At 41.5% G+C, this 72089-nt stretch overlaps 1 protein-coding gene across 1 annotated transcript; it reads left to right on the forward strand.

The window, feature by feature from the left end:
- Nucleotides 1-9003: 9003 nt before the first annotated feature.
- On the forward strand, nucleotides 9004-45361 carry LOC144694371 (uncharacterized). The gene is made up of 5 exons (XM_078564688.1): nucleotides 9004-9116; nucleotides 9797-10093; nucleotides 17025-17097; nucleotides 41817-41989; nucleotides 44014-45361. Exons 1-5 carry the CDS (start codon nucleotides 9060-9062, stop codon nucleotides 45091-45093), a joined length of 1680 nt encoding a protein of 559 aa, XP_078420814.1. The 5' UTR covers nucleotides 9004-9059; the 3' UTR covers nucleotides 45094-45361.
- The last annotated feature ends 26728 nt before the right edge of the window (nucleotides 45362-72089 follow it).

Raw genomic sequence — 72089 nt, forward strand, 5'->3', positions numbered from 1 at the left:
TGCTGAAGGATATTTTTGCTGACTTCAAGGCCAATTCACAAACGAGTTGCTTCCAAACAAGGGAGTAGTAGGCCTCCTTCTAGGAATAGAGCATAACTAGGAGAATAAGCAGAGGTCACACAGAGCAGAACAAACTGCCATAAGAGGAAGGAGGGAGAGAAGGACTCTCAGCAGAAGGCTATATCTACCCAGGGTGTTCAAGGAGCAATTCTCCTACCTGAACCTTAGTGATGAACAGTATTTGTGACATTTGTGCTTCACTAAGGACATCTTCATTGAAGTTTGTCAACTTCTGTAGGTACAATTCCAACCTTATAGCAGGGCAAGGACCACAAAGACAATGGTTGTTAATGTGAATGTGGCAATGGACTTTTATGTGTCTAGTGCCTTCTAGGCTGTTGATGGAAATATTAGCAACATCTCCCAGTTTGTAACTATTGTTACATAAGGGAGGTCACTGAGGCTCTTTATTTAAATGGAGATAACCTCATTGCATTCCCCCTTACCAGTAATAAATACACAGAACAAGCACAAGGGTTTGTAAGGATTGCAGTCTTCTTCATCGTGAGGATGCCACTGACTGTGCACATATGCATTTCACATGTCAACGCTGCCATGTACTGGAACAGAAAGGGATTCCATTCTCTCAAAGTCAAAATGACAGTGACCATAGGCAGCATATCTTGCAGATCAATGCCCACTGTCCTGCTGTATTTATTTTCTAGCATTCCACTGTTCTAGCTGTATTTCAGGCACCACAGCAAACGAAAGGCTGACTACTGGGTGACAAGGGCTATCCACTGGCTCCTGTTTGTAACCCATACACGGATGCAAAGCATGCGTATAATGAGAACCATGCTGTTACAAGACACAGCATGCCATTGGCGTGCTGAAGCAACGATTCCTCTGCCTGATCTGCTTTTACAGTCCTGCGGTACTCAGTTGAGTAGGTCTCAAAATTTCTGATGGTATCTTGCATGCTGTACAACCTTGCCATCATGTGGGACCAGTCTTTGCCACCATAGATTAGGTAAGAAGCTGAGGAACAGGAGCAAGAGGAGGAGGAGGAAGTGAATTTGGAAGAAGAGGAAAAGGGGAGAGGCTGCAACCTAGACAGCTCCTTTCTTCTCAGGCTGTACATGAAGGGCTAATTCAAGTGCAATACCAGTAACTTCATCCCCGATTCCCCATTCAAAAACAGGACCATCCTCCTTACCAATTTAATAAATATCTGGAATTAAAAGTCTAATAATGATCATGAAACCATTGTCAATTGTCGTAAAAACCCATCTGGTTCACTAATGTCCTTTAGGGAAGGAAATCTGCCGTCCCCACCTGGTCTGGCCTACATGTGACTCCAGACCCACAGCAATGTGGCTGACTCTTAAAAAAACTGCCCTCTGAACAAGGGCAATAGGGGATGGGCAATAAATGCTGACCAGCAGCGCTCACATCCCAAGATCGAATTTTAAAAAAATCACTGGAGTCTGAAAAAAAGTAGAAAAAGGAGCACCTCTTTCCCCCTCTATCCCTAATTCCCACCGGAACCAAATTCCCAACTCCTCACTCAATCTACGTCTCACTCAGGCATAGCCTGTTGTTCATGCACCCCTTTCTGTGTGCAGGTTTAAAACATCTCTGCTTATGTATAGAGAGGCTCTGATGACTCACTAGCCAGCTCAGCTTTAACACCTATTGAGGGCAACTACTTAATTACCACTTTCAGCAGCTCCCTGTTTAACTAGGGTATTCAAATAACAATGTTTGAAAGTAAAAACCTAACTCTTAATCTAAGTTTAAAGTTAAGAAAAGTTTACCAGAAATTCTCACCTGAACCAAATTCCAACTCCTTACTCAATCTACATCTCACTGAGGTGTAGTCTGGTGTTCACGTGCCCCTTTCTGCATTGTTGGACCTGGTTCTGGGGAATGAATTGGCCCAAGTGGATCAAATATCAGTGGGAGGAGAGCTGCTGCACTTCTTCTGAAGTTCTGATGGTGAAAAGGGAGAAGCTTCAAGGAAATACAAAATTATAGTTTATAGAAATTATAATTCTTTAACATTTATTTTTCCTTAATTTTTATATGTAAAAATAAGGCAATACCTTCCCCATTCCTTCATCATTTATTCAGAAATAATTAGGTGAGGCATTGATAGATACCAACAATGGCATCAAGGTAAATGGCAGCTAATGAAGGTCTGATATACCAGTTACGTGGTGATGATTTCAGGGTTGTTAGAAAGTTTACTATAAGCTATAAGAGCTTAGAATATAGGTTAAAATCAAGATAAAGCACTGGCATAAAACCCAGAAAGATTCAAAACTATCACAAATGATGGTGCTCAATTGAATATATGAACTAAGTCATATATCCCAGCAGTAAAATCAATCAGGATGGTAACTGCAATCAAATGACAAATAGCAACAGTGAAGCAAATGTTTAACAACATGCCAAACTGCTCTACCAACTGGAAACTTAACTTGGTAACAATCAGCAAGATAATGAAATGGTAGGCTTGGTTGACAGGCTTATGTAAATGTGAAAATGTCGGGGTCAGCTGTGAAGTGACCATTTCCATCAGATGAGAGGCAGGTAGTTTGAGTACACAGCCTGCCAGACTGAATCAATTTGGAAGTCCAAACTATATTCATGGTGGGGCCTCATTAAAAATCCATCGATGACTTGCTCTGATATTTGGTACAGCTCTTGACACAGGGAGAGTGGGCAATCTGGTTGCTCTTCCACAGTGCTCAGCCAGACCATGTAGATTAAAGGGGAGAGGGGAGAACCAATGGACGGAGTTTGTCCATCATATGATCTGCCTATAGGTACTTCAAAATTGCACCAGCATCCTACTGACATCATCGTACTCTGGTTTGCATGAGCTAATGAGGCTTCTGCAAGTTTCTGGCAAAAACCTAAAACCACATTTGTCACAGTGCCATGGTGCTGGGAGCTAAGTCAGATGCACAGTTGGCTGGCAAATAGAATTTCCAATGAGCAATCAACTTTTAAACTGTGTTTATTTATACTGATAATTTTTTCCACATTTTATATGGAAGCAAAGGGCAATGTGGGGACAACTACTCCTTTTCAGAAAAAAAGAACTAGAGGTGCTTGTGCAAAGGAGGATGGTGTAGTTTATATTGGAAGATCACCTACTAATGAAAGCAAGATGGATGGATGGATGGAGTTTGGGTAGAGATTAAATAAAATATCACAGATCTGTATGAAATATGCAAAAATTATGATCTGCATATCAAAATAACCCTAAATTGGGAGCAAAATACAACTAAGTATCAATGGTTCCATTAAAACACAGCCTGTCAATGGAAAGGATGCCTATAAGAATTCAGTAACAGCTCAGGTGACTGATTTGTTAATTTGCCAATTTTGTTTGGGTGCTGGGAGCACCAATTGTTGATCACAGAAAGGGTAAATTTCAATGCAGGATCTCATTAACAAAATTCCTCGTTTACAAGGTTCATACTAGCTGCCAGCTGAGCCTCTTTCTGCCCCAGCTTTTTCTTGTTGTAAATTGTAGTAGAATTCATCTCTACACTCGCCCAAAAATCAGGTCTTTGTGAGACCCAGGGTGAGAAATTGGATTTTGTTTTTTGACATGTTGTGCATTATAAGTGCCCTTACAGCACCAAAATACAACACACTTGTGAAGCAAAGCTTGTCAGGTGCCATCTTGGTAAAGACATTAATGCATGCCCAGTTAATGTCTGCTCTAAGTGCGTAGTGCAGACAGATCACAATGTCAATCAACAGCCAGGGCTGTCATTTTGGAGCTCAATTAAGCAGCCGATGCTGGCTGTTAAGCTAAAAACACATAAGCAATGGTAAGGAGGCCTCCACCCATGCTATTTAAAGGGATCATCAACTGATTGCAGGTCAGTTGCTCATTGATTTCTTCTGGCTGTTACTAAAATTCTATGTAGTTTTGCTTTCTGCAGTTGAATCAAGTTTCAAAAATTTACAGCGAGTGGCTTGGCATGTGCTGAAGGATATTTTTGCTGACTTCAAGGCCAATTCACAAACGAGTTGCTTCCAAACAAGGGAGTAGTAGGCCTCCTTCTAGGAATAGAGCATAACTAGGAGAATAAGCAGAGGTCACACAGAGCAGAACAAACTGCCATAAGAGGAAGGAGGGAGAGAAGGACTCTCAGCAGAAGGCTATATCTACCCAGGGTGTTCAAGGAGCAATTCTCCTACCTGAACCTTAGTGATGAACAGTATTTGTGACATTTGTGCTTCACTAAGGACATCTTCATTGAAGTTTGTCAACTTCTGTAGGTACAATTCCAACCTTATAGCAGGGCAAGGACCACAAAGACAATGGTTGTTAATGTGAATGTGGCAATGGACTTTTATGTGTCTAGTGCCTTCTAGGCTGTTGATGGAAATATTAGCAACATCTCCCAGTTTGTAACTATTGTTACATGAGGGAGGTCACTGAGGCTCTTTATTTAAATGGAGATAACCTCATTGCATTCCCCCTTACCAGTAATAAATACACAGAACAAGCATAAGGGTTTGAAAGGATTGCAGTCTTCTTCATCGTGAGGATGCCACTGACTGTGCACATATGCATTTCACATGTCAACGCTGCCATGTACTGGAACAGAAAGGGATTCCATTCTCTCAAAGTCAAAATGACAGTGACCATAGGCAGCATATCTTGCAGATCAATGCCCACTGTCCTGATAGCAGTCATGCTGCATTTATTTTCTAGCATTCCACTGTTCTAGCTGTATTTCAGGCACCACAGCAAACAAAAGGCTGACTACTGGGTGACAAGGGCTATCCACTGGCTCCTGTTTGTAACCCATACACATACCCTGAAAACAAAGCATGCGTATAATGAGAACCATACTGTTACAAGACACAGCATGCCATTGGCGTGCTGAAGCAACGATTCCTCTGCCTGATCTGCTTGAACAGTCCTGCGGTACTCAGTTGAGTAGGTCTCAAAATTCCTGGTGGTATCTTGCATGCTGCACAACCTTGCCATCATGTGGGACCAGTCTTTGCCACCATAGATTAGGTGAGAAGCTGAGGAGCAGGAGCAAGAGGAGGATGAGGAAGTGAATTTGGAAGAGGAGGAAAAGGGGAGAGGCTGCAACCTAGACAGCTCCTTTCTTCTCAGGCTGTACATGAAGGGCTAATTCAAGTGCAATACCAGTAACTTCATCCCCGATTCCCCATTCAAAAACAGTACCATACTCCTTACCTACCCTGTAATTAATGATCACATTATTCTCAGCAGGTCTAACAGCATCTGTGGCGATGTTGTTTATCTCTCTCCACTGAGGCTGTTAGACTTGCTGAGTTTTTCCAGCATTTTCTGTTTTTGTTTCAGATTTCCAGCATCCGTAGTATTTGCTTTGATCACATTATTCTCTCGGCCATAATGCAAAAAATAAATGCAACACAAACTAAACATTCCAAACCAAATATATAAATTAAATAACAATTTACATTTATGTAGTATTTTAATGTAGTAAAAAGTCCCAAGGCACTTCACAAGAATGCGATAAATGAAAAACATCTTTGTTTTTTAGTCACTGAGCCAAAGAAAGAGAATCAGTAAAGACAACCAAAAGCTTAATCAAAGAGCTAGTTTTCAGGGGCACCTTAAAATAGAAAAGAGAGCGGGCAGAATCATATAGGGATGTTTAGGGAATGAAATCAGAACTTAGAGCCAAGGCGGCTGAAACCAAGACTGCCAGAGGTGGAGTGATAAAAATCTGGAATGTATAGGCTAGAATTGGAGGAGCACAGAGATCTCAGGCATATGGGGCTGGAGGTGGCTGTACAGACAGGGAGGGGTGATCCCATGGAGGGATCTGAAAACAAGGATGATGTTAAAATTGATGCGTTGTTGGATGGGGACCCAGTGAATGTCAGTGAGTACAGGGATGATGGCTGAGTGAGATTTGGAGTGAATTAAGATACAGGCAGCGGAGTTTCAGATGAACACAGGTTTATGTAGGGTGAATGATGGGAGTCCAGCCAAGAGAGCATACGAATAACCAAGTCCAGAGGTAGCAAAGACATGTATGAGGTTTCAGTAGCAGATGAGCTGAGGAAAGGTGAGAATTGAGTGTTGGTACAGAAGTGGAAGTAGGCAGTCTCTGTGGTGCTTGAAAACTCAAATTGTGGTCATGCACAACATGTGGGCTGGGAATGGACTTGCTCAGCTTATGACAGTTCCAGGAATGGAAACCATGGACAGGGAACAGAGTTTGTGGTTGGGGTTAAAGACAATGGCATCAGCCTTCCAGACATTTATTTGGAAATTTCTGCTCATCCAAAATTGATTGTCGGACAAGCACTGTGACAAATCAGAGAATTGAGGGGGCCAAAGGAGTGCTGGTGAGATAGAACTGTGTGTTGCTGGCATTTATGTGGAACCTGATGTTGTATTTTCTGATAATATTGCCAAGTGGGAGCATGTAGGCATGTTTCTTAGCCCCCAGTTACTTTCTGCTGCCATCAGTTGTGTACCAGCTTCTGCAAGGGAGAAGGAAGTGTGCCCGAGAATGTCATGCAATATGCTTGAGTGTCATGACAATCATGTTGAATAGCTGGCAGTGTGTGCAAAGTGTGAGGTGTGGGTCTGAGGCTTGTAGTAGCGCTAAGTATGTGAGGGTGAGGTGAAGCATATGTATATTAGCTATGAGCCAGGTGACAGGTGAAAATTGATCCCATTAGAAACCCTATTGTCTTTCTAAGTTGCTTGGTGCCCTGCAGCTCACCAGTTGAATTAATGAAGCTGGTTCCTCAAAATTAAAGTTGCCCCTTTCACTCTTGTTGTGGGTGATGATGGATATTAGGCTCCTCAAAAGTGAACATGCATATAAAATTGTTTCTCTTGGATAGTCTGAATTAGGGACAAAGGTTTTGTTTCACTGTTGATGAAGTTATACTACTCATGGCCTAAACTAGGGAAAGAAGTGAACAGGTTTGGGACATACAAGATATATAGGCCCTGGTAATAAGTTGGAAGCGGGTAGAGAGCTGGGGTGGGCAGCCGGAGAGGGAGGGAGGGGTGGGGGTTGGTGGGATGGAATTTGCCACCTGGAAACCCAAAGCCCTGTCAAATTTAACAGCAGGTTCTGTTTTTAATATTTCAGCAGGTTTACCGCCTGCAGCCAGCCAACTGGTGGGTAATTAAAGCAGTTGGAGAGCAGAACAGAGAGAAATTCGACACAGAGATGAGATGGAGGGGATCGGTGATAGAAGGCTACGGGAAGGATTGGCTGATCACAGGATCCAGATACCAACTCGGGAGGGTGGGGGTTTAGTAGATCACAGGGAGGGCGATCATATGGTGGAACGTTTGGTGTGCCTGCCTCTCCCAGCTCATAAAGAATGCTGTGGAGGCATTTATCTGATGATTCAGCCCCTTACACCTTCCTTCATCTGCTGTCTTTCTCAAGATCCAGCAAAGTCAACCTGCACCCCTTAACACTGAAAGTTAAGTATTTCTGAAAAAAGTGCAAGAGGAAAAGTTTCGTCTTTTTTCAGCAAGACTCAAGTACTGTATTTTTTTTTGGAACTCTTTCAGAGTCAAACAATTAAACTAAATTAACAAAATCAAGTACTGTAATACCGAACGACTACTAAAAGTTGTTAAATTGGCGGCAGGCAGCCTCCTTCAAATATGTTAGTGACCGATTCTGAGACAGAACTTGTCGCCCAACCCCTGTCCGCCTCTGTTAAAACCAGAAGTGTGCTGGTTGCTCATTTAAAAAAATTCTTAACCCCGCAGAGGGGCTGCATTCACATTCTGGCTGTAGTGATGGTTAAACGTGTGGTTGAAGTCAATGCGATGAAAACCAGGTGAATTCTGCCATGGGCGGTCGGGCACTGAGGTTAAAAATTTACCCGTGTGGCTTTGATGCAAAGCATCATTGTCTGGCGGCTGGCTTTAGACCGCTGTCTCCCTGAATGAACTCCGTTGAAATAAAGCTCAGGAGGTTTATAACAGGTTGTTGTTCTGATATCATCTGTTGTACAACATTATAGCCTAGAAAAGGATCTAACATTCAATAGTTTTAAGGAGTTGCGCTACCGCTTTTACATGTAAACTCCAAACAATTTTATGGTAATGTTTATATCTTGGTGACAGCGGAGACCTTAGGGCTGTGCTTTGCACGCTCAGAATTGTGACGAGTTATTCATACAGTCCTTATATTATATTTTTCAAGGTGGGATGTGATTTTCACCGCATATTTTAGGCATTAAAGAGGTGGCCAAGATTGAGTCTTAAGCTGAAATAGCAGTTTGGTCTGCACTTAGCAGTCTTGGTAAAGGAGTTGAAGTTAGTGCTCGGAATGGCCATCCGTAGGCTTATCAAGCAGCTGGTTTCCACTTAAAACAGCCTGCTAGTGATTATTAAAGAGGCTGCATGGCAGTTTGGTGGCCAGTGCTTCATCTAACACCCTTTCCCAATACCAACAAGTTGTTTGGGAGCAAACATGGCAATGGTGTTGATTTCAAGCACTATTTAAAGGATACTCAACATTTTAAGATTATTGCTGCTGGAGCTGTGTGCCGATCAGAGCACCCCACACCTTGTGGAAGTGGGCGCAAGACCCCCATAGACTGCTTGACCAAAATTGCATCTAACTTGAATGCTGAACCTGAAGTTGTCTGTTTAGCACGGTAACTTGAAATTCTGATCATTAGCAATTAGGGCCGAACTTGTGCGCTCCAACCAGACTTTTAAACAGTCCAGGCTTACTATTACTGCGCACATTTCGTGACTTCTTCATCCTTTGCCCATTAACCCCTCCCCCGCCAAGTTTTAGTCCTCATTTAGGAAGAACATAAATCTCTGCCGCAGCCACCATTGCTTACTGCCCTAAATATCCTAACCTATATTTTTAAAAATGAAGATATAGTACCGCCCCCAATGCCACTGGTGTATGAACATTGCTTTGCATTTGGAAACTAACGGAAACTCAAAGCGGAAGCGAAGCATATCCGCCACAACAGAATTGAACACTAGCCTCAAATGTTCTGTGGGACAATATACAGACATGGAAGACACGCTGAAAGAAGGTCTGCTCCACATGCAGCAGCAGAAGTTCAGGAAGGTATCTGCCTTTATTTCCATGCAAAAAGCATTTCTTGCGCTAGGTACGGATAAAAATCTCCAACATTTTTTCACAGGGATGTAGCAACACACTGGGACTCGATCCATGTAGACTTGTTGACCTCACATAAGTCGATAATAGTAAAATCATCGCCTAACAAAAGGGACTTTTCCATTAATTTTATAGACATTTATTGCACTTTTTATTTGTCCTTTGATTTATTTGTTTATTACTGACAACATGCATACCAATTACTTACACGGTTTTGCAAGTGAGACAGCAAATCTATCTGAGCTGTATAATTGTAAAAAAAAATCGTGCGTTTTTTAACATTTCATTATTAGTGAGGGAGGTGATTTATACCGTTTTATTTTGTATAAAAGCCTTGCGAATCGGTGACATATCGGCGTGGTTTGTGATCCACTCGCGTGTTTGGCCAGCCCCTCTGTATGAAGTTACTGCATGTAAACATCAATTCATAAGGTACAATTTCACATGTGGATCGACTAATTCCTTTACGTTTACTGAATGTCAGTGTGTTTGTGAGTGGTTGTGTACACTTTTTTTGAGATTTGTGCTTCACTTTAACATTTTCAAGTGAATGATGTAAGTTAAATATATTTGTGCATCCTGATTCAATCTTAAAATCTATATTAAAATTCACATTTTCTCCCCCACAGAAATGGAAGAGGGTTTGGCTTATCCTCTACCCCCAGAGCAATCAGTCTGTTTCTCGTCTTGAGTACTTTGAGTTCAAAGATGGCTCCACTTTATCAGAGATGCATATTACAAGAAGGATAGACAGAAAGTTCATTCGAATGAGCGACTGTGTCAGAATATCTGAGGTTGTTGTAGAAAACTGCTCAAAGGATTCAAGCGCCTTTTCAGTTGAGACAACCACGAAACTGTATACGTTTTTAACTGAGAAAACTGACTGCAAAGAATGGGTACAGAAACTCACAGAAACTGCTTTTCAAGTAAGTAAAATTGAACATGAAATATGTAATAATTTGCATGTCATCTAATCATATAACTATATATCATATATATATTAGGATTTAGAAAGTCAAAGTTCACCTCTTCATATACCGCAGAAATGAAGTTCAGGCTGTCTGGAGAAAAAATGCTGGTTCTAGACTCACTGAACCAGATGCAAATTCATCATCAGGCCACCAAGGATTATCAATACATTCCACCCATAAAGCTGTATGATTCAATGTTCCTGAACTGACCATCCAAGCTTCAGTCATCTTTTTCCCATTCAGTAGCTGACCGGAGATAAAATATCGATTTGTGTAAAAAAAAATGTTCAAGTTACCTTTTTTTTTACAACTAAGTTGTTATGGGTCAGTCACTATATCTGTCTGTTGCACCATGAGATTTGAATGTGATTTTTAAATTAAAAAATTACATCCAGTGAAGAACAGATGAAGGGCACTGCAGGCCATAGGACAAGATTAAATAAATTTGCTGAAATCTAGGTGAAGGACCAAGATCTATAGTGCAGGACTTCAGCAAGGTTGAAAAGAATAGTAAAGAAAAAAGGTATATCAAAAAAACATTAGTTAGGTGTTGCAATTTGTAATCTATTGCAGCTATCACGGCTAGCCTCAAGAAAATGCATCCTCCCCACGAGGGAAGGCAATCCACTCCACAACAAACATGCATGTAACACCTTTGGGACATAGGCATAGAATCTGTGGACTCTGCCTGATGCTCTGAAATAACCAGGCAGTCGGAACTCTTCACTGGTAACTTATTCTACCAGATATCTGTCACTTGGCTGTGTGCTGTGAAAGACTCGCATAGGGCAACAACCCAGCTCCGAGATCTTTCTGATTCGGTAGGGAGAATTTTAAATGGAATTGGGGTTTGGTTGGGCAAGGATGCCAAATGGGCCAAGCATTGGCAATTTGAGGTCTGGGCAATTTTAATTTCCTGGTATAATCTGCAAGGTGCCAATGGCCCAAATGTGTCTGCTCTCTGGTGGAAGGAAAGGGTGTTCATTTCAGGGGAATCCTAAACTTTCCTTGTGGAGGACTACTCTGGACCCACAAGTAATCAAACTTCCTTAAATGGATTCTTCTGGTTCCTTTTCTGGTATTCGTTTCCCACTATCTTCACCAGGAAAGAAGGCTGCAAGGCCAGAGTTAAAATTGCAGTCAGAGCACAATGACATCATCAGGCCCCAGTGAAAGAAGGGTCCTGCAGCCCATTTCCCTGTGTAGATTATAAGAAGGATGTGATCACACTAGAGGGTACAGAGGAAATTTACAAGGATGTTGCTAGAAATGGAGAATTTTAACTATGAGAAAAGATTGGATAGGATAGGGTTGTTTTCTTTGGAGCAGAGGAGGCTGAGGAGAAATTTAATTGAGATGTATAAAATTTGAGGGGCCTAGATAGGTTCTTCCTATCCACTCTATTTCTGTTTGCAAAGGGGTCAATAACCAGGGAGCATGGATTTAAGTAGAAGGATTAGAGAGGAATTGAAGATTTTTTTTTCACCCAGAAGGTGGTGGGGATCTGAAACTCACTGTATGAAAGGCTGGAGGAGGCAGAAATCATCATTGCATTTTTAAAAAAAACTTTGATATGCACTCGTGATGTTGTAACCTACAGGGCTATGAATCAAGATCTTGAAGGTGGAATTAGGTGGATAACTTTTTTTGGCCAGTATGGCCACAAGGGATTGAATGACCTTCTCCTGGGCTGTAAAGTTTCTATGTTTCCTATATGTGATTCCAGATCAACAGCAACGTGGGTAACTCTTAACTTCCATCTAAAACTTCCATCTGCAAGCTATTCAGTTGTACAGGGATGGTCAGTGACACCTAAGTCCCATGAATGAATAGATAAAGAGCATTTGTTTAGATTGCCACAGATCACCATGGGCAGAATTTTGCCCTTAATAGGCGGGCGGGCCCGACCGACTTGGCAGTGGGCGGGCAGCCGATCGCCACCACCAAAACGGGCCCCGCCACCATTTTAAGTGGGCGGGCCAATTAAGGCCTGCCCAGCGTGTCACCCGACGGGAAGCGCTGTGCACTCCCTGTGCGAGCAGGGGGGGGATTCTCCAACTGCCAGAGTGCGCTCTTTTGCGCATGCACGTGAAAGAGCGCACGTCTCCCTGAGGCAAAGTGCTGCCTCAGGGAGATTGCTGAAACTCTGTGAAAGTCTGAAAATAGAAAAATTAAAAAATCATTAACATGTCCCCTTCGTGAAAATGTCACATGAGATGGGACATGTTAGTGAAGAACACAAACACTTTATTAAAAGTTTTTAAATCCGATATCAAACCTCATCCTGCCACTGGATGAGGTTTGTAAAAAAACACTTACCCACCTGCCCATTGGGCCCATGCGCCAACCCGAAGTGTGCATGGGCCCCTCAAAATCCTGGTCGATTGGAGAGTTAATGGCCTTAACAAGGCCTTTAATGAATGGCGGGCGCGTGTCCTGCTGCATAGCGTGCCTGCTGACCGATATATTGCGATGCCGCGCGCTGACGTCGGGACGCTCGCACGACGTCAGCGTGCGACATTTTAAGCGCTGGCATGTGGACTCCGCCACCCGCACGCCAGCCAGAAGATTCTGCCTCATGATTTTGCAAGGCATGTAAAAGGAAGCCCCCTATTTCAAGTCAGGTCACTGACATAGTTGCAACTATTTCCTGTATTCAAAGCAATAAACTAACACCAAAGACCACCTAATTGGGATCTTCAGTATGAGATTCCATATATATGCAATTGAATTCAACCGGAGATTCTATCCTTTTGCACAGTCTTCCTGATTTCACATTTCCAGCAGGTATACACACACTTGAGTTAAGTTTTGAAGTCAGATGCTTTGATATACTGAGGGAAATAGCTTAGTATAAAATTCATTTAGTTAAGTAAATAGTTGCTGGCATTACTTAACTACACATATTGTATAAAAATAAAACTTGCACATTTGTAGGCAATTAAAATAAAAATATTGTCTGCAGTTGTGTTATATTTTTAAACTATGTTAAGAATTGCATAACTGAAATTAGAGGAAACCTACAGACATTTACATTATAATGTTCACATAGTGGACTCAAGTACATGAATAAAGCATAATATATTTCCATGTTAAAATATTTTGCAGAGAAACTGCAATGGAAGTAAAAATCATGCTTTAGCAACTTTGAACTAATTTCAGTATTGTTTAAAATGACAAAAATGTTATTTTTTTCAATTAAACTCCTCCAGCCAGTGTTAGAAATCGGATATCTTATAAGCAACAGTAGGATACAATAAATATTTCCATTTGTAAAGTTTGACTACCTTTTTTTATCCTATTTCTGAGACTAACTTTGACAATCATGCATTCTGTTCAGTTTTACTTATAAAAATATCTCAGATACACATATGACACTAATGCCTTACAGAATATAAATCAAATGGCAGCAGAAATGAGTCATGTGACCTGCAACATATGTGCCTTTATCTGTACCTGACTTTCTGTACACTCTTCTCCTCCACTGGTACCATTACTCTAGACTGAGCTAGGTATGATTCATTCATGGTTACCATCCTGCTCTAGATTCTACTCCCTTACTGCTCAAGGAACACCACTTTTCTACTATCTGCTTACTTTCTGTAGCTGCCGATTCTACCTTGCTTTGTTCCACTCGTTCTTCAGAACACTTCTAACATCATTCACTAGACTGAGTTGGACCTACTCATTAAGCTGCTGCAGCTACTTCCGATCTCGTGTGTCCCTTGCTTTCCCACAGATGTTCCTTGAAGTAGGTCCTGATTTGTGCCAATTTCATAAATTTACCTATCACTTTCTTCTGGCTTCCTGGACTTTACTGTTCCTGGTCCTCAGAATTTAATGCCACTACACCTTCCTCCTCTGTTGATATACTGGATCTGCTGGGTGACATTGCTAACAATGGAAGCCATGACTCATCTCTACTGCACTCTTAGACCAACCTCTGCTGGCTCAGGGTCAACTCTCCACTTCCTGGTCCTCTGGGTTCATTTTGATCAGTTACACAAATCAGTTAACAGTGAATTGGCAGCCTGTTTTGCATTCTGCTTGATTTTTTTCTCTATTGGCTTAAATGGGAAAGAAAATTGTGTAATTAAAACAAACTGCCACTTCATCATTGTCCATTCCACACTGCTGACCAAGGCACATTTTACTGAGCAATCTCTAGCAGTATGCTACCCCTGGGTCTGCTACCTCTCCACAACCATCAATAAACCCAGTCACTCATTTGTGGATGTTCTAAGATGACCTCACATTGGTTACAAATCAACTTTATCTCAATATCAAAATCAAGATAAGAATTTCCAGATATCGTAGAACTGATAACTGTTCATCCTGAGCTGGGAATGATGATTGGTACCGAGAAGCAAAAGAAGGGGAGAAAGATGAAATAAAATGTTAGGATACATAATTCCAAATGGTTCATGAAAAATACTTGGAACACTTCTGTTAACATTTAAACATATTTATTTTTATGAAGGTGATTAATATGCACATGGGAAAACCAAAGTAATAATTTTGACATATCATTCAATTATTAGATAATGGATTCTTCATATTGTTTCCATTACCAACATATTGAAGATATCCACTACAGAATTGCAACATTTCCAGACTTTTACTTTGGCTTAGAAGGAATTTTTGGTTTCATTTGTATTATGTTGTTGACAATCCTGAAATGAAATGGGAGAACCATTAAAACTGCTTATTTTTGCATAATGGATTAATGTTGAGACAATTTGGCACATCCTGGAGCAGTTGATACCCTGTGTTTTCCTTCAATATGCATTGGGAAGGCTTAACTCAATAAACTGTATTAAAGCTACAAGTAACCCAATGTAACCACTGATGACCACTCAGTAGATTAATCCCCAATACTCACAGGTAAGGAAGGGATTAAGTAGGCTGTTTTCTTTCTCTCCATCTAGAGGTGCAGTTAGTTTGAGTCAGAGGCTACCAGGCACACAAGAAGATCTTGCTCCCTAGTCAGCTAGAGGGAAGTTGAAGGACTCCCTTCTGAGGTAGCTATGGGTTAAAACTTTCAGTCTGTGGATCATCAGACGTATGAGCAAAGATGTGCATCGAGACCTGACGCGCAGACCTACCTGGGGATTGCTTGGGCAGTTTCAACTTCAGATGAGCAATTCCCCTGTTCCCTGGGACCCTCGCGAATGTCTCCGACTCTGAGTTAGAGTCGGAGACTTTGAACAGTTCTGCAATACTTACCTGTGTACCTGTGTAGTTACCCAGGAAATATTGGCCAGATTAAAATCTAGTCTAACACCTGGACATCTACACAACTGACCCTGACCCAACTAAACCCCCCGCCCCCCCGCCACCCCCCGACCCGATTACCCCTCCCAGCCACATCTCCAACAACTCGGCTACCCCTCTCAAATACCCGACCTGACTACTCCCCTGATCACCAGACTAACACTCCAATCTTGACTACTCATTCACCCATCTACCCATTTACTCACTCGCCCGCTTACCCATCCACTCACTAACTGAACCTTCAAACTTAACATACGGCAGTTAGTGCTGTAAAAAAGGGGGCATGTCTTGTCTTCCCCCAGTTTTTCCCCCACTTTGACAGAGCTCCCTGAGGGTCACTGCACTGCACATTTCTGTAAAAGCTGGTTTCGGAAGGCCACAGTAGAAATGCGTAGCATTATCAAGTCGGAGGAATTTGCTAGCACAGTAGTAATCGACAATTGTTGCTGCTGCTGCTCGGAAGATCTGGGCCATTAAGTGCCGCTTATAAGAGAGGTTAGTTTGGAATGGTAACTTTCCAGTAAGTTTAGCCCATAATAGCAGCAAGATCATGAATCTTGTTATGTTATTGTATATTAAGAGAAAAATAATTTTTTTTGAAAATTCTTTTGTTCATCTATCTAAGCAAAAGTTTATTGGTTTACAACCAGTCTTTCCTCACTAGCGTGGTTTACAATTTCCCACCTGAGAAGATAGGGGAATACATGTTAGCATTTGTGAGGTCATAGTACCATGTGCAAACAGTGAAGGGTTTATCCTATTATTATTTAACCAAATATTGGATCGTTAAGATATACTTTGATCATAGAGGATGCAAAGTTTACTTACAAGAGTAACTGGTGACACTGAATCTGAGAAAATAGCTACTATAGATCCATGGGTATGGGTACTTGAAGTTACATTATGTTTTATTTGACAGCTACAATCTATCTCATAAACAACAGTAAAGCACTGTTTCTTTATCATGTTATTAATATATATTTATTTCCTATTTTCTTCCTTTTTCTCCTGAAGATACTAGGGTCAATTTACAGCCCCCACACTTCTGGTAGAGTTCAATTCTCTCAGATAATCACAGGCAGTGTATCTCTATCTGTTCATTTCAACAGGAAAGAAAATGGGTGGCAAATAATGAATCAGGCATCTTAAATTTCCTAAAATGTGCTTGTCATAACCATTTATCTGCACTGGAAGCACATGAATGTAAAATCAGTCCAAGTGACTTAAGCTAGGTTATCACTGCTCAGTACCGTAGCATCCGAGGGAGACATTGTAGGAGCAATACTTTCTGATTTGTGCCCATTTGTGTAAAGTTTGTTTTACTATCACAAAGTATTTCAAAGATTAAAGATATAAAGAAATAAGGATTTGTAGAGATAAAGATTTATCTAAATGAGAGGGAAATATTTTCTGTCCAAAAGTTTCAATTCAAAACACAAAAAAAGGAAGTTTTTCAAGTGGAGTAGAAGAGAAACAATTCAGTATTTTGCCGCACTTGATAAAAACAGACATGTAAAGTCCTGTGAATTTATATTTCTCATTTTTGTTTAGTCTTTGCATTTGTAAGAAAATAATTTCATACCTTTTATTTGTGAAACTTGTCTTAATTCAGCATCCTCAAGCGGATTCAGATGCAATGGCAATGAGAATGAAAGAAAATGAACTCTACTGTTCACATGAAGGAGGTAAAGCTTGGGTCCTTACTTTTCATAATCATAAGTTTGTTTAATAATGTTCCACATGTTTAGAGTGCACTTTGCTTCAATGAAAATATAGCTAAACTTAAATTTTGCAATTGAAACAAATAGCTCATCTTGTGGTCTATATTGTTGTTTACTTTCACATATCCAATACTGAATATTGTTCAGTCATTATTATATTATAAGAGTTATTCAGTTTAGAATTTGTTTCAGCAAAGACAGTAGCCAAAAAAATAAATTTGATCAATTTTCGAGTGACCAACTGAATTAAGGCCAAGAAAAGAACCAATTGCATGAGGTATTAATAAATTCTCAGACTCATGTAGATGGCCAGAGCATTGCTCATTGCTTTGTAGGGCAAAGCAAGTCGTTTAAGATTAACCCAAGGTCTGTTTAAGTTAATCTAGAAAAAATAATAAGATTGGGTTAACATAGACTCATCTGTAATGGTCATGGTGAGGTATCACAACCAAACAATGTTAGCTTCAATTTCTGTGTGGTGGAGGTAGGAGTTTCTCAGATATCAATATGGAACAATAAGGTCTCTAACCTTCTAGAAACAAAATGGTATGAATGATAAACAGCCACCAATTGGCATATGTGACTGGAGGAGGTGGAAGGAGAATATCAGTGCCCTTCTGGTCTAATCATTTGATCTCAAAGTAAATGTGTTCTCTCTCATTGTTGTAGCTATGAGGTTGGAATGAAGAAATGTATGCTTTGTTCTGCAAAGTCAAACTTAAAAATTAGTGAAGTCACCTAGCAAATTTGTTTACGGGTGTTTATGTACATTTTGCAATAGCTATTATTCTACTTTTGTACCTGATGGGTTAAATGTGGATCAGTAAGCTCATTTCCATTCCAATAATTCAATAAAAGATATATAATTATGGCTTTAATACACAAAATAATTGCTTTTGTTTTCTGACAACGCTATTGTGTATCTTGCTAAGTTCAATTATTATGCTTTTGAGTGTTAAATATAACTTGGTTTTGGAAATTTGCACAGGTTTTGCATACAAAACTGAATAGTATAATAATGGTAATAGATTATATGTTAAATATATATTACTGAATGGATCGGAAACACTTAAGTGATGCTTAGGATACTAAAGTTTATTTTCAATGGGTCAACACTCTATTAAAATAATGGAGAGAGGAACCTCATTAAAATAATGGAGAGAGGAACCTCGAATGAATGTGTTAAGTGTTTGGACAATAATGTTCCACAATATAATTTCAAGGTCAAACTTTTGGTAAGTTTTAGTAAAACAAAAGAAACAATTCAAGCCCTGACTACATTGTGGTAAATACAATGAAATACTAACAAGCTGAAGTCATATGAAAGAGGACGGAACAACTTTAATCCCCCAGTCACTGGAGGGGCACAGTGATATTTTTGACATCAGCATTTCCATTGTTTGCTCAGTCTCAGTGAACTGAGACTAGAATTGTCTCTAAGTACTGGGTTGATATCAAGTGGGCATCACCATCTAGGAAGAGTGACCATAGGTTCAGTGTTGGATTCAATCTCCGAGTTACAAGTGTCAGATTCAGAGCCCACTCCAGCTAGCCTGAGCCAGCGGAAATCAGAGCTCTGGCTCTGAGTAGTGGACTGATGTCCAACAAGTGTACTTGTGGCTCATAGGTGCTGGTGCCTCTTCCTCCTATTTTTAAGGTGGGGGCTTTCAGTCCTGGTTGCAACCCACTGAAAAGGTACTCCAAAGATAAAAACTGAGTAAGGCAACTGCATACTCCCTCACCTACATTTTCCTAGTAAGTGGCTCAAGAATCTCACATGGAAGACTTGAGTATCCTTCCTTACTCCAGGACAGAATACACTGTGTATTCTACTGATAGTGTCCAGTATTATGAAATGAATAGTAAGGATTAGCAAGCTAAAATTGTATTTATTAACAGTAAATAAATATGGAAATGGATAATAAGTAAAAAATCCAAATGCTCAATTTGGAATTGCCTTATTGCCACAAAATCCCTGGATGCGTTGGAATTGAAGACTGAGAGCTAACTTTCATCATCTCAGCACTAGCCTTAATCCCAAAATCCACTAATTGTATCACTAACCATGTCTATACAAGCTTCAAAGTCAAAAGTTGTTGTTGAAGTGCTGTCATTTCTCAGTTTTCACATTTTTAAAGTTTATTGGGAAAAATAATGCATGACATTGAGGAGCCATTGAGAGAGCAAGGAGAAACTAAATTTCACATTCAAATTTATCCTCACCTATTGTCTACAATACAACTGTGAATACACTTCAAAAATACTGCATTGACTGTAAAATGCTTTGAGATAGCTGAAGAAAAGCACAAAAAAAGCAAGTCTTTATTTTCTTTTCAACACTTGGATCAAGATAAGTGTTACACAAATAATGAGCAGAATTTAATCTTGGCGATGGGGGTCTTGGAGAATTGGCAGGAGTCCCACATGGCCTCTGTTGGGAAAGGTCCAATGCCATCAAGCACTTAACTGGCCAGTGTCAGGTCTTCCCTGCCTTTTTGATTATTTTCTCTACATTTTAATGATCTTCCCATCTGGACCCCCAAGTCGCTTTGGACCTTCAGTGTTTCTAGCTTTTCACCATTTAAAAAGTATTTTGTTTTATTCTTTTTAGATTCAAGGTGGGTGACCTCATATTTGCCTACATTGAATTCAATTTGCCACTGCTTTGTCCATTCAACTTATCTATATATTTGTAATTTTATATTCCATCTATACTACATATGGTGCTGCCTGTCTTTCTGTCATTGGCACATTCGAATAGGAAAATAAAAATAAAATTATGAACATCATCTAAGTTGTTGAATAGTTGAGGCCCCAACACAGGCCCTTGCAAAAAACTACTGGTCACATCCTAGCAAATAGAATACCTGCCCATTATATCTACTCCCACTCTATTGCCGCTCAGCCAATTTCCTAACTAGTCCATAATTTTTTGCGATTTCACAAGCAATTTCCAGACATAAGGTCAGCTGTCACTTCATTTAAGAGAAATATTAGGAACATGTGAAATTTCTGATTAAAGAAAATAAAAATTAATGCTTATAATCATTTTTTAAGAATGATTTGCTATGAATAAAATATGAAACAAAATATTTGTATGAATTAAATAAGAAACAATGTCAATTTCTTATTCTTTGTTTCCATCAAGAAGAATCAAATATTCAAGCAGTACATAGAAACATAGAAAATAGGAGCAGCAGTTGTTTGGCCCTTCAAGCCTGCTCCGCCATTCATTATGACCATGGCTGATCCTCTATCTCAACGGCATACCTCCGCTCTCTCCCCATACTCCTTGATGCCTTTAGAGTCCAGAAATCTTTCTATTTCCTTCTTAAATATATTCAGTGACTTGGCCTCCACAGCCTTCTGTGGTAGAGAATTCCACAGGTTCACCACCCTCTTGAGTAAAGAAGTTTCTCCTCATCTCAGTCCTAAATGGCCTATCTGTATCATGAGACTGTGACCCCTTGTTCTACACCCCCCAACCAGAGGACACGTCACTACTGCATCCCGTCTGTCCATCCCTGTCAGAATTTTATGTTTCAATGAGATCCCTCCCATTCTTCTAAATTCCAGTGAATACAGATCTAGCCCGCCCAATTTTTCCTCATACGATATCCCAAGAATCAGTCTGGCGAACCTTCGTTGCGCTCCCTCTATGGCAAGTATACCCTTTCTTAGGTAAGGAGGCCAAAACTGCACACACTACTCCAGGCGTGGTCTCACCAAGGCCCTGTACAGCTGCAGTAAGACATCCTTGCTCCTGTACTCAAGTCCTCTTGCAATGAAGGCCAATATAACCATTTGCCTTCTTAATTGCTTGCTGCACCTGCATGCTTGTTTCAGTGACTGGTGCACAAGGACACATTGTACATCAACATTTTGCAATCTATCACCATTTAAATAATACTCTGCCATTCTGCTTTTCCTACCAAAGTGGATAACTTCGCACTTATACACGTTCTACTGCGTCTGCCATGTATTTGCCCACTAACTCAACCTGTCTAACTTGCCTTGAAGCCTCTTTACACCTTCCTCACCGCTCACATTCCCACTAAGTTTCGTGTCATCAGCAAACTTGGAAATATTATATATTTGGTTCCCTTATCTAAAATCATTGGTATATATTATGAATAGCTGGGGCCTAAGCACTGATCCTGCGGTACTCCACTAGTCACTGTCTGCCACTCTGAAAAAGACCTGTTTATTCCTAATCTCTATTTCCTGTCTGATAACCAATTCTAAATCCATGCCAATATATTACCCCCAATCCCATGTGCTTTAATTTTACACCATAACCTCTTATGTGGGGCATTATCAAAAGCTTTCTGAAAATCCAAATACACCACACCCACTGGTTCTCCCTTATCTATTCTGCTAGTTATGCCCTCAAAGAACTCCAGTAGGTTTGTCAAATATGATTTCCCTTTCATAAATCCATTGTCTAATCTCATTGATATTTTCTAACTGTCCTGTTGTGACATCCTTTATAACAGACTCTAGCATTTTCCCTACTAATGTTAGGCTGACCAGTCTGTAATTCGCTGTTTTCTCCCTCCCTCCTTTTTTAAATAGTATGGTTACATTTGGTACCCTCCAATCTGCTGGGACTGTTCCAGAATCTGCAGAATTTTGGAAGATGACAGTCAACGCATCCACTATTTCCATGGCCACCTCGTTTAGTACCCTGCGATGTCGATTATCAGGCCCTGGGGATTTATTGGCCTTCAGTCCCATTAATTTCTCCAGCATTATTATTTTAGTATTACTAATTTCCTTCAATTCCTCCTTCTCACTAGACCCTTGGTTCCCTAGCATTTCTGGTAAGTTATTTGTGTCTGCCTCTGTAAAGACAGAATTAAAGTAGTTGTTTAATTGCTCTGCCATTTCCTTGTTCTCTATTATAAATTCTCCTGTTTCAGACTATAAGGGATTTACATTTGTCTCACTAATCTTTTTGTTTTTACATACTTATAGAAGCTTTTACAGTCCACTTTTATGTTCCTTGCAAGTTTACTCTCATACTCTATTTTTCCCTTCTTAATCAATCTCTTGGTCCTCCTTTGCTGAATTCTAAACTGCTCCCAATCTTCAGGCTTGATACTTTTTTTAGCAACTTTATGTGACTCATCTTTGGATCTAATATTATCTTTAATTTCTTTTGTTAGCCATGGTTGGGCTATTTTTCCTGTTGTGTTTTTGCGCCAGAAAGGAACGTATAACTGTTGAAATGCATACATTCGTTCCTTAAATATTTGCCATTGCCTATCCACCATTGTGCTTTTTAATGAAGTTCCCCAATCTATCGTAGCCAGCTTATACCTCATACGTTCGTAGTTTCCTTCGTTTAGAATAAAGACCCTAGTTTCAGATTGGACTACTTCACTTTCCATTCTAATGAAGAATTCTATCGTGTTATGGTCACTGTTCCCTATAGGACACTGCACAATACCAAATCTAGGATAGCCTGCTCCCTAGTCGGTTCCTCGACATACTGGTCTAAAAAACCATCTCATACGCACTCCAGGAATTCATCTGCCACAGTATTATTGCTAATTTGGTTTGCCCAGTCTATATTTAGATTAAAGTCACCCATGATTACTGTAGCACCCTTGTTACATGCATCTCTAATTTCCTGTTTAATGTTGTGCCTTATCTTATCACTACTATTTGGAGGTCTACAGATAACTCCCACTAATGTTTTCAGCCCCTTGTTGCCTCTTAGCTCCACCCAGACCGATTGTATAGCCAGAACAAATACTGAAATGGCCTTTTCAAGTCTATCTATGTGAGGTCCCTTCTTAATTCACTGAAATTAGCTCACCTCCATTTGAGTGTTTATATCACTTATATTTTCAATTTCAATAATTACTTCAAATCAAATTATGGTGTGATTATTGTTAGCTAGATGATTTTCTATTGTAACAAACTTCACTTGCCCTACTTTATTTCTCAGAACCAGACTCAACACAGCTTCCTTCCTTGTTGGACTGGAGACATATTGATTGAGAACCTTCTCATAAAAATGAATCACTGAATTACGGAATGATTACAGGGCAGAAGGCGGCCATTTGGCCTGTTGGGTCTGTGCCGGCTGTCTATACACAAATCAGAAATTCCTCTACAATTCTACTCTTGGCACTGTTTTTATTGTCTATAGTAGGGTAATAATATTATTAGGGTAATAATCTCAGAATATTGTTACTTGTTTTTTACCTTTGAAAATTGCCAGATTTGCTCGTCTATCTTATTGTTTTAGCTCTCTTCTATATGAAAAAAAAACTACCAGAAATTAAACAGCTTTCTTTCCCTAACTCAAGTCAAATAAATTTAGTTCTAGGGCCATCTAATATATCCTTTCTATTTAGAACTGTATCATCCTTAAGCAATACTGCCCTTGCCCTTTTTCTTTTTCCTTCTCAATATTCCAGATTACCAAGTATTCATGATAATGAACCCATTCCTGGCCTTGTTTGAGCCATGGCTCTGTTAATGCAACCATGTCATAATCCTATGCAGCAACTTGTGTCTGCAATTCACCAACCTTATTAGTTACACTATAGCCATTGATGTATATACAATTTAATACCTTTTGCTATTTTCTGCAATCTGGTGCATGCAGTTTTAGGTATATTTCTAACAAGCTGGGCTAAAGGTTAAAAGTAAGATTAAAAAAATAAATAAATAAAATATTTTTATAAAATAATAATTGAGATATTTGCCCTACGGGGATTTGGACTGAATGAGACAGGTATTAAAGCTGAAAATCAGACCACGAAAATGTTTCTATGAAGTAATGTATTTAAAGCATTCCTTATATCCAACAGATTTAATTCAACAATTCATTTAATTACCTTCTTTCACATAACTATTTTAGTTAACAATTTTAATCCTGCAAATATTAAACACGCATACCTAAATTCACAGAATTATACTCAAAAACATTATTTGACAAACATATTTCATTTTACAATGAAATTATTTTAATTTGCTTTACATTGCATCAATTAGATTTATACTTTTTACCAAGTTATTTCTACAAATCATTCTCTATATCCTCAGTGTTGCTATTAAAATCCTCAGGAGCAAGATCTACACCGACACCTATTTCCTCAATGTTTGTTAATATTCTGAATATTTAATCGTTAGTGTCAAAGGCATCTTCTGTAATTTCACTCCATATTTGCAGTGTCTGCATTTTCAATGTTTGTTGGAACTTTGAATATTTGACGATGGACCACTCCTTGAGCCAAAATAGTGATTTTTTTTGGTGATCCTACTCATCTGTTAAATTTCTGATGTTTTTCAAGAATCTGAAACACTCTCTTCTGCACCACATCTCTAGCCACACATTTACCTGCACTATCTTCCTGTTTTTCTGCTCATTATCTTGTGGCACACGGAGTAAACCTGTGATTACTCCTTTGAGACCCTGTTTAATCTTTTTGCTAGTTCATAAAACTTTACCTGATGGATCTCAACACTGTTTTTACTTTGGTGTTAACTTGGACCAAAATTTCTGGCTGTTCTCCTTCCCCTCACAGAATGTCATGAAAACTGAAAAACAGTTAGTGAGTGCCACTTGCTTGGGGGATTCCTGCACTACCTGTGCTTTCCTCCTATCCTGACTGGTGATCACCCACTCCCTGACCTGTTACACCTTCTGTGGCAGTGGAATGACCACCTCCTGGAACATATGATCCAGGGAACACTGAGGCTGCTAAATGCACTGCTGCCAGCCACCCTCGAATTCGATGCATGCAACGAGACCCTGCTGGCCTGCCATATGGTAGTTGACTTCTAAATCACTGATATCCTGACCACCATCACTTGACGCCAAACTGTCAAAATCTAAGACACTAGGCCGGATTTTACGGCTAAAAATCAGGCGTGATGTCATCCCGCCAGTCTCCGATATTACAGAAAGAGAGAGGGTGCCCGTCTCCCTGCAATTTGAGGAAAAAAATAACCCAGAAGGAAAAACAGTTCAGACCTGTACTATTTCCCAGTTTTACTGGTGTTCCATTTTAAGGTTTACAAGACCAGTTTGGACCAGTATTCCTATTTCCTAGTTTTTACTGGTTTTTTTCCTTCAGGGAATTAACAAGCTACACTATCAAGCTTGTTAAAGAACCAATTGACTGAAATCTTTCATTGTACATTCCTTTTTTCGGTAGTCAGGCAGGAAAATGTTTGGGAGTGATCTATGCCAGATATGAAGATATGGCACAAGGGCAGATGAAAAGGCCTGCAAGTGGGACCATGGGTGCATATAGCAGCAGAGTCTGGTGATGAAGGTAGCAGCATTTGCACGCACTGCTTTATTTATTCACTTTTTAAGCTGCCATAATAAATGGGGAAAGTGAGAGGGAAGAGGGCCTTTAAATTGGTGGCGGTGACTGACTTCTGTTTCACGGCATAACATCTCTCCTGCCTGATGTCGTGACCTAGAAGCCTAATTGGGTCAGGACGAGTGGATCACATACTTCCCATTCTGCCTCCCTCATCCTGCCAGAAGCCATAACATCCAACCCACTGACATTCAAATTACTGAGACACCGACCTCTAAAATTTATTTCTAGAAGTGAGATATGAAAATAGTAGAAATGTTAACTAATAACACTGGAATTGATATTTATCAATCTAAAACACAATGGAAATTTACAACTTAATGAACAAACTAATATTTACCTTTTACCCACCAATCCACTTGCTCTGTGCCGGTGAGGCTTAAAATATTGTCTAAAATATTTTATGTGGATGTCTTTCCAAAGTCTCAGGAACACACTTTCCAACTTATAACGTTTGATTACGCCATTTAACACAGAAGTGGCAATTCTAAAATATCCTTTCAGTGGGAGACTGAGGGGATCAGATTGGCTGTCCATTTTACACTTCATCTGATTTTACTGCCAAACTTCAAAATATAATCGGGCAGAATGTAGAAGAAGTGGACGATCTGACCCCAACGGTTACCCACTCAGTGGGTTAAGTTAAAATAGCTGAAATATATTTTCAAGGAGACTCATTTGTTCATGTATTTATACATTGTAGTGCATGTTAATAAAATGATTTCAAATGATTTTTAGCAATAATTTATTATATATGCGAAATTACCCTATATATTTTCAAAAGGGAGAGCTCACATACACCCAATTTTAACCTGGGGCCCCATTTGCATGACACCATTCAGCTGCACACCTGAAATGGTAATGGCTGGCTTCCCTTTTTAATGTGTCTTTGGAACTTCACCTTTCTCATAATATAAATCTTTTCATGTTGCCACTATATATTGTCAGTAACCCTTGAGAAAAATAAACACATTCCTTAGTTTGCTTGTCTGGCTATATGTCAACAGACTGAGATCCTTTCGTCCATCTTAAAAATGCAAATTCCCTTTACACCTCGCATGCTAAGGCCCCAACCATGTTTACTCATTAACATATTAGAGACACTTCTACACCTTACTTCTTTTGATAACTTTGCAGTCTGCTTGGCTACAAAATGTAATTAAATCACTCATGCAAACAGACCTATTTTCCCCCATAAACCTACTTTACAATAAACCAGAAAAATATTACGAAAATTATTATACTCTCATGACACATTCAAACAGGTCATGGCTGATCATCTACCTCTAAGCCATTTTTTCCTCACTATCCTTTGATGTCATTAGCTTCCAGAAATCTATCAATTTCTGTCTTGAACATGCTCAATGATTGAGCTTCCACAGCCCAATTCCAAAGATTCAGCACCATCCTAGTGTAGGAATTCCTCCTCATCTCAGTCTTAAATGGCCTGCCCCTTATTCTGAGATTCTGTCCCCTGGTTCTAGACTCACCAGCTAGGGGAAACATTCGGTTCACATCTGCCCTGTAAGAATTTGTAAGTTTCAATGAGATTTGAAATGAGATTCAAAATGATTTGAAATGATGTTTAGCAATAATTTATGATACATGCGAAATTACTCTAATTTTCTCGGTTCTCAAAATTTTAGAGATTACAGGCCCAGTTTCCTGAATCTCCTCATAAAACAATCCTACCATCCCAGGGATTAATCCGGTGAACCTCCAGTGCACTCTTTCAATGGCAAGTATATCCTTCATTGGATAAGGAGATATAGGGATCTCTTGAATATCTAATACTTTCTAATCAATTACATGCTCTATGTTCCCCAAGAAATATTTGGGCATTCAAAAATCCAGGATACACAAGGAAGATTTGAGGACCACTGCCAAGTCAGTATCATTTCAGCATCCAGGCTGCTAGTCTGGATAAGAAACATACAAATGGAGTATACAATATTGGACAATTTAAAAGTATAATGAAATTATATATCTCCTGGCAGGAAAATATTATAGTATGTAGATAATAGTAACAGATCTGAACCTCTTATTTACTGTAGCAACTTCTTTCTGCTCGAAGATTGCGATGGCTTACTATTATTGTGACCTCGAGGTTGTAAATGTAGAAGAATGATTTTTGGGGATACAAAGGATGGGATTTTTAAAATATCTGTTGGCCATGGCCCATGGATACACCGAAGGATAAAACTTTGCAAGAATTTTGAACATCGAAGATGATTTTTTATCCCCCAAGTATGAATAGACCAAACCATTTTCAATTTCCTTAAAGCATTTGAATATATCATTACAATATATATCATTAGAATACTGAATAACGAAGCATTCATCAGAATGACTACCATCAGATGATAGGATCATGTTCATATTGCACAAGTTAGATTATGTGATCCATTTTTTAATCATGGCCACATTTAAATGATGGTTATTGGCGAATTGGTGCTGTTACAATCTCTATTACTCCATAACAACTTGTTTAAAAAAATAAGAAATTTGAACTTCCAGTTAATAGTTGAAAGAATGACACGTTAAGATTTCACATCTTTAAGACGTTTATTGTAACAAATGACTAAAAACATATTAACTAAATTCTATCTTTATAGGCAACTTATACTTTGAACCACAAAATGGGATGCCCCCTTATTCTTAGCCCAACCAAAAAAACACACTTTGCATGACCACATGAGGAAGTGTGAAAATGACTCCCCAATCCTACCACTCCAGGTCTGATCCTAACAGGGTCTTTTGTGAATTTATAAGGATGAAGGTATTTACTCGATGGTCTGTGCTTAACCATTTATGTGCTGACTGCAAAGAAACCAGTCTGGCAGGCTTTCTCGAGTTGAAAACACAAAGGGGTTAGTTTTTATTGAGTTAAAAACCCTCCCAAGGTAAAGCTGTCATTCTGCTTAGCACAGAGGCTCTTAGAATGCAAATTTTCCTGATTGCTAGCCTGGTCTACTCTGATCAGTTTTAACCCCTCACTGTCCACCTCTATAACCTGTGAATTTAGTAGCTCAAACCCAGGCACTTCTACAAATTTGATTTCTAGGAGGTTATGGGGTTGTAATTTGATTCTTGCCTCCTGTAGGAATTCTGGACCGACGCCCGGCACTTCACTTTTGGTGAATTTTCCATCAACACTGCTGAACTGGTTGATGTTTAAAACCTGGTCTGTTTTGTTTTGCTTACCAGTGGCTAACCCTTCCTGGATTTCATTGCTATTCTCCTTGTTTGCTTTGGGGTATGTTCCCTTCCCTTCTTCCTTTGTTTTGGGAATGGGCTTTCCCCCAACCTGTTCCATGTCCCTTGGAATGCTTGTGCCCCCAAGTGGATGTTTAGCTCTTGCTGTACACGCCTGTGGCTCTTCAACTGAGTGGGCATCACTCTCACTCTGGTCTATTTGGGAACTTCTCTGGTCCCCATTTAAATCTTCCATGAAGATGTCTGCTAATCAGATCACTGGCTCTCTCCCTTCATCCCCTTAAACTTTTACAGGCCCCTCATGGACCTCATTTACTTCTACTGGCCTAGTTTTGGCCCTTTTAACTTCCTTGGATTCTTACTTCTTCTGGCCTGGCTTCGTTCTTTTTAACTTCCCCGAGTTCTATCTTGACCCATTTTACTTCTACTGGTCTGGCTTTGGCCTTTTTAAATACAAGTGGCTCTTCCCTAGCCACTCCAACTCTCATGGGATCTATCATTCTCTTTGTAGGGCTTCCGAGCCCTTCTCTGTTCCCAGCCGACTCCTGCCGGCTTTCCCCACCCTTTTCAGTCTCTTTGGACTGACCTTGACTTTCCAGGAGTATTATCCTCCAGCCTGTCTCTGCTGCCTCTTCCTACCTACACAGTTTATGGAGTCTATCTCTCTTCCTTGGAAATCTTCCTTTCTCATCTTTTCTTTTTCCTCTCTTTCCCTTTCCATTGCTTGGAGTTCTTGTTCAAGTCATCTCTGTTCTAGCTGTATTTTCACTAAATATATTTTTTCTTTTTCAATTTTCTCAGGTTTGCAACCCAATTCTCTGGCCACCAGTTTTAACATTTCAAATCTCCTAGCTTTTGGGCAAAACTGTAACTCCAACTCCTTAGCTACACTTATCAACCCCTCAAGGGACAGAACCTTTAAATCATTAAATGTAATTTCGACCTGGGCTATGAAGGAACTTGCGTCAAGTGTGTACACAAGAAAGCCTGGTCTGGTGTTTTTAAACGTATATCTAGAGATTAAATTTAGTTCCCACTTCCAATTACTCTCATTGTCTGTGGACTCAATCCCGGATGTTAGTCCCCAAATTTCTGTTACAACCATGTGAGGAGAGGCAAAAATGACTCCCCTATCCCACTGGTCCAGGTCTGATCATAACACCGTTTTTTAGGAATTTATACGGTTGAAGGTATTTACTCAATGTCTGTGCTTAACCATTGCAAAGAAATCAGTCTGGCAGGCGTTCCTGAGTTTAAAACTCAAAGGGGTAAGTCTTTGTTGAGTTAAGAACCCACCCAGGTAAAGATATAAAAATATTTTTTTAAAAAAAGGTAAACCTATATCCTGACCCTTGCAACGCACGCATGCACACAAATTATACAGTAGGAAGTTATTTTTGTCTAAATTCTAATTCAATACTAAAAGGTGAAAAAACAGAGTTCACTGTTTCAGTCCTTTGCTGGAATCTGTGGCTAAAGCAGAATTTTTCCACAGGGGTCTTGAAAGTTCAGTGGAGTTGAAGCCCATGTAAAATTCAATTTCTGGAGGCAGTTTCTTTTTTTAAAAAATGTAATCTGTCTTTATCTGTCTATCTTCATCTGTCAATGATTTTTGCACCTAATGTTCCATTCGATGCAAATTCTTATATCTGTGCTGGATTGCAAACTGCATTAGGGATAGGATCTTGAACTTGGGAAAGAGGGGAGATTGTTAATGCTCCATTGGCAGCTTTCTTCCAGACACCTGCTTAGCAGTTTGTGTTGTAACAACAAAATGTTCGCTCCAGTCACATGATCTCTCTCCCTCCAATGATTTCATAAGGTAATTGATTAGCTTATGTCTAGACAGACTGTGGCTATTGTCCCATGGCCTAGGTGATTCTGTACTCTTCCAGTCATTTGTTTTTTGCAATTCTTTCACAAGATGTGGGTATTTCTGGCTAGGCCAGCATTTATTGCCTATCCCTAATTGCCCTTGAAAGTGGTGTGCTGCCTTCTTGAACCATTGCAGTCCATGTGGTGTAGGCAGGGAGTTCCAAGATTTTGAGCCAGCGACAGTGAAGGAACAGCAATATGGTTCCAAGATTACTTGATTGATACCTGTAATGAGCGGGTTGTCTTATGAGGAAAGGTTAGACAGACTGGGTTTTTGTTTCCACTGGAGTTTAGAAGAGTGAGGGGTGACTTTATTGAAATATATAAGATCCTAAATGGTATTAACAAGGTGGACGTGGAAAGGATGTTTCCTCTTGTGGGTGAGTCCAGAACTAGGGGGCACTGTTTTAAAATTAGGGGTTACCCTTTTAGGACAGAAATGAGGAGAATTTTTTTCTGGGGGTTGTACAACTTTGGAACTCTCTGTCTCAGAAGGTGGTGGAGGTGGGGTCGTTGAATATTTTTAAGGCGGAGGTACATTGCTTTGCCTAACAGGAATGTAACAAAGGTTACTGGGGGCAGTTGCGAATGTGGACTTTGGAACACAAACGGATTAGCCATGATCTTCTTGGATGATGGAGCAGGCTCGAGGGGGGAAATTACCTACTTCTCCTATTTCATATGTTCATAAGTCAAGATGGTGTGTGGCTCAGAGGGCAGCTTGCAGGTGGTGGCGTTCCCATGCAACTGCTGCCCTTGTCCTTCTAGGTGATAGAGGCTGCAGGGTTTAGGATGTGCTGTTGAAGGAGTCCTGGTGAGTTCCTGCACTGCGTCTTGTAGATGGTACACATTGCTGTCATTGTACGTTGGTGGTGGAGGGAGTGAATATTTAAGGTGATGGATGGAGTGCCAATCAAATGAACTGTTTGTCTTGGATGGTGTTGAGGTTCTTGAGTGTTTTTGGAACTGCACTTATCCAGGCAAGTGGAGAGTATGCCATTACACTCCTGACTTGTGCCTTGTTGATGGTGGACAGGCACTGGGGAGTCAGGAGGTGAATTACTCACCACAGAATTCCCAGTCTCTGACCTGCACTTGTACTCACAGTATTTATATCGTTGGTCCTGTTCAGTTTCTGGTCAATGGTAACCTCCAGGACGTTGATAGTGGGGGATTCAGTGATGGTAATGCCATCGATTATCAAGTAGAGATGGTTGGATTCTCTCTTGTTGGAGATGGTCATTGCCTGGCACTTGTGTGGTCTGAATGTTATTTGCCACTTGTCAACCCAAACCTGAATGTTGTTCAGGTCTTGCTGCATATGGTCACGGACTGCTTCAGTATCTGAGGAGTTTCGAATGGTACTGAACATTGTGAAATCATCAGCAAACATCCCCACTTCAGAGCTTATGATGGAGGGAAGGTCATTGATGAAACAGCTGAAGATGGTTGGGCCTAGGGCACTACCCGGAGGAACTCCTGCAGTGACGTCCTAGGACTGAGATGATTAACCTCCAACAACCATAACTATCTTTCTTTGTGTTAGCATGCGTCCAACCAGTGCAGAGTTTTCCCCCTGATTCCATTGACTGCAGTTTTGCTAAGGCTCCTTGATGTTCAAGGTGCCTCAAATGCTGCCTTGACTGCCCTTGACATCAGTCTCACCTCACCTCTTGAGTTCAGCCCTTTTGTCCATATTTTGACAGAGGCTTTAATGAGGTCAGGAGTTAAGTAGCCCTAATGGAACCCAAACTGAGCATCAGTGAGCAGAGTACTGCTGAGCAAGTTTTGCTTGATAGCACTGTCAATGACCCCTTCCACCACTTTGCTGATCTAACTCCTAAATGGTCCCGGTAGGCTTTATGTCTCCACTTGAGAAATGGCTTTAGAGAAATGCAAATGTGAGGTCCAGAACAGTTTCAGTAATTCCATCGAAGCTGGTCAACTTAGGATACCAGATGTCAAATGGTGGCAGCCATCTTAAATCAGTGTTTTTGCTTGCTTTTTAAAAGTCCCTTTTAAATACTTCAATATATATTTGATCAGACAATGAAATTAAAAATTAGTATAACTCATGCACGTCACATCATTGTGACAACAGGTATACTTTACATTATCCTTTATGTAGACATTCAATTTTCTCAGAATCAATCCAAGGTGATTCTTAGCTCTTGAGGGTCTATTCTTGTTCTATTCACTTCTCAGCCTGGCAACTTGCAATCTTAGAACTGTCTTTCACAGTGAGATTTTCTTTTTCCAGGACGCTTCCCTCTAGTCCAAGCTAGGTGACTCTTCCAGCCTCATTTTAACTCCCTACGAATTTGGTCTTTTCAATCTGAGCATGAGTTTCCATTCCTCCGCGGCAAACCACAGACTTTTTTTGGCCTCTAGCTGCTCCCTTTCTCCTGGATCCAGGCAGACTCAAAACACTATCTATGATATCCAGTGATATTCTACGAAAGCCTGCAACCTGATCTTTAAAATAGCTTCCTCTGCATGGCCATGTGAATCACATGGGTCTTGAATCTAGGTTGAAATGATAATTAGCTATCCTTGACAGCCCAATTCTCTCTCGTTCTGGAACTAAATGGGCAGTTTAAGCATAACTGTTCACAATTTGACAATTTTGAACACATTTCTGAGAATTTGGAGATTCTGTCTCCACTGATTAACACACAGGCTGCTGCCATTGTCTTCAAGCATAAATATCTTGCACCATCTTCCCAGGAAACAACCTGGGCTCCCTTTAACAATCAAACAATCCAGGTTTGCTGTTAGGCAGACTTCAGAACAGACCACATGACCCCTTCATTTTACCTTTAAATTTAAACATACAGCCCTAAAACATAATCTTATAAGCCTCATAATTGTAACAGTCTTGTTCCATTACAGTTCTTATTTTAGTAAGAATATATTGCTAGACAACATTTCAAAGTCATCGGTGTGCTTTTGACGTTCTGAAAATATTAAAGCCGTTTAGGAAAAGATTTTGTAGCGATAATGTTCCAATCACATGATTGGCTGTCACAGAAAGATATTTTTGTTTCCATGCCTAAAAATAAATTGAAACCACTTTGCACACAGCGTAAAAGCTGACGTGGAGGCTTTGTGTTTACATTATATATCTTCAACGGATGACATTTTTAGTTGTTTATTAGTCAAAATGGCAGACAGAATGATATTTTAACTTAAATGCCATTCTTTAATTCGTAAAGTGCCCTCCCTTGAATTTCTTATTGTTTAAGAATTTTTTTTTCTGCATAATTTTTATTGGTCACCTTGTGTTTTGCTCCAATCATTGGACAGAATTTAATGTAGGCAATGGAGGTCTCGCCCGCTGACTAGAGGGCCGGTGAGAGTCCCGTGTCGCGTACTTTCAGGAAGGCTTGCCAAATTAAGTGCCAAATGGGCACCTACCTTGGCAACAGTGGGCCTACCCTGGGATCAAGGACCTTGGGTAGAAATTCCACCACCCAGAGAGCTGCCAACCAATCAGATGGCGAGCAGTTTGCAATTCTCAGCAGCACCACCAGGGAGGTAGTGGTTGCTGTCGGTAATGCACTCACCTGAGGCCCAATTCTGCTGAGGGACTCAGACCACAGGTGGGTGATAGCGCAAGAGGGGGTTATGGGATGGGGTGGGGGGTCATAAAGTAAGGGGGGGGAAGGTGGTCAGCAGCAGGTAGGGGATGGCTCTTGGCATTCTCCCTCCCCTGCTCCACCACTACCACCGCCGCCACTTCCATTGCCAGGTCCCTTGATCAGGCAGTGAGTGCCTGATAACAAGGGGCCCCCTCTGAAAGCCCACAAGCAAACATGATGGGGTTTGCTTTTCGAGCTTCCTACATGGTGAGTCATCTGCCCACTGTTGGGTGAATACAGTAGCAGCGAGATGAGGCCCTTTTAAACAGGCATTAATTGATCTCTTAAGGCCTCAGCGGCAGTGGGGCAGGAAGGCTTTCCACGAACCTTCCCAACCTGGACGTGATCAGGGCTGTGGCAGGGTCCCCACCTGCCACTCTCCCGCCTGATTAATTGTTCCCCCTGCCACCAAACCCACCTCGAGGGAGGGCATTGAATTCCAGTCATTGTTTTTTCTGCTGCCAGAAATGTTTGTGTTGATGTTCCAGATGATTACACAGAGGATGGCAGAGAAGTCTAAAATCAACTAAAATGCCCATCTGCCCACATTATTGAAGATAAACACAATATCTAAATGCCCTTTGATAACATCCACATTCATACATGAATTTATTCATCTGTTCTGTTGAATATTGTTTTACTAATTTCAATATGTTGTAAATTTTTTATAACTGACACTAATTGCTGGGGAGCTAAAATTCCCATTGACCAGTCAATTTTTAAGCATCCTTGTTTATATTTTGTCATTTCAAATTTTATTTTTCCTCGTTTATCTAACATTTCTGCAGACTATTCTATGTCCTCTTTTCTTGTTTATTCTTTGTCATTTTCTTGACTTACTTATGACTCAAATCTTCCAGCCTGTAATCGTCAGAGACCGGATGTATGACCAGAGATTTATGTCGGGACCCTGTGGAAGTCCTGATGTACTGACCTACATGGGAATTGCCTGGGAAGTTTCAACTTCGGATGGTTATTTCTCCTGCTCCCTAGGACCCTCAACAAATATTTCAGAATCCGAGTTAGAGTCCGAGACTTTGGACAGTTCTGATTTATTTACCTGAATAATTATTCAGGAAATGTTAAGCAGAAAACAGGCTAGTCTAACTCCTGGGTAACTCCAGAAATGACATCTCAATCGCTCATACTGAACCTGTTCCCTCAGACCTGAATGTAATGCGTATCATTGTGTGCTGGCAAAGGAAAATCTTGTGATGTTAAGTCAAGGAGTGGGATTCTGCTCTTCTAGATAAGAGTAGCACAACTGCTGAAGTAACCCTGCAAAAGCTTTTCTGGGCTGGAGGTTTCATTTCAAATGCAGTAGCAGCAGCAGCAAAGAGGAAAAATGACTATGCTATTCTATATGTCGGGTGGATGTGGAAGGGGAAGCTGGCTGTCATTTCAGCAGGTGTGTAGGCAGGGCAATGGGAAGTAGGTCACATTGCCTTCTTTTCCACTGCTCCGATGCTCAAAATTGGGTGGGAAAGTAGCAAGATATCCAGCCTAAAGTTTGCCTTAAACGAGATTTCTAGTAATGCTCAGAAAATGCCAAACTACACAGGAAAAGTCCCCGGGTTAAATGTTACTGTACTGGAGAAAACAATATTGCCCATCTTAACATCAACCCCTGATGGCACTGTGCTATATTTGTTCTCGTTGAATATAAAGAAAGCTATGGTAGTTGTTTGTGGAAAGAATAAACCGCAAGTACTAAATAGAAAATGATTTGAGTAAGCTGATTTTCCAAGTGATTTAGTGCAATGAATCTATGCATTCAGGTTTAAACTCAACAACTTGCATTTATATAATGCCTTTCGTGTAGAAAAGTTCACAGAGACATAATCAAAAAAACCCTATATTTTGAATATATTTTATTTCCTATAGTTAAAACATTTTCAAGTAACCCTTTTTTTTTAGCTTTATTGTAATGTTTATCAGTCAAATTGGAAAACAATCACATTGTCCAAATATGGTATTTTGATGTGTTCAGTTGATGTAAATAAGACCACTTCCTGCCTTTTCTCTTGTTAGTATCTTTGTAACATTTTGGGGTAAGTAGAATATGTGGCATTAGCAAATCAGATTTTAAAGTTACAATTCTTGTACAGTGTGTAGAAAATCAATTTAAAAAAGACTATTAATTTAGTAAGATACTTAAGATTCTCTTTTTTTCCTTTATTCTTTCATGGGATGTGGGCATTGTTGGCAAGACCTTCAATTGTTGCCCATCCCTAATTCCTCTTGAGCTGATTGGCTTGCCACACCATTTCAGTGGGTAGTTAAGAGTTAACCACATTGCTGTGGGTCTGGAGTCACATGTAGGCCAGACCAGGTTAGGACAGCTGATTTCCTTTCCTAGAGGACATTAGTGAACCAGGTGAGTTTTTGCAACAATTGACAATGGTTTCATGGTCACCATTACTGAGGTTAGTTTTTCAATTCCAGATTATTAATTGAATTTAAATTAGCTGCTGTGGTGGCATATGAACCCTTGTCCCTAGAACATTAGCCTGGACTTATGGATTGCTAATCTGCTGCTTCTGGCATTGCTTTAACATCGACCAGTTTTTCTATTTTGGAGGTCTTTAGGAATGCACATCAAGTTCCCTGCAGGATCCCTCCACTGAGAGAAAGCCTTGCACCGCAAAGTTATAAAGTTCTGGTGACACTTGACATCATCCAGGACAAAGCAGCTTGCTTGATTGGCACCCTATCCACCTCATGAACATTCATTCCCTCCACCACCAGTGCATGGTGGCCGAAGTGTGTACCATATACAAGATGCACTCCAGCAATTCGTCAAGTCTTCATCAACAGCACCTCTCAAATCTGCAATCTGTACTGTCTCGAAGGACAAGAGCAACAGGCGCATGGGATCGCCACCAACTGCAAATTCCCCTCTAAGTCATATATCATACTGACTTGGAAATAGATTGCCATTCTTTCATCGTCACTAGGTCAAAATCCTGGAACTCCCTATCTAGCAGCACAGTAGAATTACCTTCACCATACGAACTGCAGTTTAAGAAGGTGATTCACCACCACCTTCTCAAAGGCAATTAACTTTGGACAATTGATGCTGGCCTTGCAAGTGACACTGATCCATTGAACAAATATATTAAGTTAAAATGCTGCAGCATGACTCCCCTGCAGCAGCCAAAGATGGAATGCTGGAAATGTAATTATTTAGAACTTGGCTGACAATGACTGAGACATAGGCAGGAATTTTGATTTCGGCATGCGGGGTGGGACTGACACGTAAAATGACGCGCGGTGACGTCGGGCATGCGTCCCGGCGTCCGTGCGCGTCATTTAGATATTACATTCCGCGGGCACGCGCCGGAGGCGGCGGTGCACCCGCCAAACTATCAACGGCCCATTAAGGCCATTAAAATACCAATTAAAGTAACTGTCAATGCTGCCTGTCCAGCCTTAAAGTTGGCGGGCAGGCGAAGAGTCCAAGCAGCCTTCGCGTTTTTCAGGAAACCTCATCCACGGATGGGATGAGGTTTCCTGAAAGTTTAATTAAATCAATAAATAAATTCTGCTAAATTGACAAATGTCCCAGCTCATGTGAAAATAATTTTTATCTTTCTTTATTTAAAAATTTCAATGTGTACTTAATATCCCTGAGGCAGCTCCGTGCTTCAGGGAAATTTCTGAACTCTGAAAGAGCGCAGGCTCCGACTCTGCCTCCTGCCCCCACCCGCACAGGTAGCGCTGTGTGCTACCGGCCGTGCATCATGCTGGGCGGGTCTTAATTGGCCCGCCCACGTAAAATGGCAGCATGGAGCCGATCGCGGGCGGCGATCGGCTCCGCGCCCACTCCCGACCAGCCCTCCTGCCATGCCACCCCTCTCTGTAGAGGGGGAGAGGGTGCTACTGTTTTGGGAGGTGGAATCTTGAGGGCAGGGCAAAGATATGCGGGTGGGTCACACTGGACCATTTTCCTTCATTTTCTGCATCATCTGGCCCAATCTGGGCAGGATCATGGAGGAGAATCCAGCACTTGTTCTTAATGTTATCTTGTAAGCTTGTTTGCTACCAAAGACAAAATAAATTTAAAATGTTTGAATACAATGATCAATCTGCCAGAAGACAGTTTTCTTAAAGACTTTAATTGTCACAGTTGTAGCTCACTGATAGCAACCTTGCCTCTGAGTCAGAAGGTTGAGAGTTCAAGTTCCACTCCAGTAACTGGAGCATAAAATGCAAGTTGACATCCAGAGCAGTATTGAGGGGGTGCTGCTCTGCTGGCAGTGCAGTCTTTTAGGTGAGACATTAAATCGAGACCTCACTTGCCCCCTCAAGTGATGTAAAAGATCCTATGATACTATTTTGAAGAAGAGGAAGAGAGATTTTCTCAGTGCCCAGGCCAATATTTCTCCCTCAACCAATGTCATGAAGAAATATCACGTTATTGTTTGTGAAATCTTACTGTGCACAATTTGACCTTTGGCTCCTGTGTTTCCTACATTACAACACAGACCATACTTTAAGTGCTTCATTGGCTGTAAAGTGCGTAAGACGTCATAATAATTACAATAATGTGAGGAAAAACCTTTTCATGCAGCGAGTGGTTAGGATCTGGAATGCATTGCCTGAGTGTGTGGTGGAGGCAGGGTCATTTGAGGCTCTCAGACAGGAATTGGCTCACTATCTGAAAAGGAAAAAATTGCAAGGCCAAGGGGGAAATGACGGGCAGTGGCACTAGGTGAATTGCTCTTTCATTAGATCGGTACAGTCACGAAGGGGCCAAATGTCCTCCTTTTGTGCTGTAACCATTCTGATTTCATACGTCCTGAAAGGCATTATATAGATGCAAGTTATTTCTTTAATTACAGTTGTAACAGAGAACCCTTCATACCTTTAAAGGTAAATTCATTTTTTGTTATTTCAGATTTGTGATGTGGCTGTAGTCGTTTTACTTTGTATTAACGGTTTATAAATCTATAGAAGAGAACCCTCACTAATAGATAAAAATAACTAATTAAGATAATTATAAGCTTTTATAATTATGATGGCAAATCTTATAATGTCATTTAACAGTGACAATTTTGTACGTACATTTGTCACTGATGCAATGACCTCAATGGAAAATATCATCAAGTGTCTAAAGCAGGAGGAAGGAAGAGGTATTGAAAGAAACAGTACATATGTGTAATAGTAAATGCTACTTTAAAATAGAACAAAATAGTGGTAGTTGCTAATTTCCATCATAGATTGCAAAAGCTATGTGTTTGAAGCATTTTTGATTACAACTAGAAGTGGAGGTTTTGAGGCTTTTTTTTCCATCGTTAATTTGGACATGGTAATATTTTGGTTTACCTAACTATTGGTGCAACGTGCTCTCTATGATAGATGAATGATATTTCTCAACTTTGCTATAATGTGATTTTATCAGATGTATATTTGGGAATAGAAAATGTGTCTGAGGTCACATTACATCTACCAGCACTAAATATATCCATAATTTAAGAGGCTTTTTAAAGAGAGAGAGTTTTTACTGACTTCATTTTCAGAAGAATCTAAATACACCGGTCCCCAATATTTTAATGGGGGTGATGGGGGGAGGGCTAGGGAATAACTGTGGACGTGCAACTATCTGGAGAGAATGCGCTATCATTAATGCTCTGTTCCAACTGACCCCTTCTCAATTATCACTTGCACTCTGCCCATAGCTCTAGTTGTCTGACCCCACAACATGTTTACCATTGGGTCAGACAACCATCAGAGGTACTTTTTTTGAGGTACCTTTCTCTGAACCCGTCCCTGAGAGGATGACACACTCCAGCAACCTGTGCATTCAACAATCACAACTTGTATACTTAGCACCTTTTAATGTAGTAAAATGTGAGCATTTCATAGAAACATTATCAATCAAATTTGAAATCAAGCCACATGAGGCAATAGCTTGATCAAAGAGGTAGGTTTTAAGAATGTCTTAAAAGGAGACAGGTAGACAGACAGAGGAGTTTAGAGAGGTAATTCCACAGCTCAGGGCCTTGGCAACTTAAAGCACGGCTGTCAATGGCGCAGTGAATAAAATTCTAGGGTTCCCAAGAAGACAGAATTGGAGGAATGCAGTTATCTAGGATGAATGTAGAGCTGGAGGAGATTACAGTGATAGAGAGGGATGAAGTCATGGAGAGATTTGAAAACAGGGTGAGAATTTTAAATCAAGTCGTTGCTTAACTGGGAGCCAGTGTTAATCAGCGATTGCAGGGGGCATTGGTGAACGAGACTTTGTGCGAGTTAGGACATGGGCAACAGAGAGAGAACCAAAGATTTGCAACAAGGCATCAGCTGTGAGGGATTATATACGTGATGGCTCAGGAGCTAACATTCATTACAATGACATCAGCACTTTATACGTGTTGAATTAGGGTGTGTATTTGTCTTGTTTTACACCCGACAGCTCGAATTTTAGTTGGTCTGTCCCCCATCTGATACTGGACACGTCTATATTGGTATGTTTTTTTTGTGACAACTTTTTTAGTACATTGCAGGTGTGACAACAAAGAATGTCAATATTTCTTTAGCATGTAAATAACTTTTTGAAGCACAATGGAGCTGTTGTAGCAATTGTTTTATACGATAGAAACAAGTCTCAACAAATATGAAGTTGCTATAAAAACAGAGATCAGCACTGCAATCTTCCCAATAACCAGGAAAACGTTTAATACATTAGGTTGCTGAGGCATTATACTTGCTTTCTGGAAATCTGCAGAGTTTTGATTCTCATGCTCCAGTTAAGGGGGGAAAGGATTTGGGGTAAGTGTCAGGAGATGGAAGTAAATTGATTTAAACTGCCATTATAGACAGATCTCACTATGGTTTACTCATGACATGAAACAAAGACTAGGGGCACGAAAAGATTACAAAAATTTAAGTTGTCTATTGGCGATAGTAGTAGGTTGAAGCTATGGTGATGCTTTACTAAATTTACGCACATGCGCGCACACACACACACACACTTATTGTGTAATTATCTTAAGTAGAAAATTGTAAACTATCTTCTGAGGCTCTAGATAAATGGGACATTTGCACCTAGTACTCTTAGGTTATTGAAAACCATCGAGTGGACGGTGTGGTAGGGAGAGATGGAGGAAGAAATTAATTTCAACCACACAGCAGTAGTTATGGTCAGCTTCTTCCATAATTCCAATAAATGTAATTAATGCAACCCTGCGACAATAATAAAGTTTGACAAGTTTCGGAAAGCGGGAATTTGTGGTGGTTGGCAGGGGACTGTTCAGTATTCTTGAGCTCCTTCAGTGGCCACCCTGTGTGGAAAGTTGTCTGCTCCACACTTGTTAGTACATTATCCAATGACTGCAATAGTCTTGCTCTGAAATCATTTTGTTTGTCCAAGGTTCATTGTTTCAGCAGCTGCTAGAGAAGACAATTCCCTCCTCTGTTGAGAGGTCTCCTTTTGCCCTCAAAGCTTACTACTCCTGTTCCTGCAATGAAGCACTGCTTTCAGGATAGGAGGGGAGAAAAGGAGAAGCAAGAGGAGAAGAGGGAAGTAACATTACTATTTACTGGCAATGACAAATGTTACATTTTTTTAACTCTTGATTTTACTTCCTATTTTCAGTAAATGAGTATAAAGTCTCAGTAAGAAGAACAGATGCTTCAGAGAGATGTGAACTCAGTGGAATGTATCTTCTGAAGGCAGGCAAAGAGGCACTGATTTTGAAAAATATCATCCCTGAGCAAGTAATATATGAATGGCCTTATATGTTTCTAAGAAGATTTGGTGGTGACAAGGTACCCTTCATTTATTTTTAAATATTAAGTTCATATTTAAACAGGATTTAAATGTGTGTCTGGCATGCTACTTTGTTATGTACAATTTCTATCAAATTAATGTAATGACTGTCACTTATATGTCATTGTTCAGAAGTACTCATTGAATATAATGCCATCCCAGTTTAGTATGTTACGATTATCATTAAGAATTGGTAAATATCCTATCATTTTCACCAGGTAAAAAGAACATAGGAATATGGATTTTGCTCAAATTTCCACAAATCCAACATATTTATCCTGTTAGACTGAGCAGAAAAGTTTTTCCAGGGTTAGAGCTTATTCCATATGTACACTTGGGAAGACATTGGGGAATTCTTGCTGTCAAAAGGGAGTCTGCCAGTCTAAGAGAGAGGATGCAGGGAGGACACTGATCTGAGCACTGCCAATATGGTAGGACGAAGCAGGCATACATACCCTTCAGAAGAGCATTGCCCACTATATTGAATGACAACAAGAATATGCATCCTTTACTAATGCTTGAAGCAGACATTAGGCTCCTTATTTACATATGCAAAAGGCCTAACACTTCAATGGGATCTGCTCCAAGATTGGTTTGTCCAAAGGCAACCAGTGCCACCATACTCTCTAGGGAAACCAAACCTAGGGATTGCCTGAAATAAAAAGAGAAAATGTTGGAAATACTCAGCAGGTCACACAGCAGAACTGGGAAAAGTTGGAGATGTAAGAGGTTTTGAGCAAGGTGGGACAAGGACAAAAGGAAGGTCTATTATAGGGTGGAAGACAGGAGAGATTGAATGTCCAGAAGAGTTAGTCTTACAGGGCCAAAGGGGATGGTGATGGGGTGAAAAAAGAAGTAAAGCAACAAAAGATATGCCTAGAACAGGTGTGCTACTATTTGTAAGCAAAAATAAGAGAAAAACCGAACCATGCAAAGAAAAGAAAACAATAGGGGATTAGTATTTATGGTCTGAAACTGTTGATCTCAGTGTTGAGCCCAGTAGGCTATAAAGTGCCTAATTGAAAGATGAGGTACTATTACTCAAGCTTACTGAGCTTTACTGGAACAGTGCAGCAGGCCAAGGACAGAGATGTCAGCATGAGAGCAAGATGGAGATTTAAAATGACAGGCCACTGCAAACTCAGGATCATGTCTGTGGGCTGAATGCAAAGCAGTCACCCAGTCTCTGTTTGGTCTCCCCAAAGTAAAGGAGACCACATTGTGAGCAGTGAATACAGTAGACTAAATTGAAAGAAGTACATGTAAATCACTGCTTCACCTGGAAGGAATTTTTGGAGTTTTGAATGGTGAGAAGAGAGGAAATAACAGGCTAGCATGGGTAAGGTACCTTTGGAAGGAGACAAGGTGTTGGGGTAGATTGAGGGACTACCTGTTGGGCCCAGCCAATCAAGTAAGGAACTTAGTTGTATGTTGACCTTGACCCTACATTAAAGAAATCAATTGCAGCCGTTTCCAGCCCCAACTCACTGCTCACTGGGCCCAACTCCTTTGCTGTTGGCCCCTATTTCCCTTGCTCTTTGATTTCTCAACATCCAGATCCAAAAATCCCTCGTTCTGTATTCCCTGATCCCACCCATTTCCTGTGCTCCCCAAAGACATCCCTGGACCACTTAATTGAGGGTCTTCGTGACTCTAGCAGCAGCCAGAATATTCACTACCCTTCGCTGGTAGGCTTTGATGAGCATTATTCCCATTATTATGAGGGTCAGGGCTTAGTCTTTGAGTCAAGGACCTCACCATTCTTACACAGAAAATGCACCCTGCGCCCCTGGAAGCCAGAATTTCTGGGTCAATGATTCTATGAAAAGTGAAAGGTTTATTTTGGAGGCAAGATGTAAGGTATAATTCCACAATTGCATACTCCCAGTGGGGACCCATGCTGGGGATCAGAAAATTGGGCCTACAGAATTTATAATGACTATGTTGGCAGGATAGTACTGTAGAATTAATGCTATAATGTTTATACAATAATTTTAAGTGCATTAATATTTACATTTTTCAGAGAATGTTTTCAATTGAATCTGGAAGAAGGTGTAAATCTGGTCCAGGCAAGTTTGAATTCGAAACTAATCAGGGGAAACAGATTTTTATGTCTGTAAATGCAGCAGTAAAGATACAAAAGGACAATAACGAAGAGGAGTGTTGCAATTCTGATCCTTTAGAAAGTTACAATTTATTCCCCGCAGACTCTGTTACTTGCAAACCATATTCAGGTAGCACACGGTCTCATAAGGAGCATGCTGCTGAACGTAAATCTCAACTATCCAAAAAAGTATCTTCTACAATATCAGATGTTTCTGAAGGCATGCATCATTTGTGTTATGACGCTTCTCAAGATAATCAAGCATGTAGTTCACTAAGTAAATCACCAGTCAGGCTTCAGTACAGTTTCCCATCATCATCTCTATTTGCATCACATGGTAAAGTAAATTCTAAATTAGCAGCAGACACAGCAGAGAATTGGACTACACTACATTCAGAAACAAGTCCAGGAGGAGTTCATCTGACACTCCCTCTGGAACCACCAAAAAGTACTAAATCCATGCCTAGGCAAATAGGAAGACAGCAAAGCAGCATTACACCTTGCAGAGAGGATACCTTACCACACAAAATCAATGAGCCTTTTTTCAGGTTTCCCAGCAAAATACGTTCACTTAACAATGAACGTAATTCTATTAAAAAGAGTATTCCTTCTATTGTAATGGCTGAGCATCCTGATTCTCTTTATGATACCGTGTACAGTGGATCTAATAGACCAGAACACAAGAATGTGTTTTGTCAAAAAACAAATCACAAGAAGAATGAGCACATATATGAAGTTAGTGATGATTCTTTACTTTACGATGAAGCAAAAGAATTAAGTGAAGCATGGAAAGTGCAAGGTAGACTGAATGACTCCTTAGGTTATGAATATCCATACAATCCTTCTGCAGATGACTATGCTGTACCAAAACAGATGAATAAAGGTGCTCCTCCCAGACCACCTAAAAATATACCATCTCCAAGAGGAAGCAGGCAAAAAAGTGATTATGTCAATGTGGAATCAATCGTCTACAACAGGCATTCATGCAATGACTCATAATTTGTGAAAATTGGAAGCAGTTCCTATTTTTTATTATACACCTGGGAGTTTATATAAATACTAGAAAAAACTGAGCATTGCGTAAATGTGAATTAATAAGTACTCGGCAAATATTCTAGGTTTTCAAAAATTCTATTTGTGTATTTATAACATATATGTCAGCAAATGTAATATAGTGTTTCATTCTGATATCTTGCATTTTAGAAAAACCATTTGTAAGGGGATCATTTGTAATTATTCATGATTAACTAAAAAAATATAATTTTTTAACTTACTGTCTCGTGTTGTATTTTTCAGTGGTAAAATAAAAATAAAGCCTAGATTTTCAGATCTGAATAAACACCAATTAAAATTAAACAATCTGTTTTACCCTTTGTAAACTTAAAACTCTCAAACAATTACCCTTTCCAATTATAATAACATTTCTGGGACAATATTATTGTGGAAGTTGTATTAGAGCTAATTAATAGGAGACTATTTTAAAATAACCATAGCAATTATTGTTAAATGTGTAACTATTTGTATATGCAATTTTGGGAACCAATGAAAATCTTGAATAGGTTTCAAAAATAAACAACTCTGGCAAGCTTACAGTACTGCATTTTGATGGCACATTGGCATTGAGGTATTGCAACAATCAAATGTCTGTTGTCAAAACTATGGGGAAGAATGTCCACGCATTTTACAGCACAATTTCAGTGCACAATCACAATCTCAGAATTGTTACAGTTCAGGAGGCGGCCATTTGGCCCATCATGTCTGCACCGTCTCTCCAAATGAGCAACTCGCTCAGTGCCAATACCCTGTCTTCTCCCGGTAATCCTGCACATTCTTCCTTTTCAGACAACAGCCTAATTCTCTTTTGAATGCTTCAATTGAACCTGCATCCACCACATTCAGGCACTGCATTCCAAACCCTAACCACTTGCTGCATTAAAAAAGATTTTCCTCATGTCACTTTTTTTGCTTCTTTTGCTTCTTCTTACATTAAATCTGTGCCCTCTCATTCTCGATCCTTTCATGAGTGGAAACAGCTTCTCCCTATCTACTCTTGTCCAGGCCCCTCATGATTTTGAGTGCCCCTGTCGAATTTCCTCTCAGCCGCCTTTTCTCTAAGGAAAACAGTCCTAACTTCTCCAATCTATTTTCATGACTGAAGTTCCTCATCCCTGGAATCATTCTCGTGAACCTCTTCTACACCCTCTCTAATGTCTTCACATCCTTCGTAAAGTGTGGCGCCCAGAACTGGATGCATTACTCCAGCTGAGGACGAGCAAGTGACTTATACAAATTAAACATAGCTTCCCTGTTTCCTATGCCCCTATTAATAAAGCCCAGGATACTGTATGCTTTATTAACTGCTCTCTCTATCTGTTCTGCCACCTTCAATGATTTATGCACATATACACCCATGTCCCTCTGCTCCTCCACCCACTTTAGAGTTGTATCCTTTATTTTAAATGTTCTCCCCATGTTCTTCCTACCAAAATGAATCACCTTACACTTCTCTGCATTGAACTTTGCCCATTCCACCAACTTATCTATGATCCTTTGAAGTTCTACGCTATCCTCGCAGTTCACAATTCTTCCAAGTTTTGGGGTAAAGCAAGTAGTTTTTTTGTGGAAGAAAATGAGACTGCTTACATCAGTTTCCACTCCAAAATTGATTCCGCCAAATTTCCTCTTTTTGGATCTTCCTGAATTCTGCAGGCTGTCTTGGGTGACCTCATTTAAATATACAATAATGGAGGCACTGCAGCTTTGCTTCATTTGTTTATATTTGTGAAGCTCCCTGGGTAGATGAGACAGGCAGAAGTCAGGAGTTTTAGAGCCAGAAGAGTGTGGAGACTTTCAGTTGCTATAACTGCAGCTGTAAACCATTTTTGCAGAAACTTTTTTTTGGCATTTTGCCTAAACATTTGAACTTGCCCCTCATTGATTCTAAAAGGGGGCAACCACCAAGAGATTTTCACCATCTTCCCACCCTGCCTATAGTGAGGGATTCACAGGAGCAAGTTTGTTATTCCCTGTAGGGATGGCTTTGGATGCCATTATCATGGAAGAGCAACAGCAACACTGAATGGAGTAAAGCCAGACAGCATTCACTTCAAGGGGAGTCAGAGCACAGGTCGTCATTAAAGTCTCTCTTCTGTGAAACTGTCTACCTTTGAAACCAGAGCCTTACCTCCACCCCAACAACCCTTCAAGCTTCAAATAAAGGAGCAGTCCTTTATTCCAGTCCCCATCCTACCACATGACACATCACATCTCTTTTTCCCTACATGACTGTGCTAAAATACATCACTTGCTTGAATAAGTAAACATCAAATAAGTGCATACACTTCTGCCTGACTCTAAATTTAATAAAGTACAACATCAGTATAAATTCCATTTTATTACAATAAATTCCACAGTAAACAGAAGCCAAACTGACATTTCCTAAAACTGTGCTTTCCCTACGTCCCTACACATGCTATCATTCCACCTATTCTACAGCTTCCACTGCATTCAACTTGAAGGCTAGTATGATGAACAGTGATTGGCTGCTTATGTGCTACAAAAGACCCATGGCTTTAGCAGGGAGAAATTGCTAGCTGTATCTCTGGAATTTTTTCTTAAGGAGCCTGAAGTTCTTTTTGAGGGAATGAAGTCCTATTTTGAGTGACCACAATATCAGGAAAGTCAATTTCAACCATTACTATTCCACTGGACCATGGATTTGGGTTCCCACTGATCAGCAGCATAGCGAGTTTAATATTGGGTTCAGATCCTGAAAGCCATGAGACACAGCAGCATATATTACAGTTCCCGATTTGCTGAAGTGAGCATTCTGACTGTTTTACTTCCTTTTGCTACTGGAACTGCAATCCATGGATAGGGAGACCCAGATTTCTCTCCGGCTGGTTATTAGATAGGAGTCTGCTGTAGATTTCAATGAAACTGCCACATACACCATTAGTGTCTGCAATGAAGAAAAAAAAGGTCTCTGCTGTTTTTACAAATGAGAATGGTAGGTTCAAGAGTTGGTAGGTTCAAGAGTTGGCATTTGCCATATGTTAGAGATAGACCTCAGAACCTGCAATTTTTTATTCTTTCACTTGATCTGGGCATCGCCAGCTAGGCCAGCATTTATCCCTAATTGCCCTTGAGAAGTTAAGTGAATTGATTCTCAAACATTTGTTAGGCAATTACATATGAGTTCTGGGTGCCATGGCCTCCTTCTCTTCAACTTCCCCTGAAAAGGTGGCGCATCTCACCCACTCCCATTCCTCCAGAATGCTTCAGCTCCATGAATCATCCAACTACACATCCTCACTGATATTATCTAATTCCCACCGGATGACAGTATCCATGTAAGGATGAAGAATCAAGAAAATCAGAGGGTGACTTGACAGCAATAGAGACAGAGGAACATGGAACAGCATAGTCTGCAGGAATTCATGGATGGGCTCGAGTTCAACTTCATCTCCTTCATTTTCTTTTTCGTCACCATCCACCTCATCACCACAGTTCATTAGGAATTACTTGAGTCTCTCATAATCATCTTCCTCATCCTCTGCCCTATTGTCTACAAGAATGAGGGGAATAGATAAGAAAAAGTGAGCATTATCCCCTTGAAATTAAGGAAACAGAAGTGGGTGGAAACTTATGTTTTGTGGTGCTTCACAGGGATGCCAGGCAACAGTGTAGGTGTTCCATTGTTAATCTGGTGCTGGAAATATGCCCTCAACCTCACCATTTCCCATGGCAAGAATTGAATGTTTCCCTATGAGCTTGATGGTCTTTGCAACACAAGGCATGAAGTGCTTAACATTGGGGATGCACTCCAGTGCTCTGTCTCTCAAAGGCATTGTGTACGAATTTCTCCTGCAAGATTGAGTTAATTAGGGGCAGGCTGGCAGCATAATTTCACAAAGGGTCCTGCTACAGCCAAAGGGCCCAATGATAACCAAAACACTTATTTTAAGCAGGTCTGGGATGACTAAGAAAGGGCACACAAACCAACATGGTGAGTGATACACTTCTGGTCTATATCATGTTTTTATACAGTTTTGGTATTGATAGGTTTAGAATACATTTTGCACTGAAAATGGGAGAAATTAGATATTTATGTTTTTCTGTTCAGAAATGACATTTCTGTTTTCACCCTTCTAATGAATTTTTAACCAAGTTTGTGATTCCGCCCCACCCCCCCCAATATTCCATACCCCCTAATCTTCACTAGCAAGCTCCACCATATATCTTGCCAAAGGCCTTCGACAAGGACCTTGTAAAGTCCATGAACACAACACCCTCTACATTTCCCCTATCTGCTATGTTCGTTATGTCCTCAAAGAATTCGACAAGATTTAGTTTCAGATCAGCAATCTCAACTTAATTTTAGACAGCTTAGGTCACAGAGTTGAAGCCCCAAGGACATTGCACCCTATGTGATTTTGTGATTATGGTGTTTTATTTTCAGAAATACTAAAATTAATAAGTGGTAAGCCCAAATATATCTTCTGATTTGGTAATATCCTCCATAATTGCTACTGCTTTCACAATGGGATTAAAATGAACACAGTGAGAACTATATACACACTTCCTGAAAACTTCATGAGTCCACTGGATAAAATACACAATTGGTGCACACATGAAAAAAGAAGTATAAATAATAAATAATTGTGTGCCTGTTTAAATTAGGAGACTCTGTGGACATAGAACTGCACTAATTAAAATGTTTCTCAGAGTAGCTTTGCAGTCCAACATTCAATGAATCAAAGAACCACCCACCATGGTATAATTAACTGTTAAGCAGCACTTTCAAGATTTAATTGGGGCTGTTACATGTAATATATTATTCACTAGCCACAAGATGGCACTATCACATTACCTTTCTCACACCTCATCATCAATACCTTCATCAAACCATTTCAGTAATACTTGATAGTGCAATAGCAAAACTTCAATGAACACTTTACTTGAGCTAAGAAACAGGCTGTATATCATCTATACATTGTGATGCTTAAAGCTCATGCTGATCAAAATAGTGGCGCTTGTGATAAATTTACAAGGAAATAGTTAAATCAATCGTAAATGTGCTACATATGCATCAGTTCTTGGAAAATTATTTAATTAACTGCATTTCACAATGTAAGTTCATAAAATCATAAGAAAAAGAAGCAGGAGGACCATGCAATAAGACCATAGCTGTTCTGATCATGGCCTCAACTCCACTTTCCTGCCTGTTCCCATAACACTTGACTCCCTTATAACTCAAACCTCTGTTGAATTCAGTCTTGAATATATTCAATGACCCAGCCTCCTCAGTTCTCTGGAATAGAGAACTTCAAAGATTAATGACCCCTTGAGAGAAGAAATTCTTCCTCCCCCTTATGCTGAAACTGTGCTGCTCCCTAGATCCAGGGGAGAATTTTCTCCCTGTCGGGCAGGCTGGGTGGGAGTGGGCGCGGGTGGGCACACAGCCGAACGCCACCTGGGATCGGCTACGCACCCCCATTTTACGTGAATGGGCCAATTAAGGCCCGCCCAGTGTGATGCGCACCCGGAAGTGCTCAGCGCTACCTGTGCGGGCGGGGGGAGGAGGAAGAGTCGGGGACTATGCCCTTTCGCGCATGCGTGCGAAAGAGCGCAGAAATCTCCCTGAGGCATGGAGCTGCCTTGGAGATTAATTTAAGAATAAAACATTGCAAAAAAGAAAAAAAAAATTACTCAGCCATGTCTCCTCATGTGACATCGTCACATGAGCTGGAACATGTTTATGTATTTTAATGAAATTTTTAATTTAATTTATAAAGCCTTCGTGAAACCTCATCCCACCCGTGGATGAGGCTTCATGAGAAATGGAAAGGCCATCTGGGCTCTTCACCTGCCCTCCAACCTTAAGGTTGGACAGGCAGCCCAGACAATCAGTTCAATTAGTTGATAAATGGCCTTAATAGGTATTTGACATTTGTCATTTTACGTTTCGGCGTGTGGGGTCTGCCCTCGCACACTGACCAGGAGATTCTGCCCCTAGATTCCAAATTCCTGGAGCTCCATCTGTAACAGCACTGTACCTACACGATACAGACTGCAGAGGTTCAAGAAGGCAGCTCACCACCATTTTCTCAAGGGCAATTAGGGATGGGCAATAATTTTGGCCTTGTAAGTGATGCTCACATCCCAAAATTGAATTGTTAAAAATGGCAGTCATCTTACATCATCCTCGATAGCCTCGGCGATACCAAATACCATGGGTTTGTTGTTGCTGGCTTGGGTTTCCAGGGCACCAACTCCTTGAGGGGGATTGGGATGGAGTCATGTCAGCTTGCCCATGTTTCTCTGGGCCTCCCTGGTGTTAGGGATCACCTTCTCCTGCGGTAGAGAGGGAAGAATGTCAGTGATTGTCTAGCGTTGTGCTTGGGTGGTGTGCCTGCCTAGCTGAATAACTGGAGGTCTGGAAGCAACGAGAGGTGTATGCAAGGGTAACATCATTGTTAGATGTGTTTTGGTGAAGTGATGGGTTCATGGTGCATTGGAAAGTGCGAGTTTAATGGTGTGGTAGGTATTAGCTGTGACTTGAAGATGCATTCACTCACCTTGACCAGCCCTCTGAGGTGAGTAACCTTTTTTGGCACTGTTGGCATGTCCACAGGGCGAGACTCTAGGCATTCGCTTTGGTTTCGCTCCCTTCAGAAGGCGTTCGTTGAGAGCCTCCTGCCCCCACCCCCTCTCCATCCGATGGATACATGGCCTCTCTCCTGACTCTACTTGTGTGACTAGTGCCTCCAAGGCAGCATCACTGAATCTGGGAGTCCTCTCTACATCATTTCCTTGCAGCTTTAGCCTTCCAACATCATTTATCAGTAGCTTTCAGTGGATGAGAGCAGCTTCCCTTGTCTCCCTTGAAGAATAGACTGGCTGCACAACATGGTATCTACACAACCCTATTCAGTCCTCTGCTAAGCGCAGAAGTAGTTGACAAAGAGGAAGGAAGCAGCCTGAGATTCACTTAGCCACACATTACGGTCATACAAATGAGATGGGTGCACCAAATTTACCTGGAGCAAAATTTTCCCCCCGTTGGAGGGGAAGTGCGGGGGCGGGTGTGGGTGGGCGGCCCTCCAATCGGGAGCGCTGGCGGCCACCTGAAAAAACATGAAACCTCAACCACAGGCAGGATGAGGTTTCATTGCTGAATCAAAAAATTAAGAGACATTTTTAATTAATATTATGTCCATGTCCCAACTCATGTGACATTTTCACTGCAGTAACTTTTTTGCTTTGGGAACTGATCTCCTTAGCACTTAGTCGCAGGGAGATCTGAGCGCTCCTTCGCGCATGCACGAAGGAGCACACTTCCGATTTTAGGAATCTCCCCCGCCCACACAGGAAGCGCATCGAGCTTCCCTGCGGATGTCACGCTGGGTGGGCCTTAATTGGACCACCCACGAAAAATGGCGGCGCGCCCCCAATTTTGATTCAGCAATGAAACCTCACCCTGCCTGTGGATGAGGTTTCATGCTTTTTCAAGTGGCCACCAATGCTCCTGATCTGATCAAAAGCTATTTCCCCCCTGCATTTACTGTTAAACATTCCAGCCTAATACACCACTCACAGTGCTTTATTGGCATTATTATCAGAGGTCTAGTATTTTCTATTTAAACATGACAATTCTCAATTCTAGTCTTTAAAAATATATTTTTATTAATTTAAAAATTATACAATTTCTATATGTTCTTCTGAGGGAATGGGATTCCACTCTTATAAAATTATTTTTTTCAGGGCCAGAGAGGTTCTTCAGTAAGTATGACTTTGCACGCCATTAAAAACTCAACTGCTCCTGATTGAACAGGGCTTAATATTTTCATAAATTTTTAGTGAGACAGTATATAAAAAATGGAAGTTCACATCAAAGACTGCAACAGCATGCCCTATGGAGGATTAGGATATCACTGACAGCAACTTTTCAATTTCCACATCTAACTGCATGTGTGCTGACACCAGAAGTTGCTGTCAGTTTTACACATTGATGATGGTGAACGAGGGGAAAAATCTTTGCAGTATCTATCTTGTCTTATATGCTTCATTAAGATACCTCTCATTCTTCTAAACTCCAATCAACCTGCTCAACCTTTCTTTGTAGGACAACCCCTTCATCCCAGGAATCAAGCTAGTGAACCTTCTGTGAACTCCAATGCAAGTATATCACTCCTTAAATAAGGAGACCAAAACTGTACACAGTACTCTAGGCGTGGTCTCACCAATGCTCTGTACCGATGTAGCAAGACTTCCCCATTTATGTATTTCAACGTCCTTGCAATAATGGCCAACATTCCATTTGCCTTCCTAATTAATTGTTGCATCTGCACGCTTTTTGTTTTTCATGTTTGAAGACCCCAACCATAATGGAGCATCTGCTGGCCGCTATCATGGCTTTCATTGCAAGACGGGTGAAAGCCACCCAAAGTCTCAGTGCTGCAGTGGAAGCTCAGAGATTTATGCTTGTTGCCATGCAGGCTCAGACTACTGTCGTCATGACTGTGGATCTGTGCTCAAAGTGGCATGCAGACTCTTGTAGCAGTCCAAAACTCTTTTCCAAAAGGCTATGATGATTGCTGAGGTACTACCTCATAAAAGTCATACAGCACAGAAACAGGCCCTTTGGCCCATCATGTCCGTGCCGGCCATCAAGCACCTATCTCTTCTAATCCCATTTTCCAGCACTTGGCCTGTAGCCCCGTATGCTATGGCGTTTTAAATGTTCATCAAAATACTTCAACCATCACCCTCTGCCTCCTGCCACGAAACCAATTTTGGATCCAATTTGCCAAATTGCCCTGGATCCCTTCTTGACCATTCTCCCATGCGGGACCTTGTCAAAAGCCTTACTGAAGTCCATGTAGACTACATCAACTGTACTACCCTCATCTACGCAACTAGTCACCTCCTCGAAAAATTCAATCAAATTTGTTAGACATGATCTCCCTCTAACAAAGCCATGCTGACTATCCCTGATTAATCCCTGTCTCTCCAAGTGGAGATTAATCCTGTCCCTCAGAATTTTTTCCAATTGTTTCCCTACCACTGATGTTAGACTCACTGGCCTGTAATTACCTGGTTTATCCCTACTACCCTTCTTGAATAATGGTTCTACATTCGCTGTCCTCCAGTCCTCTGGCACCTCTCCTGTGGCCAGAGAGGATTTGAAAATTAGTGTCAATCCTACAATCTCCTTCCTTGTCTCACATAGCAACCTGGGATACATCTCATCTGGGCCTATGGATTTATCCACTTGTAAGCCCTGTAAAACCGCTAATACCTCCTCCCTTTCAATGCTAATTTGTTCAAATCTATCACAGTACCCCTCCCTGATTTCTACACCTACATCGTCCTTCTCCATAGTGAACACAAATGAAAAGCAATCATTCAAAACCTCACCTACGTCCTCCAGCTCTACACACAGATTGCCACTTTGGTCCCTAATGGGCCCTACTCTTTCCCTGGTTATCCTCTTGCCCTTAATATATTCATAAATTTAAATATAAATGGGATTTTCCTTTATCATGCCTGCCAGTGTTTTCTCATGCCCCCCTCTTCGTTCTTCTAATTACTTTTTTAAGTACCCCCTACACTTTCTATACTCCTCTAGGGCTTCTGCTGTTTTCAGCCCTCTGTATCTGCCATAAGCCTCCTTTTTTTTCCTTATCGAATCCTCTATATCCCATGACATCCAGGGTTCCCCGGACTTCTTGGTCGTACCCTTCACTTTCACGGGAACATGTTGACCCTGAACTCTCACTATTTCCTTTTTGAATGACTCCCACTGGTCTGATGTAGACTTTCCCACAAGTAGCTGCTCCCAGTCTACTTTGGACAGATCTTGCCTTATCATACAGTAATTGGCCTTCCCCCAATTCAGGGCCTTTATTTCCAGCCCATCTTTGTTCTTTTCCATAGCTACCTTAAATCTTACAGAGTTATGGTCACTATCCCCAAAATGCTCCCCCACTGACACTTCTACCATTTGCCTGGCATTCCCTAAGATTAGGTCCAGTACCTCCCCTTCTCTTGTAGGACTTTCCGAGTGCGGGCTCAAAAAACTTTCCTGGATGCACTTTAAGAGTTCCACCCCCTCTAAGCCTTTCACACTAAGACTATCCCGGTTAGTATTGGGAAAGTTGAAATCCCCTGCTATTATTACCCTATTATTTTTACACTTCTCTGAGAATTGCCGACATATCTACTCCTCTATCTCCCCCTGACTGTTTGGAGGCCTATAGTACACTCCCATGGAATGGCATTATGGCATACAGATCTGCTGTCCTCTCTCAGAATGACAGCATTTTATGCTCCCATCATTGCCAATCTGCCAGTTCCCTTGCTCTTGCCTGTCAGCCAGTCAGCCCAGACTGTTGCTGCTCATGCTGAGATGGATCAGTCTGAAGAGGACCTTCAGAGCTGCTTAAGGGTGTACTGCAAGCTCTGCAATCTCCCAGTGAAAGTCAGCTGCCTTCTAGCAGCCATGCTGAAACCACAGCTTAGGAACACTAGGAAAGGCAAGGACATCCACAAAACAGACACAAAAGCATTGTACAAGGGTAAGTAGTTAATTTATATTTGTATAATTAGGTGTGTCATTGGGTAAAAATGTTTTCCAGCTATATTGGAATCAAGGATTAGCAGACAAATCTGGAACTAAACAATGGGCTGTCTTTAAAGAGAAGATAGTTTGGGTTCAGTCGAAGCAAATTCGCACAAGGGGGAAAGATGAGGCAAACAAATCCAGAGCTCTGGATGACGAAAGAGATAGAAGCAGAAAAAGGGTGCATATAACAGGCGCCAGGTGGATATTACAATTGAGAATCATGTTGAATATATACGATTCTGAGGGGGAGTGAAAAAACAAATGATTGCAAAGAGACAGTATGAGAATAGATTAACACCTAACATAAAAGGGGAATCCAAAAGTCTTCTATAGGCATATAAATAGTAAAAGAATGGTAAAAGGAGTGGGACTGATTAGGGACCTAAAGGGGGATGTATAGAAGGAGACAGGGGTACTAAGGAGGCTTAGGTACTAAATGGATACATTGCATCTGTCTTTACCAAGGAAGAAGATGCTGCCCATCTCATAGCGAAAGAGAAGGTTGTTCAGACATTGGATGGGCTAAGAATTGATAAAGATGTGTTAAATAGACAGACTGTACTTAAAGTTAATAAGTCTGTAGGAATGGATGAGATGCATCCCGTGAAATGCACTAAGTGTGTTAGCGGGCATTCTACCCACCTGCTGCAATGGCGGGTTATCGCGCTGTATTATTTGCTTCAGACTGCATTAAGAATTCATCCATGGGGAACACGCCGTTTTGCTGGTGGGCAGCATCTGATTAACCCACCCTGCCGCTCCCTAACTCTGGGCGCCATATTTAAATGGTGTCCCTGCACAGTGTTCACACTCTGCAGCCTAGGACACCTCCAGTGAAAACATGGTTTCCAAAGGCAGAAAACATGCTATGCCCAAATTAAGTGACATCTCACTGATGTGCAGTTGAGGCCCGTCATGATGCTCTCTATCCCCGCTCTGGCTGCAGGGCTTCCACCAAGGCAACCAATCCAGCTTTGGAGGTAGTTGCAATGGTGGTCAGTGCAAATGCCCTGCAGAAGAGGTCAGCCTCGCAGTGCTGAAAGAGGATGAATGATCTCCATTCCGCCAGGGTAAGTCAACCATCTCATCACTCTCAACTCACACATTCACAAGGATCTCACTTGCTGTTACCTAAAGGGACATCACCACTCTCTCTCACATCTGGCCTCATCTCCTTTGGAGATCACCTCCTCATGCTGTCATGTCTCCACTCAGCACACACACACACGTACACTTAACATCATGCTCCTTGTTCAATCTCTCTCCATCTGGCCTCATCTCCTCTGGAGTTTGTGTCTTAATCCTGTCCAGGGCTCCACTTGCCAGCAATGCATGCCAGGCATCCTTATCATCTGCCCTCCAATGTGTATTACTCACACTCATTCCATCTGTCTTCAAGAAGGACAAGCTGGCTCACAATAAGAAGGAACATGCTATGCAATGATGCACTGTCATCTGGAAGTTCATGGGTGAAATTAGAGGAGTAGCTATGCTGGTGGTTATGCTGGCCCATAATGGAAGAGTTGTCCAGGAGGATCCTCTTGCAACTTGTCATTCTCCTCCTGCATGCCTGCCTTGTTTGAACTGTGCAATGGCCTCTTTGCCTGCATCCTTGGCTTCCAAGACCTCATCACCTTCACCCCCTTTGAGGTCCTCCTCATTGGATGTGCAGCTCCTCCATTTCGTCATGTGCCAAGTCCTCTCCCCTTTGCAGCGCCAGGCTATGTAGCACGCAGCAAGCCACAGTGATGCGTGAGACCCTCTGGGGGGGTTTACTGGAGTGCTCTGCCATATCTATCTAGGCATTGGACTCGCATTTTGAGGATTCCTATGGTGTGTTCCACCAATGTCTGGGTTGTGACATGAGCCTCGCTATACCTTGTCTCAGCAGGAATCTGAGGCCACAACATGAGTGTCATCAGCCATGTCCTCCGGGTAACCCTTGTCCCCGAGGAGCCAACCCAGCATATTGTGTGGTCCCCCGAAGCTGTCAGGGATCTGAGACCTACTTAGGATGTACGAGTTGTGGACATTTCCTGCGTATCTGATGCAAACCTGCATGGTCAGTTTGTTATGGTCGCACACCAGCTGCACATTGAGTGAGCCATGTTTACGTATTTAGCATTTCAAACCTAACTCAAAAGCTCCAGACCAGCTGTGTCCAATTCAATTAATTCTCCCCACAGAGAAACTAATCCAAACCTCACTATTAACCTATCTTTACAATAAATCACAATAATATTATGAAAATTATTATATTTTCATGACATGTAGCATGTGGCAAATTTGAGTCATCAGGTCCCTTGATATGTGGAGATGTCTGCGATACTTTTTATCACTCATCTGCAGATGACACATGCGACATCTATACGCCCTGGGTCTAACATGGCGCCTACAATGATGGCTCCCTGAGCATCATCCTCTGCAACCGCAGGAGGACCCGCTGCCCCTTGGTCTTGAGGGTTCTGCTCCTCACCTTGGCAAACCAGATGCCTCCATCGTATTCTTCTCTCCTGCCTATAAGCAATAATTCAGGCAGCGATAACACTAGGCTCCATCTTCATGATGGTGTCCTCACTGCAGTATCAATGAGATACATGCAAGAGTCAGCATTTGTTTCCAAAGTTCCATTTTCTGTCAAGGAATCGTCTGTAATTTGGGCTCAAGACCTTTTTACGTATGCTGGGGCGTTTTGGCCCCTGAAATGATACTCAGTGCGGGGTGCACATGAACATCCACCACAACCCCCACCCGCCCATGAGGACAACTCCCAACAGCTTTGGCCAGGTGGCTGGATATTCTGCTTTTAGTCCAGGCACTGGGATCATCATTACCTGCACTCCAAGACTGCACTGCTTGGACTAAACATGAGGATGAGTGTTCAGTGACTACATAAGATTAATGTAGGGGGTCCGGAGGCTCCTCCTCTGTGAGTAGTGCATGGCCACATTTTCAAAGGGATTCTCAAGCTTATCCTGTCACCTAATAGTTCTGCAGCTCCATAATACTCTGGTGAATTTGAAGGCTGAGAACAAGGGGTTAAAACTAGGTGAACAATTGTTGCCACTTTGAGGAATCAATGTTGAATGAATGGGCCTTATTGCTTCACTTTCCTGATTCCCTGCATGTCAATTGCACAGCTGCCAACCTGTCTCAGCTGTGCCTCTGTCCTCATTTTGGAACTATCATTTCAGTTGGGTGGCCCTTTAGTGTTTCTCCAACCCCTCAATCATGTGTTTCAGTGCAACCTTCCCTGCTTCTTACCCCCAATGGAGCCCTTGCCTTACAGTCCATTCCCTTCCCTCAGCCTTGTCTGGCTCCTTCCCCAATGGAGCCATTGCCCTGCAGGCCTTTCCCTTCTCTCAGTCCTGCCTGGCCCCTTCCTCAATGGAGCCCTTGCCCTGCAACCTCTTGCCTTCCCTCAGTCCTGTCTGGTCCCTTCCCCAATGGAGCTATTGCCCTGCAGCACAGTAAAAGCCACCCCCACCTTAACCCTGTTGTGGTAGCTGGAGAGACTTGCCTGTGAGACCCCCTGAAACCTGTGAAGCCTGGTGTTGACCCTCATGAGCGCTGCACGAATCAAGGTATGTGAACTAACCTTGGAATCTTGAGTGATACAAAAGTATAATAATTTTCATAGTATTCTTCTGGTTTGTTGTAAAGTAGGTTTATGGGTATGAGCGTAGATGATTCTGTCTGTGATTTAATTACATTTGGGGTCAGGTAGACTTCAAGGTTGAAATTATCAAAAGAAGCTAGGTGTAGAAATGTACTTGAAATGCTAATGAATAAACATGGTTCTGTCTTAGCATATAAGGTGTGAAAAAAATTTGCATTTTTAGATAAGTGAAGGGATTGTTTGGATTTCAAAGGGATGTTAGTCTGTTTACAACTAGCCAAATAAGGAAGGCCAAGCTGGGTGTTTATTTTTCCCAAAGGTTACTGACAATATTGACAATTTTTATATTGTGAAAGGTACAGTTCCAAAGATATATCAAACAATGGAATTTACATATTAAAGAGCGAGATAAACATATAGAAAGGAAAATGAAAGGTTATGTTGGGGGCTATGTAAGATCTAACAGGAGTATGTGAAAAGCCTTAAAGAAGCCTCCGGCCATTTGTGCATAAGCCTGTTGTGTTCAGTAACCAAAGTTGGACAAAACCATTTAGAATTCCACTGTCAAATGGGCACTGTGTTAACTTGCTGGTCTTTTAAAAATCTAAAGTCTATTTTGGACTGCTGCCTTAAAGGGGGTGTGTAACTGGGAGTCAGATTAATTAGGAATTTTAGGATTTGTTATGGCAGTAAGTAATTGTAGTCTTATGTATGTCCTTGAAATCTTTTCTTTTGTTAATAAATATTTTAATCTAATTTTTAAAATCCCTAAATGTCTTGGTGGACTAATTACTTCTGAATTCAGTGCACATCTTCTCATAACAAATACAAATTGCAAAACCATTATGTTGGCGTGACCAAGTCTACCTTGTGGGTTTGGTCCACCTGGCACACATCATCTGCCATGTCATAACATGAGCAAAGTGCAAGTTGCCAGCTGCACGACATTTAAATCCTGTTGTGAAATATGTCCTTCAAATTGCATGCCGACGTGGGCTCTTAGTCCAGCGTGGAGGGATGATTCCGGCGAGCAAGCATCATGAGATGCTGAATTATGCTAATGACATTTGCGACATTCAACCGTGGGAAACGCGGCCCACCATTGACAGCTGATGTGCATAATCATACACATTTTTCCCAGTATCCTGGGCACCATTTATCTCTCAACCAACATCAATTAAAAAAAAAAATTCAGGTGTTACCTAATTACTGAAATTGGAACCTTGCTATGCGCAAATTGGCTGCAGCGTTTCCTATATTACAGTCATGACTAAACTTCAAAAGTCATTCATTGGTTATAAAGTTCTTTGGGATGTCTTGAAAGGCACTATATAAATACACGGTTCTTTCTTTTTATTCATTAAGCTATTTAATAAATTGTTGATGAGTTGATTACAAAAGAATGGCAATTTTAACACTGAAAACAATTGGTGTATTATGTTGAAAGTAGAGAAGAATAACAGGTGTCTGATGTCAATATCATAAATGGCTATATTCTGACATAAATTTGAATATCAGAAAGATGATCTTTTTTAGACACTTCAAGCAGATAAAATATATTGTACACACGTTACAATTTTTTGCATTAGAAATGAAAGTTGATGGGCACAAGTATATCTGAGTTTCATTTTCCTTTGTTAAAGAACCACTTTAAGCTATGGACTATACAGGAGTAGAATAAAGCTCTGATCAAGAAGATCCTCACTAAGACATGTAACAAAATACTTGTCATTTCTACAACAGAAAATACTTTTAACATTTGGCATGCCAAATAATTCAACAGTCAATCAAATGACAAAAACATTGCGTATTACCCATATATTTGCCTTCAAACATGGCATTTGAGAACTGAAATCATTTCACATTGATATGAACAACAAAATGCTTTAAATAGATTAAATGTGTCGGTCAAGACAGTGAATGTTACATTTCAAGTTTCAATACATTTAATAACATTTACAGATTACAACCATAAGTAGTTTAATCTCCTGAGAATGTGAAAAGTTAACATTTTCTTGGACTGTTTAAGAATTGTAAAATAATTAGGAAAGACTACTGCACATATTTTAATGTTTGTTCTAATTTACCATGCAAGAACAATCCATTGCTGGATTCCCAGTTCTGTCCAATAAGAATTGTCAGTATATATTAAAAAAATCAGTTCTGTGCAAGTATAACCTTAATGGAAAAATTATATATAAAGACAAAATTAGTATTTCTATTAACTAGTAGGTAATAATGCAAATAAAAAATAATGATGAGCACTGAAGTTGAATCTGTTACTCTACTTTAAAGAGGTGATCTCTTTTATATTAATAAATCCAAGCCAACATGGTGGCAGGGGGTATTGGTGGAGGTGTCAAGGAGGACAGTTTGCTATTTTGTGACAACCTTTGGCCCAGAAGCATTACAATAAGAAAAATTTGCAATTTCTTTAAAATGTCTGTGGAACCTGTAATTGTTTTGAAGAATGTTTGAGTTGGACTTTTAAGAGTTTGAATCAATAGTAAAAGGATCAATTGTAATTTTCTTGGATAATAAGAAATACTGAACCTTGTGATCCTTAATCTGGAAGCTGTATCAACAGGAAAGAAGTTAAGATTCAAAAAGTTGTGTGGCCATATATAGAGGAGACAGATAAAGAAGCTACTGCTGTAAAGGACAAAGGAGAGCTACAATCAGAAGAGTGAAGGCAATCAGCACACAGATACAGCCTCAAAGACAAAGCAAACACAGACAGAAAGAGGAACACAGAATTTGTGTGAGGAGAGAGCCAGCAAAACTCTACGAAAAGGTAGGTTTTCTGTTTGGCAGTAAGAAAAAATATTGAATTCCAGAAGCTCTTGGGAAAGTGATGTATGAGTGAGCTAAAAGGAACCGAATCCTAAAAAGTGGTGCAAATAGCTCAGGCATGTGAAAGAGCTGAGCATTTGCATCAGAAGACCAAATCGTGAACTGGGTGTCCTTGGTTGGTCAGTTGAAAAAGAATTCTGCAGAACTACACCATCAAGACTGTCGGGACCCAAGGGAGAGAGGATTCAAAAAAGTAAGCCTTGTTGATGATGATAATGATACCAGTGAAACAGTGAAAGCTGTTGTCATATAGGACTCTGGACTCACCCTGTGAGTAAAGAACAACATATTTCGGAACTGTGTAGGTACGTAATGCCATACATGTTGAAGTGGAAGGCTTCTGGTTGTGTGAAGTGTGTCTTCGTTGTATCAACTATTTAAAGTGAAATTTACCTTTTCTCTTTGAAGTATCATTTGCCTATTAATTCATGGCCAGCATCTTCCGATCGGCGAGCAGGAGCAGGGCCCATTCGCCGACGCAGGGTGACGTCGGGCGTGTGTCTCGTCGTCACCCTGTGTCATTTAGATTGTCAGTTCAGCGGGCGCGCATCCGAGTCGGATGCGTGCCCGCTGACCTGTCAATGGCCTTTTAAGACCATTAAAAAATCAATTGAGCTCATTAATGGACCTGCCCGTCCAACCTTAAGGTTGGCGGGCAGGCCGGGAGCCCAGGTGGGCTTGTGAAAAAACATGAAACCTCCTCAACGGGCGGGATGAGGTTTCATGAGTGATTTTAAAAAATGCAGAATATTTTACAATAAAAGTTATGGACATGTCCCAGCTCATGTGATAGTGTCACATGAGGGGGCATGGCAGGGAAATTTTTTTCTAATCCTTATTGAAAGTTTTAAATCGGTACTGATCTCCCTGAAGCAGTACTTTGCTTCAGGGAGATCTGTGCGCTCTTTCACGCGCATGCGCGAAAGAGCGCACTCCCGGCTGAGGGAATCACCCCCAGCCACACAGAGAACGCATAGCATTTCCTGGCGCATGTCACGCTGGGCGGGCCTTAATTGGACCGCCCATGTAAAATGGCAGCCGATCGGAAGCTCGCCCACTTGTGCCCGCTCCCGCACTTCCCACCCGAAAGGGGGGAAAATGTTGCCCCATGTTTAATTTGCATTGGTGATTCCCGTTAAAGTAAAAGTTACAAAAAGTGAAATCTTGTTGGTAATTTTTCATTTGGGGGTCCTTTGGTATTTCTGTTATTTTTGTTTGTGGTTCCCCTATGGAGATTGTAACTAATTGAAGAGATAAAAAGATGAGTGAGAGTAGGAAAGTTATTTAATAGGAGATGTTAATCAATCCAATATAAATTACGAATACTATGCATTCATGACTCTGAGAAACCATGAGAGACAATTCTCATTTTGACTTCATATTTGTAAATGACCCAGACAAAATAGGAGAAATGGATAATACCACAGTTATCAAGTTCAGCAATATTTGGGACCCAATCAAATCAAAAACCAGATCTGTAATTTTTTAAAAACGCTAAATTCAAGATGAGAGAAGAATTGAGATAAAGAGATGGAAGGATGATGTTTACAAACATTTCAGTACTAAAACCAAAATGGAGACCTTCAAAAGAATAATGTTGGATATGCAAGGCAAGTACCTATCTAAGATCAATAAGCTCTGACTAAACAAGTGCAACTGAATGAATTAACAAACAAATTAAAAGTGAGATAAAGAGGAATTATAGCATCTGCAAATCCTGCAAGGAGAAAGGAGATGTGCTCAGTGGAATTAATATTGGATCATGCAAAAACAAATTGAAATGCTGGCCAGAGGGGCAAAATAATCAAAACTACAAAGGCAAAACGTAACAATAAAAACATCTTTCAGTACTGTCATAGCAAGAAGATGACCACAGAATAGGTCAAAACATTAAAATATGCAAATAAGCTTGAAACTGACACTAAGCACAAAGTAGTAAATATTTGGAATGATTAATTTGTAAAAATATCCACAAGGGAATATATGAACAGCGTACTCTTCCCTACAAAGACTACCGATACTCCAATATAAGGAAGTTGGAAGTCCTAAAGATATTGGAAGTGCTCAAAACAAATAAGAGGGTGGCTTATTAGAAAATTGTAGGTGCACTATCTACAATTAACAGCTATAACAGTTGCATGGTAGACTCCTGTGGTGGCACAGTCTCAGAAAATTTTGTCAATTGATTCTATGAAGTAAACAATATTTATTTTCTCAGTTATGTCTTCCTCATCATACCATGTATTTTCAAGCTGTTTCATACTGAAGTGTAATCGGTCAACATAGTTGCTGTTCACCTTCTGGGATCTAACAGTAATAATTTTGATAGTAATATTTTGCATGCATATACTATCTGCATAATGAGCATTAACAAGCCATCTTTGCATGGGAATAGAAGCAGACTATTTAGCCCCTCTATTCTGCCATTCAATGAGATCATGGCTGATTTGTAACCTAATTCGCCCTGTGTCCCTTGATACCTTTGGTTAACAAAAGTCTATCCATCTTAGTTTTAAAATCATCAACTGACTTTGTATCAACCGCTATTTGTGGATTCAAGTCCCAAACTTCTACCACCCTTTGCATAAAGAAGTGTTTCCTAACTTCACTCCTGAAAGGTCTGACCCTAATTTTTATGCTATTTCCCCTAGTCCTAAATTCCCCAGTCAGCAAAAATGCTTTCTCCATATCTACTCTTTCAGTTCCCTTTAATATCTTGAAAACTTTGATCAAATCACCCCATAATCTTCTAAATTCCAGGAAATGCAAACCTAGTGTACAAAATTCCTCTTTATAACTTGAGTTCAGGTATAATTCTGGTGTAAATCTACAGTGCATTCCCTCCAAGGCCAATATATCCACCCTAACATGCGATGTCCAGAGCTGAACATAGTTCTCAAGTGTGGTGTAACTAGTGCTTCGTATAGCTGTAGCATAACTTTTACTTCCTTGTATTCTAGTTCTCCAGATATAAAGGTCAGCATTCCAAAAGCATTTTTATCATTTTCTGGACCTGTTCATGACAGTTTAATGATCTATGTACATGGAGCTCCAAGTTTCTTTGGACTTCCAATATTTTTAGCGTTTTGCCATTTTGATCTATCCTTTATGAGTACTTTCTAAGTCCAAAGTGAATGATTTCACATTTCTCTACACTGAAAACAATTTGCCAGTTTTGTCCATTCACTTAATCAATTGATATCTTTATAATTTTAAGCTACCATTTACACTACTCACAATAGCACATATCGAGGTTTGCAGATGACACAAAATATGTGCCTTTCTATCCCATCAAGTCATTAATAAATACAGCAAACATTTGAAGCCCCAACACAGATCCTTGGCGGGGCACCATTAATCACAACCTGCCAAGTAAGAGTATCTACATTACCAATCTCCTAAACAGTTCAATAATTTGCCCTCCGTTTCATAAGCTTCCATGTCAGCTAAAATTACGGTTAGGGCATTTGCAATGTTCTCATCTACCTACTTACTCAGGAGCAAAGCAAGTGGTGAACCACCACCACCACAACTATGTGGCCCCAAAAATGTTAACTTTCAGGCCACATTTACATACCCCAACACTGACATCTTCTCAAAACCAGTGGGAAATGCATTGCCACAAGCAGGCAGGAGTCAAAATTGATGGGAGGTGTCTGGTCACCGCTAGGCACACAAGAAAATTGTCCCCATTAAAGTAAGCAAGCATTTGGGGTAGAAATGTTGGCAATTTCCAACCAGTGGTGTAGCTTGGGGCAGGGAATGGCCTTGTATATCTTTGTGGGGCAGGAGAAAGCTAAAATTAGCCTTACAAGCCAAATTAATTCCATACACAGTAATGATCTTGTAACATAAGCATAAATTCATACAAAGATGGAATCAAATTTAACATCCTGACTTCTGTCTGTCACCAATGTTGCTCTAATGCTCTAGCTGGGAAAACTAACTGAAGTGCATTCTAAAATACTTTATTTCTCACGACAGTGCTTCTTTATTAATCAGCTAGAAGGAAGCATGTTAAATGAGTTTAACATTCTTATTCTGGCTGCGAACCACAAGTGTATTTTCTCACAGTGGCACAGTCCATGCTTTGGACTGAGAAAGTAGTTATTTTGCTTAATTTCCAACCTGAAACTACAATGTGAGTGGAAAGAAAAGTAGCACACTTCAAATGCAGTTTTGCGTGCAGTTTCCATTTTTTTCTTACTTTTTTCGATTATGGCTGCTATCTTTTTCCAACATGTTTTTGCTCATTTGGCAAGTCAGAGGCACACCATTGTGAAATTTGTGACTTTTCATTTTGAGGATGGTTGTCCTGTGATAGTTTCTGAAAAGACAAAATGGGAGTTAAAATTTTGCAGGTCTCACATTTGATATTTTCTTGGATTCAGCATCATTGATCATTCTCATAATTGGACTTCACATACCAATGATGAGTGCACCATTACCATCCAATATATTATTAAATGATAGCTTGACCCAGGAGTCATAACACAGAACACCAGATAGCCACGAAATAACAATCAGTTTATTTTACATAAAATACGTGTTGGATAATAAACTAGAATAGAAAGATCTAATCAGGATATCAGCAGAATTTGATGGAGCTTGTGAATGTAATACTGCCAATGCTTTGTTTTTGTATAGTGTTACTGAGCAAAGTGTAGCTGTGTGAAAGTTTTAGAGGGACATGATCATTTTAAGTCACAATATTTTGAAATACCTAGTGAATAGACAAGATAATAAATGAATGGCCTTGTGGTAGATGCTGAGAATGGATGTATAAAAAAAGTATCAACAGACTCTCAAGGTTGAATAATTATGAAGGGGAGAGCACGTGCGAGATTAAAAGTAGTTGATACTTACACTCTGATGGCCTTGTAATTGTCAACAGTTAGTTCAGAGAAGAATACGCTATCTGCTTGGAAAGTTTCCTCCACCTAATTCACACACTCCCTTATGATATCTTACTAAAGCTCTGTGATTCATCCAATGATATCCTCTTTACATTAGTGGTGCCCTAGTCCCAATGCAGAAAAAAAATTAGGACTCCGGTCTTCTGGTCTCGTCTGAGTAGGAATTGTACACAAAATTGAGAACTGAGACAAAGGGGTATTAATGGATAAATCACTGAGCACCAGTAACTAAAAGGAACTGAGAAGGGATATTGAGGTAATGACAGTCTTGCTCCTGGGGTGGGGGGGATAGAAATGGTTGCACTTAACTGAGGAATCAAAAACTAAGATCTCAGGAGCCCAGTTTTTTTTTAGAAGACCTGTCATTCAAGAGTCTTGACTCATGTCCAGGCACTTGGAGAGAGTTTCCTCTCATTTATTGCAGACAATGGATATGTTGGAAGAGTCAATATCTTGCATCTACAACACAATGCACAAATTTTGCCATGATGTGAGGGGAACACGGTAGTTAAGAGGATCAGTGCAGCCCCAAGACATCAGAAAGAGGTCCTAAAAACTGACACTTCAGAAGTGGCTGTCACGACTGCTTCCATAGATGGCCTGTTGGACACCCTGGCTCAGTGCAGCGCTGTGCATTCCTAGATGAAATAACTTGCAAAATAAAAGAACTGAATATAACAGAAATACTGTATAAATTTAAACACAGGTACTCTGCACTACTGCTGCAGTACCCTGTGAAACAAAGAATTATTTTAAAAACAGGAGTCTACAATAGTTCCTCAGGTACATACTGTACAAATAAGAGAAATTTGAAAAATAATGTTTACAGTATGGTATCTGTACACTACTGCACAGTACAGTGGAGAATTCTTTCAATAAACAAAGCCCAAATCATGTGGTGATCGGGACTGCGCCATCATTTTACACAGGCGGGTCAATTAAAGCCCGCCCAGCATGTTTGCCGACTCCTGGGGATGGCAGGTGGAGGCGAATCAGCAATCACCACCGGGTTGAATGGCGACCTGTTTAAAGACCAAGCTGCAGCCGCTCCAAGGCTGCTGTACATAGCCAGAGGCCAGGACCAAGGCACATTGAGGCTAGCCATGCAGGAGGGTAGGGTGGGTGGTCACTGTGCGTCCAGGTTTTCAGACGAGTGCCTTGCTGCCCTCCTCGAGGAGGTGGCAGCATGGCAGGAGGTGCTTGTCCCCGAGGACAGGAGGAGGAGACCATCCTACTTGACCAAGCGTGAGTGGGAGGAGGTAGCGGAGGTCGTGAGCTCTCATGACGTGGTGCGGCGCTCATGGACCCAGTGCCGCAAGCACTTCAATGACCTGTGCACAGGAAGGGTGAGTAGCATGTTGGCATCGATCGCCTCATCATCGCCATCATGTAAGCTTCTCCCCCGCTGGTGCCCCACCCATGTCTGAGTGGCCTGAGTGCAATGAGCCATTGACGGCATGTGCCCTTAGCTGGGCGGCTCAGCAGATATTCCCTATCCTTTCGTCAGCCTGAGGGGGTTATGATGAGATGGGTTCTGCACCCGCAGCATGTGGTGGACTGACACCACATGACTGTGGTGGGGGCAACCTGGAGGATCTGCACCCAGGCACACTGCTCGAACTCCAGGACATGTCAAAGTCAGGGTGATGACATGGTGGGAGGGGATGTTCAAGATAGCGTGGCACAGGTGGATCTGCTGCCCTCTGTGCTCCACGTCATTGTGCCTCCTTGCAACAGCAGATACAACTGTGTGCTCCCAACTGTGATGAAGGCAGCATGTGGCCAAGGTGGTCGGGGTGGGGGGGGTGGTGAGTGAGAGGACACACTTGGCATATTTGTATGAGTGCTGGCCAGCAGCGGGGGAAGGATGCATTGCACCCCTGCAATGGGCAACTGGGCTTGGGGTGGGGCAGCCGCTAGGAGATTGACGGTACAAGTATCACTTATCTATGCTATTTTTTCATTTCCAGGAGAAGAATTCTCATAACGACGCCAAGCGGCTGAGAACTGGCGGTGGGCCAGGCCAGATTTTGCTGCTTAGCTGATTTGAGCAGGAGGCCCTCAACCTGGAGAGGTGTCACACACCCAGGTCCACTGGAGCCAGAGAGGCTGGGGTTCCACGGGCAGGTAGTATGGCCAGCACTCACGTCACCAGTCATCTCCCAACATCCATGGCAATGCTGATAGTGACGTAACCAACATGGCTTGCCCATTGCGTGTGGAATGATGAGCACATGATGATCCAGGGGACAGGCATGTACATTTACATTGCCCGCAGGCTAACTGATTGAATGTCCTTACTCTTCCTTTCAGCATCAGTGACGCAGGGCTGGGACCTGGAGCAACAGGGGCCCCCTCTGATGCCTGAGGGGCATTAAGTTGCACCGTCAGAAGCGTCACACCATCTCTGCCAGGCAGGCACCAGCGCAGATACTGGCACCTCAGTGGGCATCATATCTTCAGCTAGTGTCCCAGGTCACAGCGGTGAGGGCACTTCACAGTCGCTGGTGGAGACAGAGTGCCGATGGCGCCTGCAGTTGGAGGACTGCAGGGGCCCAGGCACATGCTCAGTCTGTCGTTGACGATGAGCCTCTGGAGTCGTCGGCAATGCAGCCAACTGATGAGATGCAGCTGGATGTACGGGACCATCTTGTGGAGATACATGAGGTTGTGCTTGACTTGGTATCAGTGGTGGAGGAGTCTATGTGGACCGTAGCTGATGCATTGAGCATCATGGCTGAGCGCCAAGCTTCCTCCATGGAAAGAGTGGCGACTCTCATGGAGAGGCAGCGCCAGGGACAGGATCACGGGGTTCCTGGGGTTGCGCTCGGACCTGCAATCCCTCACAGGGGCATTGACCTCATGTGGTCAGTACCGGTGTGGGCGGTGGCTTGGCCACCAGGTATCTCACCTTGGTGCCAATCCATCTACGGTGAGCAAGGAGGGCCGAATGGACATCACGTAAGCGGAGCAGCTACCTGTCGTCTCTGCTGGTGCCTCTCAGGTCGCTCCTGGTAAGGGTGGCAGCTCCTCCACCCCTCTGCCAGTGACTGCGGCACCCAATGAGGCTGCAACAACTGGAGAGATACCAGTTGCGGAGCTGGCAGCTCCCTCCCAGGCAGGGCCAGCACAGGCTTGACGGGCCATAGGACGTCCGCCAAGGTCATCGAGGCCAACAGGACATCAGAGAGAGAGCAGGCTGTCTCAGATGCCATTGCCAGCGAGGGGGCACCTCAAAGATATAGCACCCGCAAACGTAAAATGAAGGCACCTTAGGCACACCCCAGGTTCATCACTGGTGGTTTTTTGTTGGCCCCCCCCTATGATTCCTTCTGATTGTGTATGAAGTGCAACACCATTTTATTTCTGTTATGTCAAAAAAACTTTTGTTACAGCATTAAATTTATGTAGTCTAAAATGGCTGGGGGTGCTTTTCTTGGGCAAGTGCATGGATTCCTGAGATTTGATGAGTGATTTGTGTGTAATTTACATTTATTGACTGGGCCCACCGTCAATGCTCCTATCCAGACAGATTTTGCACTAAAGTCTCCAGGATGGAGGGTACAGGGCAGGCTTGTGTTGGCGATCCATATGTGCTGTGCTAGCTAAACGTTCCTTGGATTAGAGCAACCCGGGTGCCCCTGCCTCCCTGGAGTATGCCCGGGTCAGCGTATGCCCCCTCATCATTTCCCTGTGCATTCTCATCCTTGGATTCACTGCTGGGCTCATCATGTTCAGCCGCAGCCACTCCGTCTACATCATCTTCGCCCACAGTGTCCCCCCTTTGCAGCACAAGATTGTGGAGAGCACAGCATGTAACCACTATCAGCGACACTCGATCTGGGGGGTACTGCCAAGCACCCCTGGAACAGTCCAGGCATCTGAAGCGCATTTTGAGAAGACCGATGGCTCTCTCCACCACAGACTTTGTGGAGGCATGACTTCTATTATACCGCTGCTCAGCTTCTGTTCTTGGATGGTGGAGAGGCGTCATGAGCCACCTTCTGAGGGGATAGCCCTTGTCACCCAGCAGCCATCCATCCAGCCATGCTGGAGCATTGAAGAGCCCTGGAACCTGCGAGTGTCTGAGGATGTAGGCGTCGTGGGAGCTGCCTGGGTACCTTGCGCAGACTTGCAGGATCTGCATCCTGTGATCACACACTATCTGCACATTCATGGAGTGGAAGCCCTTCCTGTTGACAAAGGCACTGGGCTCACCTGCTGGCGCCTTGATGGCCACATTTGTGCAGTCGATTGTACCCTGATGCAGGGGAAGCCAGCAAGCACTGCGAAGCCTCTGGCTCGCTCTGTCTGGCTGGCCTCGTCCCAGCAGTAGTGGATGAAGGTCAATGCACGCCAGAACAGAGCATTTGTGACCTGCTTGACACAAGTGTGGACAGCTGATTGTGAGACACTGCAAAGATCACCCACCGACCCCTGGAAACAGCCAGAGGCATAGAAGTTGAGGGCAGCTGTGAGCTTTAGAGCCTCGGGCATAGGGTGTCCACCCACACAGTTAGCTGAGATCTGTGGATCAATCATTTGTCTGTCTCCCTTGACAGATGGATCCTCCTTCGGCATTGCACCTCCTACATACTGAGGTAGGTGCTTCGCCTTCTGCATACCCTGGCAGCAGGATAGTGCTGTCTTCTGCAGCCCCTTGTGTCTTGATCTACCTCTTGGTCCGGCACCTCTTGTGCCTGCGCCTGTCCTCCCAAAGGGAGCTCCCCTGCAGGCTGAATGTGCACTCCTGGCATCCTCCCCCTTCTATCCCTCCCTCCCCAGATGAGGTGCCTCCAGTGGAGAGATCACCTCCCATTCCCAGGTTCAGGTAGGCTTCCTGAAACCTACAGGCCCCAAAACAAATCCTCACAGATAAGCGCTGACCTGAAGGTTATGAGTCCAGTCCAAGCAGCTGCTATGCGTTTGCAACTTTTCCACCTCACACAGGCAAGTTTCACTAACTTCTGAGCAGTAA

This window comes from Cetorhinus maximus, chromosome 20, assembly GCF_964194155.1.
Source record: "Cetorhinus maximus chromosome 20, sCetMax3.hap1.1, whole genome shotgun sequence".
Classification (NCBI taxonomy): Eukaryota; Metazoa; Chordata; class Chondrichthyes; order Lamniformes; family Cetorhinidae; genus Cetorhinus; species Cetorhinus maximus.

Coding starts and splice junctions, on each gene's coding strand:
- LOC144694371 (XM_078564688.1), top strand. CDS start 9,060: ATGGAAGACACGCTGAAAGAAGGTCTGCTCCACATGCAGCAGCAGAAG. Junction 10,094..17,024: donor TCACAGAAACTGCTTTTCAA/GTAAGTAAAATT, acceptor GTCTTAATTCAG/CATCCTCAAGCGGATTCAGA. Junction 17,098..41,816: donor CTACTGTTCACATGAAGGAG/GTAAAGCTTGGG, acceptor TCCTATTTTCAG/TAAATGAGTATAAAGTCTCA.